Below are 72,089 nucleotides of genomic sequence, written 5' to 3' on the forward strand. Positions count from 1 at the left end.
GCTCAAAAACTTCCATTATAATCACTGAAGCTGTTTATACTGTGAAATTAATATCTTACATCGTACACACATCTTCACTTTGTTTATTGATGAGAGAATTCTCCTGAGAGCAGCATTCAGTCAGCGAGCGAGCGCACTGAACAAAACATGGGCTTTTCAGCGATGACTCATCTGAATGCCTCTGATGGGCCATTGCATTCATAAGCTCAACAGAATCCTGTGTGATTGGTTAAAATACGCAGCACTATAAAAACGTGTCTGGCTCTGCGCCAGCCAAAGCACAAACACATATTTAAATTTGGCAGCTGATGCTGTGCCCTGAGCATTCTAACTGTATCAGATATATTATTCAGCCATATTTTTGGTCTTTTGGAAGCTGGAGGAGCAGTATTTCGGCTGGGCCCCCCTCTGGTCTAGTGCCCTGGGCATGTGCCCGGTAGGCACGTGCCCGGTAGGCCCGTGCGTTAATCCATCCCTGCTTGTGATGCTGCTATCCAGGCAGGTTTTTGAGCCTGTAAATCACGACTTCAAACCACGACTCACGACTTTGTAGCGTTCCAGGCAAGTCACGCCAAACTGCCTGAGCGCAAGGAATTGTAGCTAGATTATTAAATTTATTGCAACATTATATTGTCCTAAAGTCTATTTCTCAGCGTGTACCACTTGCATAAACACCGCATCTGTAGGCAATATTATCCGCAGGGGCTGCCATAGCTGTTTCGCAGGCTATGTGACGTCAGAGCTCGGAGCTGGGAGTACATCGATCTAGTATGAGTTCACGGGTGGGAAGTCAAGGGTTTGACTGCCATTCTGGTGCACTTTCACGGGTAGAATGTTTGAAAAACACGGGTTACAGGTTGCCTGGAATGCAGCACAAGACCTTAATTGGTTCAGGTGTGTTTAATTAGGGTTGAGAGAGCTCTGTGGTTGTTAGGCTTTTGTGGGCTTCCTTGATAAGTCACCCTTCAGGTCGAGCTTTTGAGTCCTCCCCTCACCTGAGTGAACTTTGTACCGACTGCAACACTTAGGAGCATGGTTAGTACTCTAGCTTTGGAGTTGTTATGCAGTGTACTCCACTCCCTACAGCTCTGCTTAGACAACACTATTAGTATGTAGGCTCTATCTTGAGCCTCACTAATTGTGTCTAGCGTTGAGTGTAGTCAGGTCTCCTCTCGTTTTAGAGAGTCATTATGCTGAGACCTCCACTCTTAAAAGCTCCTCAACTAGGGTTGGGTGTTGTTAGGCTTCCTCTCGTTTAAGAGAGTCATCCTGCTGAAGCCTCCGCTCTCCATAGCTCCACTTAGGCAGTAATATGAGTTGTAGTCTCTTTCTATTTTGAGCCTCACTAACTGCCTTTTACGCTGAGAGTGGCTAGGTCTCCTCTCAGTTTAGAGAGTCGTTATGCTGAGTCCTCCACTCTTAAGAGCTCCTAAACTAGGATTGAGTGTTGTTAGGTTTCCTCTCATTTAAGAGAGTCATTCTGCTGAAGCCTCCGCCCCCCAGAGCCCCGCTTAGGCAGTAATGTGAGTTGTAGGCTCTTTCTATTTGAGCCTTACTACCTGCCATTGACGCTGAGTGTGGCTAGGTCTCCTCTCAGTTTAGACAGTTGTTATGCTGAGGTCTCCTCTCTTAAGAGCTCCTAAACTAGGATTGAGTATGTTTCCAATCGTTTAAGAGAGTCATTTTGCTGAAGCCTCTGCTCTCCAGAGCTCCGCTTAGACAGTACTATTGGTATGTGGGCTCCTTTTTTCGCTAACTGTCTCTAGCGCTCCACTTTTAGAGTTCCATACTCTGGTGGGTGAGTTAGTTTATGATGATTGGAGCCTGAGCCTGCCCGTAAAGCCTAGCATTTTGCTAGCAGGAATGCTGTTCCTTGAGTCTTGACTTGAGGAAACAGTTACCTGGGCTCCGTTTGTACACCGTTCCCCTAGCACCCTCTAGAGGACGCAGTGTGGAGTTCCATTTCGAAAGGGAACGTCTCAGGTTACGCATGTAACTATGGTTCCCTGAGAATAGGGAACGAGATGCTGCGTCCCATTGCCATGCTTTGGCCATTCCTGCCTTTATCTCCTCAGACAAAAAAAAGGATGACGTATTCTGCAGGTGCCCTTTTATACCCAAAGTTGCTCATTTGCTTACGTCATTTGCATTTTCTGCCTGCCAATTTCAAGTTCATTGTTGTTTTATCATTCATGCTTCAGACACCGGTCACGCTGGAGGCGTTCCCCTAGTGCCCTCTAGAGGATGCAGCATCTCGTTTCCTGTTCTCAGGGAACCATGGTTACATGCGTAACCTGAGACATTTTTGTTTTTTAAACTTTTACATTAATAGCAAATTTTTATTCTCTGCAGGGTTGAAGACTTCAGCCTGGGAAGACGATGCCAGCTCATGTCCATTTCAGGAAAAAAAAAATAGTATTCATGCTGAACGTCACATGCAGAAACCAGAAAACAGGTTTAGGTCTTCTGTATGCACTTGTTACACATAGAGCTGTTTTACTTAAAATGTCTTGAAGAAAATATACCAAAGATAAGCTTAATCGATGTCTGTAATATATGAAGATTGATTTATAAATGTTCTTTATTTTTTTCTCACTGATATTGAAAAAATTATATTAAAAACACTATATTAAAAACAAAGCTAAGTTAGCTTTTTACTTCAAAATAAAATCAATAGATATGGCTGTTATTTTATAATGCTGTTAATTTATAACACTTTCTCTGACAAGCAGCACACAATTAAAGTAGTAGTAGTAGTAGTAGTAGTAGTATTACAGTAGTATAATATTTACTCTGATTGTAATTACGGTACTGTGATTTTTACTGTAATAAAAAATTACAGTATTTAATAGTTATTGTGATTAAACTTACAGTCAGCATAATGTGGAATATATTAAAGCAACTTACTTGCCAATTGCTGCCAGCAAGATACTCTAAATTTCACAGTAATCTTTCTACAGTGTATGGTCATATATGCACATACAGTATAATGACTTATTTCTGACTCATTTTGTCTCTGACTTACTGTTTAACCACACTTCACTCTGGAATGCCTGCAAGCTTGCAAAATTTAAAGTGAAAATGAAACCAATATATATAACAGTTTTGGTGTACGTCTGACTTCACTTGCTTAAAGTGAGATACAAGTCAACTGTGTTCCAGGATAGAGCTGACATATATCGAAAAGGGGGAAAAAAGAAAGAAATGGGATCTTCAGCCTCAAAACCAGCACCATCACCACCAAATCCAGGTGAGAGTATATATACATATATATATATATATATATATATATATATATATATATATATATATATATATATATATATATATATATACACACACACACACACATATATATATATATATATAGATCGATAGATAGATAGATAGATATTTGACCTATATGTTTCTCCATAGAACTGGATAAACCATGGAGGAACTTTGACTGGGGGTAAGTTACATGTAGCTGCATAAGCTGTTCTGCAGACCAACGATATTATACTTACAATTATTATTTCTATGTACATGCTATATCTGCAAATACATGCTAAAATTATCTGTTTTCTTGATAAGGACAACAATCATGTGCATGACAAACTTTGAGTTCTTATCCTACGATGTCTGGGTTTTAATATTGACCTACCAATTCGAACAGATCTAACCTCTTCCTGTTCACTACAGTCTTTTTTTTTTTTTTTTCGGGCTTTACAGAAAGTCATGTGATTGTGGTTGCATGTATCACATATGTGTATGTCTTTTAATGAAATATGTATTTTTGATATAGTTTTAATTTACTATATAAAAAAAAAAATATATATATATATATATATATACAGTGGTGTGAAAAAGTGTTGGCCCCCTTCCTGTTTTTTTTTTGTTTTTTTGTATGTTTGTCACACTTGAATGTTTCAGATCATCAAACAACTTTAAATATTAGTAAAAGCTAAAGACAAAAGACAAAATCCAAAACTACATGGTCCTGTGTGAAGAAGTGTTTGCCCCCTAAACCTAATAACTGGTTGGGCCACACTTAGCAGCAACAACTGTAATCAAGCATTTGCGATAACTTGCAATGAGTCTGTTACAGCGCTGTGGGGGAATTTTGGTCCACTCATCTATGCAGAATTGTTGTAATTCAGCCACACTGTAGGGTTTTCGACCATGAACTGCCTTTTTAAGGTCATGCCACAGCATCTCAATAGGATTCAGGTCAGGACTTTGACTAGGCCACTCCAAAGTCTTCATTTTGTTTTTCTTCAGCCATTCAGAGGTGGACTTGCTGGTGTGTTTTGGATCATTTTCCCAAGTTCGCTTCAGCTTGAGGTCACAAACAGATGGCCGGACATTCTCCTTCAGGATTTTTTGGTAAACAGCAGAATTCATGGTTCCATTTTTTTCACAGCAAGTCTACCAGGTCCTGAAGCAGCAAAACATCCCCAGACCATCACACTACCACCACCATATTTTACTGTTGGTATGATTTTCTTTTTCTGAAATGCGGTGTTACTTTTATGCCAGACGTAATGGGACACACACCTTCCAAAAATTTCAACTTTCGTCTCGTCAGTCCACAGAGTTTTTTCCCCAAAAGTCTTGGGGATCATCAAGATGTTTTCTGGCAAAACTGAGACAAGCCTTTGTGTTCTTTTTACTCAGCAGCGGTTTTTGTCTTGGAACTCTGCCATGCAGACCATTTTTGCCTATTCTCTTTCTTATGGTGGAGTCATGAACACTGACCTTAACTGAGGCAAGTGAGGCCTGCAGTTCTTTGGATGTTGTTGTGGGGTCTTTTGTGACCTCTTAGATGAGTCGTCGCTGTGCTCTTGCGGCAATTTTGGTCGGCCGGCCACTCCTGGGAAGGTTCTCCACTGTTCCATGTTTTTGCCATTTGTGAATAATGGCTCTCACCGTGGTTCGATGGAGTCCCACAGCTTTAGAAATGGCTGTATAACTTTTTCCAGACTGATAAATCTCAGTTACTTTCTTTCTCATTTCTTTCTGAATTTCTTTGGATCTCTGCATGATGTCTAGCTTTTGAGGATCTTTTGGTATACTTAACTTCTTCTTCTTCTTCTTCTTCTTCTTCTTCTTTTACGGCAGATCGCAGACTTTCAGTGCATTACCGCCACCTATCCCTCCATTGACACTCTAACTCGATTAACCTATCATCTCTATAAATCACTAAAACCCGGTATATTCGTTAAGATTCTTCATAGAGCTTCATCTGACGCTGCGTCTCCAGCTCCTCCGTCCACCCTCAGTCCTCTTAATGAGAGTATACTTAACTTTGTCAGGCAGGTCCTATTTAAGAGATTTCTTGATTGCGAACAGGTGTGGCAGTAATCAGGCCTGGGTGTGTCTAGAGAAATTGAACTCTGGTGTGATAAACCACAGTTTTAACAGGGGGGCAAACACTTCTTCACACAGGGTCATGTAGTTTTGGATTTTGTTTTCCCTTAATAATAAAAACCTTAATTTAAAAATTGCATGTTGTGTTTACTTGTGTTATCTTTTAAATTACCTTTATGTTATTATCTTTTAAATAACATTGTGTTATATTTTAAATTACCAAGAAAGTGGCAAGATGAAAACCATTATTTTCTGTTTCAAACTTTCACATAGCATCTTTAGGTTATAATAATATTAAAAATTCAAATCCAGGTTTTGATTTTCAAAGATTTATTATAAAATTGTATTATTTCTCTCAAAATGCAATAAATCCATTGAATCAATATGAAAGTTATTTTTCATATTAAAACTGATGAAAATACACAACATGGTAAGTTGATTCACTTATGACAGCCTCTGAACTTGGTCAATACTAATCTTGTATACAGGCACTGGACTAAAAATACATGCATCAGTCATCACTTCCAAAATAAGTTAAACGGGTCATCTTATTGATGCTATAAATTAATTACAGCAATAAAATACAATTTCATCATGAACAAGAACATGAACAACATCACATTAGACCACAGAAATTCCAAAATGACATTTCCCTTACATTCAACTTCCAAAAGTGCATTAATCTTTGCCATGTTACATTAATTTAGTTGACTAGTGCTATGTGCTGTATTAAAAAAAAAAAAAAAAAAAAAATGGCATTAATAAAAACACTAACTGACAAGCTACGCAATATCGCGTTCATAATCGAATGCGATTCATCTAATGAACGTAACCTAATAAAGTAGCGTAGCTTGTCAGTGGTCTACGGCTCTGTGTATTAAATGCATCTGAATAATTTCCATCTGAAAGCACATGATGGAGATTTACCGGTACCATTAATCACAGAACTGACGAGATGCGAATGGCAATCACATGCGATTTATCGTGCAGCCCTTGTTTGTTGATCAAAAAGTACAAAGTAGATGAGGAAAACGCCTCCGGTTACTATCGTAACCTCGGTTCCCTGAGAGGCGGGAATGAGACATTACGTCAGCTAAGACGTATATGGGAACTCCTCCCTTCTCCACTTTCGCTGAAATCTTATGGGCTAACGCCAGCTGGGGACAGCTGGCCAATTGACGTGAAGCATGCAAATACTGACACGTCACCGGGCAGTATAAAATGCATGGGCGCGAAAATTACGTCAGAATCACGACTGAACGCTAGCACAGCTGATCAAACAGCAACCACGGTGGCTAACGTAATGTCTCGTTCCCGCCTCTCAGGGAACCGAGGTTACGATAGTAACCGAAGGCGTTCCCTATCAAGGCAGTAACTCAACATTACGTCAGCTAAGACGTATATGGGAACCGTATTAAATCCCGCCGTGAGAGCAGTGAAGATAAGCCCTGAACGGGGTCAATCCCATCCACACATAAGCAAGACAGTTCAGTCAATAGCCGCGTCGCTAAGAGTATTCACATCTGATAGGCGGAACTAGACCAATGAAACATCTGCTCCGACCCTAACAAAATTTGCATATCTTCATGCAATGAACACGAAGGCTGCACTGACTAGGGCAGACACAACACAATGAGCACTCAAGCATGAGAGTTAAACACAGAGTCGACAGCGTTTGCAGTGACAACTGCATAATATTATAAACCATAACACAGAGTTAGCAGCTATGGTAACTACTGTATAGCTGGTTATAACAGTTCACAACATATGAATGAAAGCTTAACTCACCGAAAGTAAATGTGACGCTACAGAGGGTACATCCAGCTTGTAAAACCTGGCGAATGTGTTCTGGGAAGACCAGCCAGCAGCAAGACATAAATCCTGGATAGACATACCTCTAGCCCAGGCCGATGAGGAAGCAATTGCCCTCACAGAATGAGCTTTGATGTTGAGGGGACAATCTTTCCCCTGGCATTCGTAAGCCAACGTAATAGCGTCCACAATCCAGTGAGAAAGTCTCTGTTTTGAAACAAGCACGTCCCTTATTACATCCACCAAAGCACATGAGCAGCTGGTCCGACTGACGAAAGGCGGCCGAGCGATCCACAAATGTCCGCAGAGCCCTAACAGGGCAGACAGTGCTCTGAGCATCAGCGTCACGCGAGGCTGGCGGCTCAGCAGATAAGGCGGGCAGGGAAACAACCTGTGCTCTGAACGGTGTATTGAGTGACTTCGGCATGTAACCTGGTCTCGGCCGGAGAGTGACATTACAGTCGCCAGGTCCGAAACAGATGCAATCGTCGTTCACCGAAAACGCGTGTAAGTCTCCAATGCACTTCGCCGAGGCGAGAGCAAGAAGCAAGGCCATCTTCAGGGAAAGCTCCTTAACCGCAATCGAAGCTAAGGGCTCGAACGGTGGTAGAGATAGTGCCCTCAAAACTAGAGCTAGATCCCACGGCGGTACGGAGGGCGGCCGTGAAGGACACAATCTCCTCACTCCCCTGAGAAAACTGATAACTAGAGCGTGCTTACCGATTGATTGCCCGTCAACCGGGTAACGAAAAGCAGCAATAGCGGCCACATACACCTTCAGCGTGGATGGCAAACTCCCGCAATCCAATCTGTACTGTAGAAAGCGCAAAACATCCGACACGGAACAGGTCCCCTGGTCAGTACCAATGTCCTGGCACCATTTTGTGAAAACTCCCCACTTCAGAGCGTAGAGGCGCCTGGTAGACGGTGTGCACGAGCCTCCGTAAGTGTGCTCAGCACTCGTGAATGCAGAGCGTCCCGCTCATTTAGGGTCCCCGCAGCGGCCACACATGAAGGTTCCACAGTTCGGGGCTGGGGTGCCATATCGTGCCATTCGCCTGAGACAGCAGGTCCTTTCTGAGGGAAATTTGCCATGGGGAGCCACCACTAACTCTCTCAGGTCCGCGAACCAGGGCTGATTCGGCCAGTTCGGGGCCACGAGTATAACTGACGCGCTCTCCTTCCTGATTTTGCACAACACCATAGGCAGAATCTTCACCGGAGGGAACGCGTAAAGTCTGGCTTCCGGCCAACGCGATGTCAGAGCATCTCCCGGCAGCAGGGAGTGAGATAGCGAGAAGAACGCCTGACGGTGCGTGTTCTCGCTTGTGGCAAACAAATCCACTTCTGCTCTCCCGAATTGATCCCAAATCATTTGAACTGATCCTGGGTGAATCCTCCACTCTCCCTGAGGAATCCCGTTCCTCGAAAGCATGTCTGCTCCACGGTTCAGGATTCCGGGGATGTGCCCCGCTCTTATGGAGAGAAAGTGTCGGTCCGCCCACAACAGGAGACTCGCTGCCTGTTTGAATAGAGCTCTGGAAGCACGCCGCCCTGGTGATTTATGTACGAGACCACAGACGTGTTGTCGGTTCGAATCAGTACATGTTGCCACTCCAATTTCGACCGAAAGGCTTGTAGGGCTAAGGACACTGCTTCCAATTCCAAACGGTTTATGTGCCACCTTCTCTGTGACTCCAACCACAGGCCTGAGGCAGGTACACCCAGGCATACTGCTCCCCAGCCTGCAGTTGACGCGTCCGTCGAGACCACGGTGCACTGTGTCACTATACCCAAAGAAACTCCTGGGCTGAACATATCCGGGCTGCTCCACGGTCTCGGAGTGCTGACGCAACTGTGAGTGACCGTAATGCGCTTGTGGCCTGAATACCACGCCCTCGGCGGAACTCGGGTCTTCAGCCAAAACTGTAGCGGCCGCATATGCAGCAGACCCAGATGGCACACTGAAGAAGCCGCGGCCATCAGTCCCAGAAGCCTCTGAAATTCCCTCAGTGAAACCTACCTGCCTGGTCTGAAACGACGCAGAGTCGATGAAATTGCCTCTATGCGCTCTTGAGAGAGATGGGCTCGCATTGCCATCGAGTCCAAACATACTCCCAGATATGTTATAGTCCGGCTCGGTAAAAACACGCTCTTCTGCATATTCACACGCAGTCCCAGTGTATCCAAATGGCGAAGCAGTGTTTCCACGTGACTGATTAGCACATCCCTTGAGTGGGCTAAAATCAGCCAATCGTCCAGATAATTCAAGATGCGCATTCCGCTCGATCTGAGGGGAGAAAGCGCTGCGTCCACACACTTTGAAAATGTGCGGGGGGCGAGGGCGAGGCCGAAACGGGAGCACTGAATACTGATAAGCCGTGCCTTCTAAAGCAAACCTCAGGAAGCACCTGTGGTGCGTCGCTATTTGAATATGGAAGTATGCGTCTTTTAGATCCACTGAGGCGAACCAGTCCCCGGGCCATATCTGTGCCAAGATCTGTTTCAGCGTTGTCATTCTGAACGCGCGCTTGTGAAGTGCTCGGTTGATGGGTCTCAGGTCCAGAATCGGACGGAGTCCACCATCTTTCTTTTGCACCACAAAGTAGTGGCTGTAGAAGCCGCTTTCCTGCTCGCTCGGAGCAACGCGCTCTATCGCTCCTTTCTCGAGCAGACTGAGAACTTTCTGTCTCAGAACGGGAAGGTTTTTGGGCAAAGTCAGTGACGGGACCATGCCATTGAAGCGGGGAGGTCTGCGTTTGAACTGAAGAGAATATCCGTGCTGAATTATTCCCAGTATCCACGGTGAAACGCCCGGGATAGCTCTCCACGCGTCCAGGAAGTGACACAGGGGACGCGTTAGCTCTACGGCCACCGTAACCACTGATGGTGTGTTTTGACCTGAGCCCCGTCCCTGCGAGGGTAGAATCACTGGCGGGAGGGCGGCTCGCGGCGGGCATTGTGTGGTGTTGGCACTCTCGCGAGTGACACAGTGTTGGGTGCAAGAGGAAGAAAAAGCTCTTTTTGTGGACGGATACATGTTTTTATTGTGTAATTCACACAAACAGCATTTAAACCCACGCAATCGTCGCCCGTAGGAACATGGGGAACATGATGCTCTTGAACAGCGCGCTCTCTCTTCCTCCTTAACGGCCCATCAGGAAGACGGCTTGGTAGCCAGGGATGGCGCGCTGGCTCTCTCGCGGCGCGGGCTCCTCCTCTGACCCTGACGTTTCCTTCCAGGCCCTGACCACTGCTTGCTTCGGCCGAAACGAGCGTCCGGTTCGGGGCGGGGCGCCACGGCGGGCTGTCTAGCCGGTCCCTGAGCCTGGCGAGGCGCAGAAGAAGAGCGGGACCTCGCAGACGGTGACTGGAGTGAGCGACGGGGCATCACGTGGCTCATCACCTTGGTGCGCTTCTGCGTCTCGGAGAAACGCTCCGTGACCGACTCCACGGTGTCACCAAAGAGGCCGGAGGGAGTGACTGGAGCGTTTAACAGCGTCTTGCGGTCAGCATCCTTCAGGTCAGCTAGGGTAAGCCACAGGTGCCTGTTAAGGATGACCATGAACCCCATGGAACGGGCGATGGCTTGAGCAGAGCGCTTAGTAGGCTTCAGCACGAGATCAGTCACCGCGGGCAGATCCCTGATGACGTCAGCGCCGACTGCGCCGCCGTCGAGGGATTGAAGCAGTTTCGCCTGGAACACCTGGAGTATAGCCATAGCGTGAAGAGCAGAAACTGCCTCCCCTGCAGCAGCATAGGCTTTGTCCGCCTGGTGGGCCGTGAATCTGCACGGCTTGGAAGGCAGGCTGCGGTCTGAACCCAACGCAGAGGAAGACGGGCACAGGTGCGCGGCAACAGTCTCCTTGACGGGGGGCATGCGCATATACCCGTGGGCTTCCGCCCCGTCCACGTGCGCAAACATAGCCTGCGTGGCAGAGTGGGTGCGCGCCGATTGGGGTGCAGCCCACGACTTCACCACGTGCTTGCGCACGTCTGGAAAGAACGGAGTTCTTCTCCTCGATGCGGCCTGGCGGCGGCTTGACTGGATAAACCACGAGTCCAGCTTACTTTTCACAGGCTCGTCAGGTGCGTTCCAAGTGAGGTCCAGCTCCGTGACGGCCTTGCCGAGGACCCTGACGAGCTCCTCCTGGAGGTCTGCAGGGCCCTCTTGGTCGGGGCGGTCCGACTGAGACCCCCAATCCTTTTCCGACGCCGAGAGCGACATGGAGTCGTCTTCCTCGCCAGCTTCTTCGAAGGTGACGAAGTTCGCGACGGCGTTGGGGGGGTGGAAGCTAACGTCCGTGAAGTTGACGTCGTCGAACTCGTCCTCGGGCGGGGGAGGGCCCACCAGCGGCTCGCTGGCGGCAGTGGTCCTCATTCTGCTGTTGCCTGAGTCACTTCTCTCCAGGCTCTGAGGGCGCGCACTGGCAGCTCGGCGCAGTGGGCGCACGTGTCGTCCGTGAGTGCAGTCTCCGCGTGGGCGAGGCCCAGGCAGGTGACACAGAACTGGTGAAGGTCGGGCGGGTCAATGGGACCCGCGCAAATCTGGCATGTTGCAGCCATCGGATGCAGAGAGGAAAAAACTGGGGTGAGTAGTCCTCTAAGACTTCTAGCGTGAAGAAAGAGATTCTGACGTAATTTTCGTGCCCATGCATTTTATACTGCCCGGTGACATGTCAGTATTTGCATGCTTCGCGTCAATTGGCCAGCTGTCCCCAGCTGGCGTTAGCCCATAAGATTTCAGCGAAAGTGGAGAAGGGAGGAGTTCCCATATACGTCTTAGCTGATGTAATGTTGAGTTACCGCCTTGATAGGGAACTAGGATGCCAGGTGTATTCAAAGTGCTGCCATTACTGTCTAGAGTGCGTGGAACGGTGCCCTGTGATTGGCTGAGTGGATATATCGCATTCTGCAAAAAAGGGAAACTGGCATTTGTCGCGGTTTGGAAAAAAAGGGAGAAAACATGACCTGCGAAAATATTGCATTTTGACTTTTCAATACCGACCAGACACAATACTTTAGGCGGAAACTTTTTTTTTTTTTTTAATGGCATTTATTTATTTATTGGCATTCGTTTTGGAACCAAACTCTTCATATATTCCACTAGTTAGTCCTGTCAGAATTGGGTATCTAGCAAGGCATGTTTACACACTTTGCCCTCAGACACGTCACATATTGATGCAGGATCACTCTGCGTTACTATTTTAACAAGTAATGAGCAGCCTCTCCGGGTTTGAGAGGGGCATGGAATTATCGCCATGATGAAATTATATATGTATTAATAAATACCTGTAAATAAATATTTATACAATATCATTCCCATAGGAGTGTGCGCGGTCATATGTAAATTTTATGGGCTTCCGGTCTCATCCCATCCTTGAGGTCTCATTTATAAAACTCTCCTTTTCATCCTAAAAGTGTATGTATGCACAAAAGCTAGTTCCCTTTCGATACTTCACTCGTACTGGGTGGGCCATTCCTCTGAGGCAGGACCTTCTCTCTCAGGTGAACAGGACGATTTGGCACCCCCAGACTGAGCTGTGGACTCTGCACCTCTGGGCTCTCTATGAGAATCAGTAGATCTCCCTGAGAGCATCCTGAATACTATCTCACAGGCTTGAGCCCAGTCTATGGGATGCCTCTATGCCCTTTAGTGGTCTGTCTTTTCTGCCTGGTGCAGAACCTGTAGCAAAGACCCAGTTTCATGTGACATATCGGGGATATTGTTCTACCTACAAAAGCTGTTGGACAAGTGATGCTTCCCGTCCATGCTCAAGGTCTATGTGGCAGCTATAGTAGCTTCCCATGCTCCTATAGCCGGACAGTCTGTGGGCTGGAACAACTTAGTTGTCCGTCTCCTGAGAGGATCCAGGAGGCTCAATCCGCCCTGGTCCCCCACGGCTCCTGCGTGGAACCTGCCCACGGTCCTGAGAGCCCTCAATGGCTCCCCCTTTGAGACACTACAGTCTGCAGACTTGAAAACCCTGTGTGTCCATAGCAGATATTTGTGCGCCGGCCGGCTGGCTCGGATTCTATCAGTTTAAATTGATGCATGCCTGCCTAAGGCGGTTTAATGCTTCAGGCATTGCCTGAAGGGGTAGGGGGTAGTAGGGCCCCAGCCCCCGCCTCTACAGCTGGAGCCCTACTACCCCCCCCCAATAAAAAAAAACTTGGGGAAATTTATGAGGCTGTACTCGGGGCCTAGAGCCCTCCCTGGGCTTAACCGGGGATCGGGAGCCCTCCCTAGGCTTAACAGGGGATCGGGAGCCCTCCCTGGGCTCAACAGGGAATCGGGAGCCTTCCCTGGGCTATGTTCTGGGGCTGAGCTGACTCTGGAGCGAACTCTGGAGGAGGGGCACTTGAGGGAGCTCGCTGTGGAAGGCGGTTAGGAGGAGTGGGCACTGGAGTGAGCTTTGGGGCTGGCAGGCTTGCCACATTAACGTCTGGGGGGCTTGCCACATTACTGTTCAGTGGGCTTGACTCAGGAACTGCTTGACTTCACCGCAGCCAACAGGCTCTTTCTGGCTTGGGGCAGGATGCTCTCCAGAGACCAGAAGATTCCTTCCCTCCAGCTTAGTCCCATGGTGTCTGGGAGGTCCACGGGTCAATGGTAGTTGGCCCCGTGCCAGAACAGCGAGTTTATGGTGGCATCATCGAGGGCCGTAGCTGCAGCGAGCCCGCAGAACTCCCACGAATACTCCACCAGCAGCAGATCTCTGCAAGCTAGGGCAATGAAATGAGCGACAATTTCCATAGCCTCAGGAAAAAAAAAAAAAAAACAGGAAACAAAAACCTATTCAAAACAAAACTCAGGCAGTAGGTGCACCACATACTCCACTTACACCTGGATTCAAGGTAAAACAAATGGGGAAGACCTGGAATGGAATTAACACAAGGACAAAAACTGGGTCAGAGGGAGCAAAACATACACAAAACAAGGAACAGAGTCTGACAAAATCCTTTTCCCTTAATGTGTTTCTAAAAATACGTTTGAAAAAGTTGTCGCAAGCATGGTGGTGGTGGTGACGTTGAAGGTGAGCTACCGGGTGTAGTTTGTTTATAGCCTTTGTAGTTTAGCTTTGTAGTTCTGCTGCTAGTATTTAGGCTTCAAAATTGATAAAAGTTATATTATTTTGTGAAGATTATCTTAATGGACAAAACGTGTAAGTATCATGAACTGTGGTTGAACACAGAACTTTTTTTTTTTTTACGGTAATTCAAAAGCCTATAAAAATCCTATTGGCTTTTTGTCGTGGGAACCAGTGTAATGCTAACTGCCGATTGGCCTACAAAGTGATGTCATAGTTCCACCACTCTAATGGTCGTAGAGGGCCCTCAGATGACTGTTAATTTTACATTAGGATGAATACGCTACCTACTGTAATTAAGGATGCTTTAATCATCCACCAAATAATCTAATAATAATCTCTTAATAATCTCTATTATCTATTGTAAGATAACAACAACGCCACCTCAGTAAATTAGTAAAACATGAAACTGAGTTAATGCCTAAGTAATATATTATAATATTAATAAAGCACGGAATAAACATTAAAACAGAAATAGGAAAGATATAAACTGCATCTTTCAAGTCAAATTGTCAAATCAAATCACCTTTATTTGTATAGCGCTTTATACAATACTGATTGTGTCAAAGCAGCTTTACAGTGTCAAACAGGAAAATAGTTTGTCAATAATGCAAGAAGACAATAACAAACAGTAAATTTTCCAGCTAAAGTCAGTTCATTGATGATTTAGTGATGTCATCATCCAGTTCAGCTCTCTTTCAATAGTGTCTGTGCAATAAGTCAAGCATCCCCAACTAAGCAAGCCAAAGGCGACATTGGCAAGGAACCAAAAACCTTGGGAGAAACCAGGCTCAGTCGTTGGGCCAGTTTTCCTCTGGCTCCAGCATGGCGTGGTCTAATTTCAGGCTGCAACACAGGTCAGATTGTGTAGAGGACTTGTCTGGTTCCTGTGGTCTAGTGCCGGTGGTCATCGAGCTGATGTGGTCTTTGCAGTGGCTCTGTCTCTGGGGCGCATCTAGTTGTCCTGGTTTGTCCATTCTTCGTACGACGTAGCAAGCACATCAGGTGTTGTGGGAAGTGTTCCCGGTTCCATTTGACCTAATTAATGCAGCCTTACAATTCTTTAACAGATTTGATTTATAGAAATGTGATAGTGTATTATGTGTATGCCAGGTTAAAGATATGGGTCTTTAATCTAGATTTAAACTGAAAGAGTGTATCTGCCTCCCAAACCATGCTTGGTAGATTGTTCCAGAGTTTGGACATTAAATAAACATTTTAAAATCACACTTTCCCGGTATCTCTTTCAACTCGTCAGTCCTCTCCACATTGGATTATGGGAAATATTGCATCAATGAGTGTATGGTTTGTTCACTCGAAATCACAGAGGACTGTGGGTAAAAAAGTAGTGAATGAATGTAGGGAATGAACTCCTTCACTCAGAATTCTGACAGCACTACAAATGGCTGACACCCTATATAGTGCACTATATAGGGGATAGGAAGCAGTTTCGAATACAGTTCTGTACTTGGATGCTGATGTTAATGTCGCCTGCCACACTTTTAGCCAATAGGGATCAGCAGCCAGATGTGATGATCCATGAGTGACAGGTTTTTAGCACAACAAGGGATCAGATTTTGAATGTATAGCACAATGCCAGAGTGGTCTAAATATTTAACAGTAAAGAGTAGAAGAATGATTCAATTCTAAAAATGTGAATACACCTGTGGAGGGATTTGACACAAAGGCTCTAATATCAGTGTAACTCTGAAATCAGAGCACAGTTAAATAACTCAATCAAAATTTAAACTGAATATGGGACTATATGATCCTGCCCTGCTTCAGGACATCTTTAAACTGTCCAGACTGGTATTTCCTTGAAAGATGCTGGACTTGATTAGTTTTGACTGTACAAAGTTCTGTTTTATGTTATTATATATTATATGTCCATTTCACTGAAGCTAAAGTGCAACACAAAGGTAAGTGCCTTATTGGTGTTAATTTTTTATTGTCAGAATAACATACAGTATGTTTCAATGAATGTTACCGTTTTGACTGTCATTGTGTGTGCATAAACGAGTGTGAAATACCTGCTAATTACATTGCTTATGTAAACATTAAAAAATAGGTACGTTTTTTTCAGGGCCGGAAACAATCTTCCCAAATAAATGTTAACTTCTTTTTTTTTAACTTACAGAAATGTAGATTTTTACTGAAGTTCCAAAATTTCCATATGCCTATACGACACATATGACTTACGATTGTTGAATATGAACATTTAAACAAATAAAATGTAAATAAGGACTAATGACCTAAATTTACCAAAAAAGAACAGATTTTTATAAAAACTTCTTAAGGGAACGTAGTGGTGAGTAGGAATGGTGATATTATATTCCAGACATAGCCAATATGACTCAATTGTGCCACAAATAACAAAGCATCTTTGTTTTGTTTTAACAGACAGAAAGTAAACTTGAAAGAAAAGCTGGAAAACTTCTGTTCGAGTCATCCAGATGTAAAGGACATCAAAATCCTGGTAGCTGGACAAATTGGAGCAGGAAAGTCCAGCTTTATTAACTCTGTTGATAGCGTCTTTCAAGGACGGATCTCATCTAGAGCGCTAGTTAATGCAGCTGATGGTTACAGTCATAGTTTCACTCAAAAGGTAGGTATTTGTCACCTATAGTTGCATGCTTTTTAAAAAACAAGAAATGTGTGACTGACGCACACTTGAAGCTCGTTGTAAGCATTTTGAGTAATCATTATTTGTTAACAAATATATTTGATCTTGATTTGTAGCTCAAAGGATTCACCATTAGAAGTGGGAAAAACATGTTGCCCTTCGTCTTCAAAGACATCATGGGCTTGGAACCTAAAGTATTGGAAGGGTCACAAACAGAAGACATCATCAATGCTGTGTTTGGCCACGTGAAGGACGGCTATAAAGTAATAAACTGCTACATTAATTAAGCAAATAACAGATTTGTATGTATGGAATACATCTGATGTTTAACATATTTTGCTGAATTTCCAATATTAGTTCAACAAGGAGCAGGCACTTACTCATAAGGATCAAAATTACACCAGTGACCCCAACCTCTCAGACCAGTCTTTCTGCCTGGTTTACATCATAGCCGCAGATACAATCAGTTTCACAGATGATCGCCTTATTGACAAGTTGAAGATCATCCGCCAGAGAATCAGTGAAGAGGGTAAAACTGACCCCTAAATATTTAATTAAATGATTTCATTCATGAGCACATTACATTAACATTGGAGAGATGAGTCTGTACTGTATAATGATAGTGGGTTGGGTTTGTATGACGTGTTTTGTCAATGTATAAGTGGACAACATCAAGTACAAGTTGCAATTTTGCTATACAGTTGCAAGAAAATACAAGTTGCATTTTAATGGCAAGTGCAAACAGGGCATGCTGCAACTCGCAACTTTGCAACTTGATTATTTACATGGCAAACAGAGTATGTGGATCAATTATGTAGCCTAGACATACCTTTCAACAAATACTGCCATAAATGTGCTCAATGTTGTTGAGAAAAATATTTAACCTTTACATTGCCTCTACATTTCCTATAGGGATTCCTCAAGTGGTTGTCATGACCAAAGTGGATGAAGCGTGCCCGCTGGTCAAAAAAGATCTGAGGAAGATGTATACTAGCAAGAAGATCAAGGAGAAGGTATGTGATCCAAAGGCATACATGTGACACTTTGTTGTAACATACAGGTGCTGGTCATATAATTAGAATATCATGAAAAAGTTGATTTATTTCACTAATTCAATTCAAAAAGTGAAACTTGTATATTATATTTATTCATTACACACAGACTGATATGTTTCAAATGTTTATTTCTTTTAATTTTAATGTTTTTACTGAAAACTAAGGAAAATCCCAAATTCAGTATCTCAGAAAATTAGAATATTGTGAAAAGGTTTGATATTGAAGACAACTGATGCCACACTCTTATCAGTTAATTAACTCAAAACACCTGCAAAGCCTTTAAATGGTCTCTCAGTCTAGTTCTGTAGGCTACACAATCATGGGGAAGACTGATGACTTGACAGTTGTCCAAAAGACGACCATTGTCACCTTGCACAAGGAGGACAAGACACAAAAGGTCATTGCAAAAGGGGCTGGCTGTTCACAGAGCTCTGTGTCCAAGCACACTAACAGAGAGGCGAAGGGAAGGAAAAGATGTGATAGAAAAAAGTGTACAAGCAATAGGGATAACCGCACCCTGGAGAGGATTGTGAAACAAAACCCATTCAAAAATGTGGGGGAGATTCACAAAGAGTGGACTGCAGCTGGAGTCAGTGCTTCAAGAACAACTACACAAAGACATATGCAAGACATGGGTTTCAGCTGTCGGATTCCTTGTGTCAAGCCACTCTTGAACAACAGACAGCGTCAGAAGCATCTCGCTTCAAAAAGGACTGGACTGCTGCTGAGTAGTCCAAAGTTATGTGCTCTGATGAAAGTAAATTTTGCATTTCCTTTGGATATCAGGGTCCCAGAGTCTGGAGGAAGAGAGAAGAGGCACACAATCTACGTTGCTTGAGGTCCAGTGTAAAGTTTCCACAGTCAGTGATGGTTTACGGTGCCATGTCATCTGCTGGTGTTGGTTCACTGTGTTTTCTGAGGTCCAAGGTCAACACAGCCGTATACCAGGAAGTTTTAGAGCACTTCATGCTTCCTGCTGCTGACCAACTTTATGGAGATGCAGATTTCATTTTCCAACAGGGCTTGGCCCCAGCACTTTGTGCCAAAGCTACCAGTACCTGGTTAAAGGACCATGGTATCCATGTTCTTAATTGGCCAGCAAACTCGCCTGACCTTAACCCCATAGAAAATCTATGGGGTATTGGGAAGAGGAGGATGCGATATGCCAGACCCAACAATGCAGAAGAGCTGAAGGCCACTATCAGAGCAACCTGGGCTCTCATAACAACTGAGCAGTGCCACAGACTGATCGACTCCATGCCATGCCGCATTGCTGCAGTAATTCAGGCAAAAGGAGCCCCAACTAAGTATTGAGTGCTGTACATGCTCATACTTTTCATTTTTTATTACTTTTTTAGTTGGCCAAGATTTATAAAAATCATTTCTTAGTATTGGTCTAAATTTATATTCTAATTTTCTGAGATACTGAATTGGACTGGGATTTTCCTAAGTTGTCAGTTATAATCATCAAAATTAAAAGAAATTAAACATTTGAAATATATCAGTCTGTGTGTAATGAATGAATATAATATACAAGTTTCACTTTTTGAATGAAATTAATGAAATAAATCAACTTTTTGATGATATTCTAATTATATGACCAGCACGTGTATTGCCTATCTTGATCTGGGTTTTTAAAAGCCATGTCTAATTTTCTGTCCAGATGGAGTTGTGCAGTGCCAAAGTGGGAGTGCCACTGACAAACATCTTCCCAGTGAAGAACTACCATGATGAGATTGACACAGAGGATGACATTGATGTTCTGATACTAAAGGCACTTGAACAGATTGTTCAGGTTGCTGATGATAGATTGGAGGATATTAAAAGCTACTGACAAAAATCACATATATACAGTAATTACTGCATTTCCCAGTCTAGCCTTTTAATAAACCTGGTTCTGTGGTAGATTGCTTATGTTCCTCTGATGTAAGATGCTTTACATAAAAGCATCTGCTAAATCAGGGGTTCTCAACTCTGGCCCTCAGGGTCCACTTTCCTGCAGAGTTTAGCTTCAACCTTGGTCAAACTCACCTGCCAGTAATTTTCTAGTAATCCTGAAGACATTAATTAGCTTGTACAGGTGTATTTGTTTGATTGGGGTTGTAGCTAAACTCTGCAGGAAAGTGGACCTCCAGGGCCAGAGTTGAGAACCCCTGTGCTAAATGCATAAATGTAAACTTAAAATCAGGATTCAGAATTTAAGGATCTTAGTTTTTAGCTTTGACCAGCACATGCATCTTATTTCAGCAGATAAACTTCACTGTTGCAAACTGAGTCTTTGAACGAACCAGTGGCTACTGTAATTTCCCAAGTATTTATGGCACAGACTAAAACAATAATACTCATACAGTATACAGTATGTAAAGTGGCTAAAACAACGACATTTGGGTCAATTGCAAATTAGGATGTCTGAGATAATGAAAAGGAAAAAGTTCTGTTTAAAGTGCCAGTTCCAAGTTGAAAATGTACTTGCATTCACTGTATTAATTCATATATTAATTTTATTATTATTATTATTAGAAATACTATTAAAGTGCCACTCCAACCTGAACAAAACCTATCTGTGGGGTCTGTTTTATGATTTTCTTGTCACATGACACAAGGTGGCTTCCTGAATGTCGGTTATGCAACGCATTATGATTTATTAATAAAGTTTGGGAGGAGCACGTTCAGATAATTAACATAATTAACACGAGAGGAGCACATTCGGTAATCAACTCAATTAACAAGATAAGAAGTATATATACACACAGCAGACTTACCTCTGTCTCTTGACAGTTTTCTAGTATTTGGTCTGCTCCTTTTGCCATTATGTCACAGACTGAACATTTCCCATCCAACGATGAGCCCGATCTTTCTTCGGATCCTCTGTCACAGGACCACTACTTCAAGCACACCATCCTCCAAACAGTTTCTCCCACAACCCTCCAATCTTATGTGACAGTATAGAGGTGTTTTAAAGCGTTCCACCTTTTGTATAATTTACCGTTTTCAGACTTTTTTCTCCTCTCAGTCTCCTCATTTATCTCCTACCTCAACAGCATTAAGGGCCTCCAAGTCGGGTCTATCAAAGGTTACCTGAGTGGCATCCAATTTTTCCACAAACTGATTTTTGGCCCTCCCTCCCATGAGAAACTATTCACAAACCTCCTTCCTGATCAAAGCAATTCAATGGCCCCAACCCACCCACCCCGACACCGGACATCCAATAACGCTAGACATTCTCACAAAATATATTCATACCCTTCTCACAGGCTACTGGCCCATACTGCCCACATACTCGATCCTATGTTTATTTTAGCGTTCTTTGGTTTTCTTAGATGCTCGGAACTCGCTATCACTTCCAAATCCGACCCGTGAAATCCCACATACACAGTATTAGAAATTAAATTAAAAATAAACTCAACAACAAAAAAACTCTAAATGATGATTTTCTATATGAAGATATAAGTTCAACACAACTGCATTTTGAATCTAACTCAATATATACTGTATATTCCTGGCTTCTAAGCAATATGTAAGTACTGTTAGCTCCTTCTGCTAGTTGGACTTAAAATGTTGTTGGCATCTTCTTTTTTTGTACTCTTCTTTTTCATCTGTGTAAATTTAATTGGTCACCTGTGTGCATTTTCCTCCCTATTGAACTATTGTGCAATTTTATTTTTGGCAAAGTAACAGTGTTACGTTTCAGCTCCTCCTGCATCTAGCCCTTCATGGTAGCAGAGTATCACCATGTTAAAATTACTCTATTCTATAACCCTTATAATAATCCAGTACTTTATGTGATGTAAAAATCCTATATGTTACTCTGTTCCTACTGTTTCTGACATATCTCTTCAAGTAATCTCTTCAAGTAATGATGTTTACTCATTAATCATAATCACAAACCACTATCCTAAAATTCCACGATAAATTTCCAAAGAACCCATGGCCTTCTGGTTTTACTACAGTGAACAGGTCTACTGATTAAAACAAAAGCGAGTCTAAACTCATCATACTCTCGAAATACTGTTTTGTAGGCATCCAATTTGCTTCAGCTGTCCCAGCATGTTGCTTCATGTTACAAAAGCATCTGGTATACAAACTGACTTCCAAAAAAGGTTAAACTCCTAATATTAATAGTTATGTAATAGAAAATGATATAGAATAAAAACCCATGTAAAGATATGGAACAAAAGCCAAGAGAAGATATGCTATTCCAAATTTAACAAGTCTGTATGGAGATATTCCTGACATAGAAACTGTGTATCTGAATAAAACCTTTATATATAAATAAACTGTATAAATTAATTATTGTAACCTTCTTGGATATTTGTTATTTTGGGCTCAAAGACTCAAGCCGACCACCAGAGGGCATACACGAGCTTTGAACACATCTTTGATACGCTGGTGGATGTCGCAAAGAAGACCTCTTATAAAAACCGTGGCACAACGTTTCTTCTTTCTCTTTGTTCAGCTAACGTCTGTGAAATGTTGCATTGCTACATGTCCTCCTCAGAAAGTTGCTCTGTGACTGCTGGCATGTAAGTACTGTTGGGTTTCTTTTCAGTGTATTTCTAAAGAACTTTAACAGTCGCTTGAGAATACAAAGATGATTTTGATTTAAGACTAGCACTGTAAAGATTTAGTACTTGATGTCTAAGATTTACGTTTGCATTACGTGTGATTAACTAACTTAAACTCCTAAATATCCTGTAAGATTTTCGTTGGGGCGCTTGAGTTGGGTTTACACGTGAACCGCATATTAAATTGTCTTTATATTTTGTTTGTAGAGACTCCAGTCTACCTCATGATGGTGGTGTTGAAACACGTGGCTTCGGATGATTTACGCCAATGGCGTTTGTACGTGCTGAACATCTGCGTTTGATGCAACGTTTATAAATCGCATTGAACGCGATAATGAGTCAAGTTGGCGGTAAGTGAACTGAGCTTGGAGACAAACTGCTTCGTCATATTTTAAGTTGTGTATGGATTGCTGCTTCAGGGGGAAAAAAAAGGCCGAGCCGCTGATGACTTCTAACACTTTTCTGACACCTCGTATGAACGCTGTTTCAGCAGCTGATTATAAAATCTAGTCTGAGGCTCTTTTGCTTAATACATATGGGTTTTGTGAATTTAGGGTTCTCCGCTTATGAAGAGTTTATTTTTTTTTATTATTTTTTTTTTTTTTTTTTTTTTTGGAAGCGGTTGGGAGTTTTTTAATTGTTTTTCAGAGCCTAGTTGCATCCTCCTGACCCATTGATGTCATAATGTACTTGAAATATACTAATCTGGTTCAAGAATTTGGGAAGATGCCACCTAATGTACAAATGTGAGTAAGCCCCCCCCCTTCTGTATGAAGTTTAAAGCTCAATTAGATGGCTACAATGGGTTGGACAAAGTTTGGGAACTGACACGTGTGGCATTTAAGGTATGATACTTGTTACTGATGTTACTTGTTTCTATCAACTTTTACAGATGGCAGTAGTGACGTTTCCAACTGAGAGGTGACTTCATTTTCTACCGCATTTTATTTTCTGGCTGTTCAATCTGATAATCCCATATGTATGAAAGATGACTTCTAAGAGTAAGGTTGTGGTAATTAAATTTTATAGTAGTAACGGTTTGTACTGCAATGATGAGAAACTGTTTGCAAAGCTGATCCAAGGTTAATTGGTCTGATTGTAAACTCTCTCCCTGAGCTGTGCTGAACACTATACTAATTTACTGAAGTGCATATATTTAACTGGTTTAGATGGCACTGAACAGCCAAATCAATGTATGCATTTATATGGTGCACCTTTTACATCTTAGTGTTATTTTGCAGATGTACGAAGACCAAGAAGTCCTTTTGGTGTACATTTTGGAATATGATCTCTGGCTTCTGCATGGATGTCCCCTAATGTGCAAATGTAACTTTGAAACTTGAAATGGTGTTGTAGAGTTTTGAATGAGTTTGTTTGGATGAATGTCTTTCAATAAAAGCGTGAAAACCTTAACTTGTGACGTGTGGTTATCTGGTTACTACTATTTGATGACTGGAGTGGTGCTTCACTTCATTAATCTGGGTTATGGTGCAACTTAAGTTTACTTAATGTGCACATCAATAAGTGCTTTAGCCTATATACCAGGGATCTCCAACCCTGCTCCTGGAGAACTACCATCCTGAAGACTTCAGTTCCAACCCTGCTCCAACACACCTGTCTGTAATTATCAAGTAACCCTAAACACCTTGATTAGTTGGTTCAGGTGTGTTTGATTGGGGTTGGAGCTGAAATCTGCAGGACAGTAGCACTCCAGGAGCAGTGTTTGAGACCCCTGCAGTATATACCATTATGAATCTTTTAAAGAATTTACTAGCAAATGCTACAACGACATACGTCCAATATATTGAGTGTGGGCCGCTGAGCTAATAGACAATACATTGTATAACCCACCGTCCTACACGGATGATCCACTCGTTTCTGACTGCAGGAAGACCGGGTTCCCGAAACCGTTACATGCTCCCTACTTCCGGATTATTGCTCATGCTCGCTTCGTTGTACGGTTCATCACCCGAATGATATTTCAGAGCGAGTTTTCATAGATTCGCGTGTGTCTGAAAGACGAGCTCTCTGTATAAACTCTGAATCAAATGTACGACGTTTTCATCTAGACTAGCGCAACTGTTGGATTTACGCGTTTAAATGAAACTTGTAAGGTGAGTGTGCTGCCGTCGGTGATGTGAAATATGTATTCAGTTAGCGATAGTTCTGTGTGTAGCGAGTAAGCTTCTTGTCAGAGGTGTCGTTTATTGTCTAGAGCTGTCTTTTGTGATGCGACACCCACGCGCCACAGAAAAGCCAAACGTTGCGTGCTCGGAAAAATTACATCTTTATTGTTAGACTTGCACGTGCCGATTATTGAAAGTCACGTTATACTGTTTGTATGATGGTAATTTTCTATACATGAGTGTTGTTGATAAAAAAAAAAAAACGCGATGTTCCCTGAAGAGGTTTGCGTGCTGATTGATTGATGTTTGAGGGAGTGGTAGAAAATACGGGGTTTTGATGCTAATTATATAGCGAACAGCTGTGACTATTCATGAAATTCGACCATAAACGTTCACCGGAAGCATATAAGATCAAACACTCAGGGATTCGGTACCGTGTACGAGCAGTTAACATCTGGATCAGCTCGGTTCTGTCCCTGGCTTGGCTTCGTGAGGATGTGCTGATAGCAAGTGCTAATGGGGAGAAACATTATTAGTGATGATGTACTGGCTCTTGCGGTTTCAAATTAAGATCGTTTAGGTAATGTTTATGGATTCATAACTCGTTAAAAAATCAATTAATACGAACAATGACTTAAAATGTGAATGTCCAGATATATACAAGAAGGAATAATAATAATAACAAAATCAATCTAAAACCATCAAAAGTCAAAGTTGTTGTTGTAGTATAAGTGTGTGTGTGTGTGTATATATATATATATATAAACATTATTACACCAACATCACTAAAAAATTTATTAACAGGATTGTTTTCTTTTACATATATTTTAGTGAATATTGAGTCAGTGACCAGTATACAGTATGAATACAAGAACAAATTTAGGCGATGTTATTTGGGTTACTAACAATAGAAATTAGGACAGATGTGGGTTATATGTGATGAACTAGATGTGGTCATTAAAATCACAACCATGCAAGTCAAATCAATTTTGTTTGACCAAATTGCAGATTTGAGTCTGTTAAACATATGTTAAACATTGTAATGCTGTTGTGTGGTCACACAGCTGCTGTTATTCTTTTTATTGTTCTGACAAACAGCTTCTCCATAAATCTCTTTTTAGTAGCCTATTCAAGTCCTCTAAACAGGAACAAGAGTTTTAGAAACATGTAATATTCATCCTAGTTAAAGTGCAGTTATTTGTACTACATTACTACTACTACTACTGAATTGACACATAATGTCCATCTCTACATTATAAGAACATGTTATTCTTCTGGAGTTTCTTGGCAGAAAGACTACGAAGTAAACTACTGGTTTTGAATTCAAAGTGTCACTTTTGTGGTACAAGAGCAGAAGAAAAAAACCACGCAGCCTCATTCCTTTCCCGTCACAGTCTCATGTTTCCATGACAACCGTGACATCAGCACTGTGCAGGGATGTGTGTAAGGGTGAAAGACTCTTCTGCTGTGGTTCACCATGGTTACCAGCCACTGCCTGCCAACTGCAAAAGTTATTATCAGTCACATGATCATTTGACCTATACGGTGACTAACTCATTATCAATTACAATAAAACAATACATATAATAAATATGCAATAATGCATATATTTAATAGAAAAAAAGACACAAAATCATATATTTTCAAATCAAATTTTCTATAATTTTATTGGAAAAAGCAGATTTTCATTTTCATGCATCAGTTGCATCTGTATATCATGAAGGAGTGAAATGTATGGTGACATGAGTAACAGTAATGTTGAGTTACAGATTTGTTTATTTATTAAAAACAAATTTATAGAATTGACCAGTTTAAAAGAACTGACTTTTTAAAACAACACTCAAACACAAATTTCAGGAACAACACTATGTACTTTTAAGTATGCTTTAGATTGGGGCAGTGATAGTAAGCTATGCATTGTTTAGCTTCACTTCATCCTGTATTTTCTAATTAATCTGTTTAATTAATTTTTTTTTTTTTTTTTTTTTTTAGATTTATGAACAATCGTGCACCATCTAATAAGAGATATCAGCCAACAGAATATGAGCACGCTGCTAACTGTGCCACACATGCGGTGAGTTGTGTTTTCACTATTAAAGGAATAGTTCAAATGAAAATTTATTCACCTTCAGACCATTCAAGATGTAGTTGAGTTGTTGCTTCACCGGAATAAATTTAGAGAAATTTAGCATTAAATTACTTGCTCATCAATGCAGTGAATGGGTGCCGTCAGAATGTCAGAGTCCAGACAGCTGATAAACACATCACAATAATCCACAAGCAATCCACATGACTCCAGTCCATCAATTAATATCTTGTGAAGCCAAAAGCTGTGTGTTTGTAATAAACAAATACATCATTAAGTTGTTTCTAACATCAAACCATTGCTTCTGGCTAAAAAGTCATCTCATCTGAATCAGGAAAGAAATATGCTCAGATCAAACAGTTCTGAACAAATATGTTGGTGGATTTTGATGTAAGAGGACAACGGAAGAACTCACTGAAGGAAATGTGATTATAAACTGTTTTTTTTTTTGTTTGTTTGTTTGTTTTGTCAAAAGCGATGGTTAAAGTTGAAACATCTTAAAGATGGATTTGTTTATTATAAGCACACAGCTTTTCTCTTCAAAAGCCATTATAACCTGGAGTCATGTGATTTATTGTGATGTTTTTATCAGCTGTTTGGACTCTGATTCTGATGGCACCCATTCACTGTAGAGCAGGGGTCTCCAACTCTGCTCCTGGAGAGCTACTGTCCTGCAGATTTCAGCTCCAACCCCTATCAAATACACCTGAACCAGCTAATCAAGGTGTTCAGGGCTACTTGATAATTACAGACAGGTGTGTTGGAGCAGGGTTGGAACTGAAGTCTGCAGGATGGTACCTCTCCAGGAGCAGGGTTGGAGATCCCTACTGTAGAGGATCCTTTTGGTTAGCAAGTGATATAATGCTTAATTTCTACAAATCTGAAGAAACATTTTGGCTGGTCTGAGGGGGAGTCAATTTTAAGCAAATTTTCATTTTGGGTGAACTATTCCTAATCATAAGTATGTATATATTATAAATAAATGCCATACCTTTAATCTTAAATGATTTCCTGCAGAGATGCACGAACGACCAGCCGATTTTCCTCATGATCGGCCCAGACCGGTGACCGGCCAGTCAGTCTGCCGATTCCGATCCGGTTCGATTTGACGTCGCTCCCATCCGCATGTAAACATGTCGTTTTGGGCGAGAATGATTCTGATTTTAATTGCATTCAGTGTAAACGGCGACTGATAATGTATTTATGCTGTGCCAGATGAGGCTGGCGCAGCCTGAGTGACACCTGCAGAAATCAAAACAAATGAGTGCAACAGCACACACAAAGTAACTCACAGCAAGTTACAGATGCATACTGCGGTAGAAAAAGAAAATTATATAATATGGTTTAGGTAAGCAACATTACACGACCAAGATGTTTCCCCTAATATCAATATTAACACGATTGCACTGTTACAATGATTTTTATACAATATAAGTTCAATAAACAGTTAAAATTAAGTGACATATATTTTACAGAGTATTGACTGTTTATGCTCAATTTCGCTTACGAAAATCGTTCCAATCAAAGCCACAGCAGAACTGTTGTGTCTACGACAGTCACTTGCCTCCTTTCTGAATGAATCAGCTGTTTGAAGAATGAATGACTAAATGACTCACTCATTAAAACAGTAATTTTCCACCACCTACTCGTGGTTTGGTCAAATTTAAAAGTATCACTGTATTTTTCGCTACATATATTTGTATGTTTAAAAAATATGTTAAACATTGATCTTACACAATTATTTATGCATTTGAAATGCATTTACAATGTAAATGCATTTATGCCACCTCAGCTTCATCAAACAGTCTGTGTAAATTCATCTAATGCCACTTCAGATGCAGCTTCTGTGTTTCCTGCAGTGAAAAGAGATAATGATACTGAGATACTGATTTCATTTGAATGGTAACAACTACAGTTTCTTATTATTCTAACTGAATTAATTGAAACGATGTACAAATTTGATGTGAAAAATGACACATTTAATAAGGTTAGGGGGGAAAAACATTTATAAGCATAGTGGGAAATGACATCTTTTTTGTTATAAACAGCAACTCATTTCTACCTCTTTCGAGTCACAGATCACTTTATTTAAGTGAGAGAACATCTGTAACTTAGTACAGATTGGGGGAATTGTAATGTTTAATCATTTCTTTTGTTATGCAAATTATTTTTTGATTTGAAATTTGCATTGATTTTTGTTTGTATTTGCTGTCAATTATAGTTCTTAAAGAGAAAATCAGAATCAGCAAAAATCGGTATCGGCAGGTCACACAAAAATCTGAAATCAGAATCGGCCAAGAAAATTGCAATCAGTGCGTCTCTTAATTTCCTGTAGTCTACAGTTCATGTCATTGATGAACATGTTGTATTTAAATTATTTGTGACTATTTTTTTTATTCTCAGCTCTGGATCATTCCCAGCATTGTGGGTGGGATCTTGTTGTACCTCTTATCCGATGACCACTGGGAGGAGATTTCAGCATGGCTGTATGGAGCAGGACTATCAAGCCTTTTCATCATATCCACAGTTTTCCATACTGTCTCCTGGAAAAAGTCTCATCTCCGGTAAGGCTTTCATATGAGCTAAATCAGCTTTTTGATTAGTACATTTTCAGTCTGTGTAATGTGAATCCAGACACTTTCTAGTGAGCTGCAAGTGTGTTTTGTAACTGGAAGCATTTGTGTGTACTTATGTTCACATCATCTTTCAGGCCTAACTGATAATCCAGCTTTTTACACATTATTATTTACACATGTACTTGAGAAGTGAAATCTAATAAGTGTTGCTTTACTTTTTAGATCAGTTGAGCACTGTTTCCACAAGTGCGACAGGATGGTGATCTATTTCTTTATTGCAGCATCCTACACACCATGGTGAGCTCATGTACAGAGTGAATGTTGTTCATGCAGCAATTTGAGAAATTGATTTTTAGTCTGCATTAGGGATTAATGGATTTGTGTTGGGCTGTCATAAATTGACACAGTTTTGGGTGGGGAGATGGATAACAGTGTAAAAACCAACGGTTCATATGTGCCAATATTTTTCAGTTTGTTTCCACTAAGATGTGTTATTCAGTTGAATTGACTGTTTTTAAAATTTCACGTCACGCCAAACCAATATTTTGTGAAATGTAATTTCCTGAATTATGTTAAACTGATACAATTCAAAACAATTCCCATATTTAGTTCAATAAATATCACTTTGTGTTGTTCTACCCAGTTGCATAGCTTTGAGTTATGAATTTCAGTTATACTTTTACATTTATTTATTTGGCAGACTTCTTTATCCAAATTGACAGTACCCTGGAAATCAAACTGTGAGACTTTCACAGATAGTTTGATGTTGAAAGTTAATTAAATTAATTAAGAATCTAATGAATTTATGGCAGGCTGACACTGCGGGATCTTGGCCCATGGGCTGCCCACATGCGTTGGGTTGTCTGGGTGATGGCCTCTGGAGGAACTGCCTACGTGTTCTTCTTTCATGAAAGGTGAGCTTGTGTTTGGCAAATGATTAAGAGTGTTCATTTCTACATTTTAGATTTACAAAATTTGATTTCTGTAAGAAATAACAGATTTTCTAATTTGTTGATTATATCACCCTGCATCATTTGCTGAATGAAATCAAATACTTATTAATTAAAGGATTATTTAATACAAAAATGAAATTTTTTTGAAAATATACTCATCCTCAATCCATCCAAGATGTAAATGAGCTTGTTTAGGAATTGAATTACATCACTTGCTCACCAGTGGATCCACTGAAGTGAATGGGTGCCGTCAGAATGAGAGTTTAAATATTTGCTAAAAAATAAACACAACTCTAGTCTGTCAAATGAAGTGAAAGGGTGCAAGGCATTTTGACTTTAAACCATCACTTCTGGCCTAATATGAGTCCATAATTCCATAATGTGTGATAATGCTAAATTTCTCCAAATATGTTCTGATGAAGAAACAATCTCATCTACATCATGGACTGAGGAGTAGTAAATCTTAAGCAAATTTTTAGTTTTGGGTGAACTATCCCTTTAAACGATGCATATAATTAGAAAAATCTAGAAAAAATAAATCTAATACAGGTATAATTTCAAATACATATTATTTGAAACGAAACTACTTTTCTGTCCTACAGTTGAACATGTTTCTTGCATCCTTTGTGTTACAGGTTTAAAGTTGTAGAGCTGATCTGTTACATAGCAATGGGTGTTTTCCCCGCTCTTGTCATCCTCTCTATGGTAAGAAAATGAACGCTTATGAATTGAAAATGTCACGACAGACTAATTAGAAATGAATTAAATGTCTGTCTGTTTACTTTATAGGCAGACAGGTCAGGTCTGTGTGAGCTGTTGGTTGGTGGTGGGTGTTATGTGTTGGGCATGGTGTTCTTTAAAAGTGATGGAATAGTGCCCTTTGCTCACGCTATATGGCACCTCTTTGTTGCAATGGGAGCAGGCATCCATTACTATGCCATCTGGAAGTACCTGTACACACCTGTCAATCAACCAACCAGTACGGCCCGGTGACACACATATGCATACACCTAACCACAAAATCATTTGAATATATATTTACCACTGAAGTGCTTAAGTTCTACTAAAGCATAAACAGCATTGTTTATTTTTTCTGTTGTGTTTTTGCTAGCAGATGGTTTGACTGATGTAATTCTTGTCACTTATTAATAGGTCTTTAACTAGCACATACAACATCTAGCCTTTGTGAGACTACAGGCAGCAGGGGTCATTTTGGACCTGAGACCGTGTGCAAATCCTGAGACTGATAAAGGATCCAGAACAAGAACGATTCTAGAAAAACTATGGACGTATTACATGAAGGTTTACAATTTTTGTAAAAGGTACTGCAAAGGTAAAATCACTGCCAGATATTTGTAAAAACACTCAACCTGAGGTGCGTTTCCCAAAAGCATCACTAGCTATCTATGGTCACAAGTGTCATTGAATTCTAATTGTAACAACGGAAGTTGCGACCATAGTTGCTTTTGGGAAATGCACCCTTGGTTAGTAATTACTTGACTACAGTTTAAAGGTATTTTCTGTAATGTTTTTAAACCGACTTGGGATTATTCTACTAATTCAGCCACTGCCAGTGTGGAGATGTTCTTATTTATGTCAGTAATATGAGTACATTTCGTATTACTGTACACAGTATCAATTCTCCATGCTTCTAGTCTAGTGCTAGTATGTTGCATTTTTGGGTGTGTAATGTCTTTGGAAAATGCCACAAGTGCTTGATGACAATGTCCAGGAAAAGATTTGCCTGGACAGGACATCTGATTTCATGGTTTAATGGAATATATTATGATTGTGCACTGTTTTTTTTTTTACTTTAAAGTGTGCTTCATGGTAATGTCTATTAATTGGTTTTAATCAAGTCAAAATATTGTTTAATAATAATATTGAATGACTGAATCAACTTGACTACGTTATAGGCTTACACCAACAAAAATACTTTTGAGGGTTAGGTTAGAGAAATAGCTCACTTTTTACCATTTTAACAGTATAGTATATTGAGACTTGCATGGGACCAATTTAAAGGGTGTTGCCCATTTTACTGCATTCCATTTCAGTGACAATCTGAAAACAAAAAAGTGTTTTATCTTAGATGTTATTTATTAATTTCAATTTACAGCTGCTGTTGATGTTGTATTATGGATCATTTTATATGAGCGCTTAATAATAGGGTATAAAACATATACACTGAAAATTGTCAGCTATTTGCCTTCTTCATTTAAAGGTTTCACAAACAGGAGTAACAACTACATTTTGAGAGAATACTGATGTACTGACTTCAGTACTGAGAGTCAGATTCACCTCAAATTAATTTGAGAGTCGTTAAAGAAACAATTCACCCAAAACTGAAAACTGTCATCATTTAATTAACCATGTTTTGTTCCATACCTGCATATTTTTGGTTTTTCTTCTTTAATTTAAATGTTTAGGCTACTCTTTTTTTTTTGTTGTTCTTTTCTTTTCTTTTTTTTATGGAGGCATGTTTCCGCCACATGATAAAAAAGATAATTGCAACTTTTTTATCTCACAATTTGAATATTTTCTCTTGTAATTATAAGAAACAAACAAACAAACAAAAAAATACTCAGAATTGTGAGATATAAACCTAGAATTGCCTCACAATTCCAAGTTTATATCTCACAGGTCTGAGTTTGGAGCAACATGAGGATGTAAATGATGGCAGAATTTTCACTTTTGTAATAACTATAATACACAATTGGCACACTTACCATCTTAGCTTCAGTGTTAACCACTGGTCAAGGTTTGTAAATTAGCCATCTGTTTATTTGACTGATCAGCCAAAGCATTTGCTCTCAGGGTTGCCATCTCACTGGTTGGTACCATCACAATTCTTTAAGCATTCCATTTTTGGTGCAATCTCTTAGGCCATACATATTTTAATAACTGTTTAACATTGAAAATAAACTTGAACATTGTAGATAGTATTTTTAATCAGGGCTAATAAGTGATCAGGGGCACATTGGTTGTTACAGCTACTGATTGTCAAGTCAAGTTTAACGCAGAAAAAACAAGTCTGCAGTTTTTACCTCTCCGACTACTAAACTGAAGTCTATTAAACAGGTATTTAAATTTGTATGGCCTTTACAATCATATAAAACTCTTAAGAGTTACCAGTTGTAACAGCATTTTTTTAACAAAATGTATATTTATTGTTTTACATCTTAAAAAATAGTATTTAATGTATTGTGAATATAGAAAGTGTTTGGTCAGTAGTTGTAATCTACGTGTACAAAAGCTACAAATTCATTATAGTGTTGATATTTGCGTTCACTGTGCTAAGATTAAACATTTCGCAGGCATCTCTTTTTGATAAAGATGTTATATTTGATGATAAGTGAATTTCAGCTGAAATGTGTATGCTATTGAAACACCTCGCCTCAGTAAGTGAACATGTGTTTATGCTTTTAGTGTTGCAACACTCTGTCAGGTACGTTTTTGCTCCCTTAAGGATTTAGATGATAGTAAGGGCTGTTTGTGACTTAAATTAATAAGGTTTCAGTTTGAACTTGAAATTGCTTCTGCTCTCTATCTTGACTAAGTATAATATCTAAATCTATACATTTTTGAACCCAGTGGTAGAATGAGTTTATGTATGTACCTAAATTATTTAAGACTTTTGATATTCTTTTGTATTGTGTTTTGTTTTTACCATTGTTTACTTTTTTTTATCTGTTTAAGTATCTTTGTTTGGTGTATTATGCTTTATGACAAAGTGTTTGCTTGGGGGTTTATGAAGTTTACATCCATTATACAGCTTTCACTGCCAGTCAGCCTGAGATTAATACATTTAGATTTCCTTTGACCTTGAGTTTAGTAAAAAAAAAAAAAAAAAAATATGAAAACTCATATGATGCTCGAGGAGTTGTGTTAGCTAGTTAGAGTGCATGCTGAATGTACAGAAGTCCTTCCGCATACTTTTGAGTCACTAATATGCTGGATTACATGCTAAAATGATTAAAAGCATATGGTTACTTCTGACTCAAAGCTTAAATAAAATGCACTGCAACAAAATTATTGCACAATTTAATGCTGGTTTTCCCTGACAAGTCTTACTTAAATTATGTATAGAATTTGGCAAAGTCTGTTCATGATGCTTGATGTACCAAACTTTCATACATCAGGCTTCCTACCTGTCCTTGAGTTATGAAAAATATGTATTCAGTAAAATTACTGAATCCTCTATTGAAACCGAATCCACTTGAAACCTAACCCTGACCTCACTGTAAATATCATTTGTGCCTTTTCTAGTTTGGATGTGTTTCAGAACAGTTCAAGGCTTTGTGTTGTTAGCCATTCTGCTGATTTACTCTGCATAAAAAAGTGAACTTTTCACATGAAGGTATTTGTGATTGTGATTTTGCGGCAATGTTTGTATTGCCCCAGTTTTTGTATATGTATTAAGACCATGTTATTTCATACCAATGCTTTTTAATCCAGGAAAACTCCTTCTCTCTGAATCATTATTTGATGCCTGCATTCTATATATTTTGTATGTCTGTGGGTTGATCAATAAATGCTAAGAATGAAAAAAAAAGAAAAAAAAAATCCTTGCATACTGTTGAAATTTTATACACACTTTTGAACCAATTATTTATTACATTGTTTAAGCCTACTTATAATACTTTTTACTGCAAATCACAGTTAATGTTGAATACAGTCATGTTGCAAGACAATTTTTATATTTTAAACAAATTCTTCTATAAATCCATGTTGTTTGCTGTCTACTGAAATAGACAGAACATTTCTTAACAATTCAATTCAAGTTTATTTGTATAGCGCTTTTCACGATACAAATCGTTGCAAAGCAGCTTTACAGAAAATTAAGTTTCTACAATATATTTAGAAGTAGCTTGTCAGTGGTGACTGTCAAATTGATGTACAAATGGCAGAAATCTACAGTAAAATTTAGTTAATGATGTAATCATTTGATGTAATGATGTTAACATTTGATGTAAACATCATTTTATATACCTTCAATTAAATAATGTTCAATTGTAGTTTGGTTTTATTTCTTTGTTACAGCCTTGTGATCATTTTCTGTATTTTTAGAACAGGCTTTGAAAGAATGGCAACGTTTTGACAAAATGCAGCATTTGCTCTAAATGATTATTCAATTTTATATTAGGGATCAATCCATTCTACCCACAGCCTACAGATGAAATCACTAATGTTTCATGTACAAATGTCTTCAGTGAGCTAAAATGTCCTGGGATTTGAAGGAGTGTATGCTTCTTTCTGATCTGCTGAATGTCCCAGTAGAGGGCCCAACTTTACACCCTCAGGAAACTACATATCTATTAGTTATTCCACTGGACTGAATTATTCATAGAGATCTGCCATGTTCTTAACAGACATTTTCAGCAAAGTGCCCAAATTACATTAAATGGCTATTCCCAATCTCCCTTTTGAACATTTGCATAACATCCATTCTTTAACCATTGTATTTGTCAATGTAAAACCATTTTGACTTCTCACTAAGCCTACATTATTTTAACTGCAGTTTCTATTAAAAAACAAATAGTACAGCCGAAATAAGTAATACTGTACTAAAATTGAACAAGTTAATTAATACATTTACTCACTCCTCAGAAAAAATAATGGGTATGGGCCTAACATTTAACATGGTATTGAAATAATGCTAGTAAGTAGGCCTATTGTTAGACTATTCATAGTTTTATATGAATGTGAGTGTTTTCTTTCACAGAATGGGTGTTCTCTCCTTATTTTTATTTTGTAGATAAATATGGATCATAGCCATCTGAATATAGCTCACTAGAGCTGAACCAGGCTACACATTTGCGCAAATAGTGACACCAAAAGGTATACCCAAATTTTAGAATGACTTTTCATCAACCGGTGTAGTATTTTAGTGGATGACCCCCTTTAGTGAAAGAGTCCCCTTGTGAAAAGAAGTACACTTTAGAATAAAATGCTATAGATATAGATAGATAGATAGATAGATAGATAGATAGATAGATAGATAGATAGATAGATATAGTTGAACTCAAGAGTGCTGTTTTTGACCCATTTACATCTTTACATGTAATTTCCTAATTCTGTTGTCTCATAATTATTGTATTTTTTAAGTATGGTTAAAATGTACTTCCAAATGTATAAACTGAAATGTATACTGTCATTACTGAAACTTGTATGTCATGTATTTAAATATATTTGTAATTAAACATTTGCATATGAAGTTGCAGTTTATGACCTTTTAATAGTATTGAATAATATTATAATATTAAATAAAACTAACTTTAGTATGTTAGTCAACACATCAAAATAAGTATACTGCTTTAAAACACAAGAAAAGATTATTAAAACAATGATTTAAAAGGTAAAACATCAAATATGGCATTATTACAAACTGCACTTTTTAAAAGTGTGTACTGAAGTATGCGTACTCTCTTCAGTTATGTGGCCTTTTTATTTCAGTAATATTGTATGCACGTACATTTTAAAATATATACTTTTAAGATTTGAAGTGCACTATAAGTGTATAGCCTATGCCTATATTAAATACAATTAACCGCACTACTTTTTCACAAGGGCCCCTGAAGTTCAGAAAGATATTGTAGATGAGCAACCAGGTGTTCAACATTTAATTAATTTTGGTCTGTAGTAGGCCTATATTTAAAACACGTTTATTTTAAAATATTTATAGTTGGCCGGTAGTCACAATGGTGTTATTCTCGCGAATGAAAACGAGGCTGTGAGGGATAGATGCGCAGTCGGTGTGTTGTAGCTTACCTACTGTCATGTCTAAATTCACGACACGTTTTCCAGATTTTTCTCGATCGACAGCAAATTTGAAAAACATTACGGCCGATTAAACAGACTGCATGTTTGTCCATTACAACATACCGCCTGCCTAAACATCTATCACACTGCAAGAGTAACAATACGCGAGAGCTTGAAGTTCACGGTTCGGCTTTTTCCGGCTGCAGTCGGCTCAGGGAATGCAGACGCCGAAGCATGCAGACTAGGCTATAGTGTAGAAGGGGGAAAGGGATAAACAGCTCCAACGACTGCCCAAGAAAATCGGCGAAACACGAAACCAGCAGGTAAATCATTCCGAACACACTAACAACAGATTTCTCTATACTGATACATGTTTGACACCTCACGATTACTGTACAGGTAGACATTGTCGCATTCCATGAGAGTGACTGGGCGGACCTAAACTGTATCCCACCGGCCCGGAGAGCTAATTTAACATATGAACAAGACGAAATACTGGCAAATGTCAATAATAGGAGTCAAGCGAGCGGCTTGTGAGGGATCAGAGCTCTGAGACTGGCTGGCGGAGCCCCGTTAAGACGCACAAGCGGATTAGGACTCGCAAGCAGGTGCCTTTGTTGGCTCGCGCCGTTGCTAGTGGAGACCCGCAGTAGCCTGACGCGCTTCTTTAAAATTAATGCCTCCAAAGGAGCGTCTCTTCCGCAAACGGGGAATAAAACGCGCTTGACGGGTAAGAAATACTCTGCAACCTTGAGTTTGAAAAAATTAAACTTTTTTTTTTTGTAAGCTACGCCTATTAAAAAACTGATCTTATGCACGCGCAGTTACATCACAGTAGGCTATAGTACAAAATGTTTATGAATGTTAAATTATCCATTCACGTTTAATGCTGTACCTTTAAGAATCTTAAAACGGTTTGTTTAAATCATTGTGTGCATGACAAGAGGATGCAAAAAGGGAACAAATGAATACTTCAGATGTAGCCTAGATAGATTATTTAAATAAGGGGCAGCATGTCAACTACGTGGAGTTTGTGAATAGGCTTCACGAGCGTAAGGTGAAGTGTTTTCACGCACGAGCAGATGGTCTACGTTCAGACTGCCGAGTAGTGGGGATTTTAGCTGATGCAGTCTCTCTCTCTTTCTCTCTCTCTCTCTGTTAGAAGGTGTTTCTCATGTCTGCAGCACTGGAGACACTCATCTCTGCAGTTTATCTATCTATCTGTCTATTTGTCTGTCTGTTTATTCAATCTGTCTCTAATAATCATGCAATGAGCTGTTTTAATGTTTCTAATGTAATGTAAATGCTATTGTTCTTTAGTGGATTATTGAATTCTGTGAATGATTGTATTATAGCTGGCCAGAACTATTCCTCATAGTTTCCATCAAGCTGTATTTTCCATCATATGCTTGGCAACATCCCTGTTTGCTTTACACAAAAATTCAGCCTTGCCCATCCTGTATATTTCTGCCTGTCATTCTGACTCTAGCTGTGTGTATATTAAACTCATCTTTATCTCTGGTTGTACAGTACTGCCAGGTTCCCCTCACTGCTAGCAATAATATGTTATAGTGTTGAAATTACATGATAAGCTTACTATACTGTACCTTATTGCAGTTTTATTCATAAATTAAAATAGGGTATGTTATATATTATATTATATACATATACATTATTATATATATTATATACATAATGTATGTATATTTACATATTAAAATATATATTTATTATATACATTTTAAAATTAGATTTAGAACTCAGTTCTTTGTTTCCAGTTTTTACAATTTGTTGTTTTCTCTGTTCTAGGAGTTTTTTAACCAATGCAAGTTCCGGCACCATGTTCTACGGTTCCTCATCTGCCAGCATGTCTCTGCCATCCAAGAACCGTCTGAAACGCCAAAGTCGCACTTTTACACAGGTTCTTTATCGGACACTGAGTTATCGGGATCGTCATTCTGTTACCGACCTTCCTGAGCAGGTAAGGGATGATCCAGCTGAGCTTTCCACCCAATCATCTGCACCAGGTGTGCTGAAGATATTTGGTGATGAGATCAGCGCCGGCGCTAACTACAAAAGCGTTCTCGCCACACCTCGTTCCAGTGCCCAAGAGTTGATCAAAGAGGCACTTGAGCGCTATTCTGTAAACAAGGTCTCAGCCTGTAGCTATGTGTTATGTGACGTGATTGGACGGTTTGAGGGCCCAGATCGACGGTGGCGGACTGAGTGCCTTCGGGCATTAGGGAACAATGAGAAACCCCTCCTCTTGCAGGACCTCTGGAAGCCAAAGGAGGGTTATTCTCGCCGATTTGAGCTAAGAAGAAGAGCCGAGGTTGAGGAACTGGCAGCAAAAGAGAAGGACACAGTCACTGCAGGTAATGCACAAATACATTAATTGAGAAATATGCTCAGTGGGGGCATATATATGAGTCAAGATTTGGTGAGATTAGCTCAAGTTGTCCACATAGATAATGCACCAGGCAGGTATTTGGTGGAACTTAATTCTCTTTATTTCTTAATAAGGTGAGGAAAATTTGATGTTATATGGAATGTGAAATGTTTTAGAATATAAAAAATTTAATCAACAATAATTAAATAAAAAGCAATATTACAACAATTTTAATAATTATTAATCAATTATATTTTTAATTTAAATTATAATTTAAAATTCTCATTTTCATCTGGAACACCATATTAGCATGATTGTCATGATCACTATTAAGCTAATTGTTAGCTTCCAATCCAATCACAATGTTAAGATTTAAATAAAATTCAAATATTATGATTGTTGTGCCAGTAAGAAAATATTAACGCTAAAACTTTGACAACTCCAATAGTTCAATATTTTTGGATATTTTGCTGTGCACTCCCAGTTAATCACACACACCACGATCACATGTTGGTGCCAAGCATATTTTGCATTTTTATGCCAATTATGAACATAAATGAACTGCCTGCATTTGTAGTAAAAACAGCTTACAAAAAACAAAAAAATTATTATAGTCTAATTATTATTTTCAAGTATTAGGCTCCAAAATTGCTGGAATAATGCAGTATAACCATAACTGCTGTGATCAATATTAAGATCATTTTTAGCTCCCAGCCAAATCACATTATTAAGGTTTAAATAAAAATGAAATACTACTTTTCTTGTTTTGAGTTAGAATCATGTTTTTTTCAACATTTGGTTGACCACATTAGCAAAACAGAAGCTTAAAATCTGCTTTCACATCATTGTTTTAAAGTGTCGATAGCTGGAGATAAAAGAAGTATCACTACTATCAACACCGCGGCATAGATGCTATGATAAACGCCACTACATCTTAATTGTTCTTTGACATTCAGGGCAATCAGGTTCATTAACGCCGCCGACACACAGATGTCAGAGCAGGTGCCAGAGATAAATGCATAATGGGTCTGCCTTAGTATGGCCAGCCTCCAGTAGTTGAATTGATGTCTCAGTTTCACTATTTTATTTGTTCCCTTTTATTGCAGAATAGTCATAACACTGCAACTCTCTTTCTCTCTCTCTCTCTCTCTCTCTCTCTCTCTCTCTCTCTCTCTCTCTCTCTCTATCTATCTATCTATCTATCTATCTATCTATCTATCTATCTATCTTTCTCTTTGTGCCTGGATGCTGTTGTTCTAAATTACAAATTCAACCAGGTGGCCATTGAGCCAAAACACAGGGTGGAAGTTAAATCAATATCAGCAGGCACATTACTCAGGATAATTTATCCTCAGGTTGAACTGCTTTTCTTCCTGGTTGGATGGAGAGAATGCATGCGTGTGTTGGTTGCTTGTAGTTGTACTTCAGTACAAATTTGTCCCCAGAAGTGTACTAAATTTGACAAAACCTTACTTTGGATATGTCCTCAATTGGAATTTATTATTATTACAATTATTAAGTGCATTATTGGTGTTGAAGTTTTACTATCTTTATTCACCACAGTCTGTTTCTCTGTTTTCTCTGGTAATATAGGACTAGTTTTAAAAAGTGCCTATTTACTGCATAGACACTGAACTTTTATTAAAAACCCCTCTTTCCAAAAGTGAATTAGCCCTTTAAGGCCTATATATGTGTATCTTCACGGCTAAACTCTATACCCAGTTAGGTCTAAAACTACTTAGTCTGGTTTGTGTAACAAGAAGCTCCAGTTAATCTTGTTGGAAAAATCATCTGCTCAATTAATGCAGTATAGAATCTTGGGAATTTTATTTCAATTATCGTAAGATTGCTACTGTTTTATTCAGTGCATATTCTCTCAAGGGGTGCATGTTGTATATGCACATTTGTTGTAGTTGTTGTCTACATGTGACTGCATTTTAATGAATGAAAATGTCACAGGCTTATTGGGGGATCTTAGTCCTTAAGCTTGTTTAAAGCGTTCTTCTTAAACTTGGCTTAGTGTTCTGCTGTTTCTTCATGGGAAGAGATGCTACTGCTCTTCACGTCACATAAATGATTGTGTCTAGTGACTTTCACAGTCAGTCAAAAGGGCAGTGATGGCTAAGAAGGTGGAAGCATTTAGATCAAGGGTTTATGAAGGTCACAGATGCGTAAAGATGAACAAGGGTCGGGGGATTACATTTGCAAGTAACCACCACCATCTGCACACACACACACACACACACACACACACACACACACACACACACACACACACACACACACATATTACTCAGTAACAGATGCTACTGGGGGCTTCATGGATAGCGTTGAGGTATTTACCAACACATGCACGTTTTATAACAGGCTTGGATTGGCAGTTATGTCTGCACGAAGGCCCATAAAAGAACCATATTTTTTTCTAGTGTGAAGAACATTTTGAAGAACATTTCTTTAAAGAAACTTTTTCCACAATGAAGTAGCTTTTGTGCACTGGTAGTGTTCCATGGAGGTTAAAGATTCTTCTTGGAAGTATAAATTCCAATAAAAAACCTTTAATTTTAAGAGTATAGATAGTGTTAAATATAAGCTCAGAATAAACATATATGCGGCTATGCATCACAAGAAAATGTAGATGGTGGGTAATGGCATAATTTGCTTACTTGAGTGAATGAATAGAATTATGTGGGTATGTTCATGGTTTTGTTGGTGATTTATATTTGCTGTGGTGTTTGCCCATGCCCAGGGACCCACACAAACTCCCCTGTGCTATCTTCAACCTTGAGTAGAAGCGGGCATGGTAGATGCCATCGGAGCTCTCCCCGGGGCTGGCGTTTGATACAGCCCTGTACAACTATTGTTAAAGGTGGGGACTGTCCTCAGGTATGGTGTCAACCACCAGCCCCACCTCCATATACAATACCATTACTTTGCAGACCCATTATTTACCGTATTGCTTCATGCACCAGTCAAGTGTTGACGTCCTATACCCAGCATTATACCACCATTTACTACACCCTATACAATTATTAGTCATTATCCATTATTGCATGTCCCTATAGGATAAGAGTATTACCCTGACATTATCATGCCTCTAATGTATATATTTGATTTCATTGCTGCTTTCCTCCCCTCCTTGAATTCCCCTTGAATGCAGATGTGTACATTCAACTATGACATGCAAACTCATGCAAACATAAAATCTTGAAAATATTATCCATTTGTAAAATCCCAAATTAGTTTGCTTTATATATAGATAGATAGATAGATAGATAGAATTTTTTTTTTTTTGAAAGACGTCTCTTATATTAACCAAGGCTGAATTTATTTGATCAAGAATGCAGTAAAAACAGTAATGTTGTGAAATGTTATTACAACTTAAAAGAACTGTTTGCTATTTGAATATATTTAAAAATGTAATTTATTCCTGTGATGGAAAAGCTGAATTTTCACCAGCTATTAGTTCAGTCTTAAGTGTCACTTGAGCATTTTCTAAATGCATAAATGTAATAAACAGATACGTAAATACACAGAATTTAGTTGGGGACTAAAGAATGTAGTGTCTTTTTGTCAAGGTCATATAAGAGCTAGTTTATCCAAAAAAAAATTACATTGAATGGGGATACAAGCTCAGATATTACTAAAAAGCACCAAAACTATCAGAAAATAAATTAGTCAATATGACTTATGCACAATATTCCATGTCATACAATAGCTTTGTTCAAAATGAGGTTGCTTGAGGTTACTGAAATGTTAATCCTTATTATGCTTTGCATTTTGCCTCCATATTCACTTCTTTTTGTGCATTGTTGTCCTCTAATGCTTCAACTATACTTGCATGTTTTATTTCTTGCTGTATTTTCATGATTTAAGATCACTGCACTGGAACCTTACTAAGAGACAGCACAAATTCAGGTTAAATGTATTTTATGATATTTCCAGTTCTGTTCTTATATGTACTATAACAATCGATTTTGAGTCGATTTCTTCTGCTAAATTTGTCTGTTCAATTTAACACCATAAGGTTAGATTGTGGCTGATGACAATGAGTCACAATTACCTAAGTGGTTTTCTCTCCCCAACAGATATCAATGCTCAAGCAAGGAAGCTGCAAAGAAACCGGGCTAAAGGTACAATGACACTCCAGCACGGCTCCTCATTTTGCCGCAGCCTCAGTGAAACCAGCCTTAACTTGGTGGGTCTGCCTGGTGAGGAACCTAAACGGTACTACTCCACCCTCCCAGGTCCAATCAGAACACGCTCCGCACGAGATGCAGAGACCCGTAAAGAACGAGATGGGGGCGGAGTTAAACACTCACTCTACCAATCACCACACTTGCTGCTCCTTCAAGGGTACAACCAACAGGTATAAGCAAAAATCACATATAAATGGCATTCATATGTTTGGGGTCAATATATATATATATATATATATATATATATATTAGTAATGGCTGCTGAAAATTCAGCTTTGCATCATAGAAATAAATTACATTTTAAAATATAATAAAATAGGAAATAATTTTTTTTTTTTGTTATTATTTTTAAATTACATTAAGTTTTTACTGTATTTTTGATCAAATAAATGCAGCCTCAGTGAGCATAATGAGACTTATTTAAAAAACCTAAAATATTGTCCCCACCTCAAACTTTTGAGTGGTAGTGCATATATACTACATCATATACTAATAAATACATTGGTAAATTTTGATTTGATTTGTCATGTAGGAATGTGTTTTTAAGATGTTTTTAATCTGATTATTTGAAGGGGGGTTTTTTTGTTTGTTTTTTACCTCATATATTGTATTTCTAGAGTGTGTAATTTTTTCTTCAGTTTGTGTATTTGCTTTGCTTTTATTTGTCAGGATTGTCTGGTTTACCTTTTGAATCGAGAGCAGCACACAGTTGGTCAGGAAACAGCATCAGCAAGGCCAAATATCTGCCTGTCGTCTCCGGATGTGCTTCCACTTCACTGCCGAATACGTCGTGCATCGCAACGGCGCTCTTCCTCAGACCAGCGGTTACTTTTGGAGCCTGTCGCCCATGGCAGTGTGCTGGTTAACTTCATGCGTATTGAGCGGCCCACTCCACTACGTCATGGGGATTTGCTGTCCTTCGGTGCTCATTACATCTTCCTGTACAAAGATCCACTAAGTGCAAAACCACTTCCTGCCCAAACTCTCACTCGACTCCGAGCGCTGGCACGACTATGTGATAGTGAGTTGGTTGGAGTGCCTGAGAAAGGAGAGGCATGTCGTATGTGTGGGGCCGTATTACATGAACCAGTGGCATCTCGGCGCAGCTCTAAGGCACCTGCACGAGGTGCACAGAAACGAAAGCTCATGCTGGAATTTGAGTGGGCTCACGAGGATGCGCTGGTGAACCGGGTGCTGACGCTTATTGAGCCGAGTGGAGATGACCACAAGCTGACACCAGCATATTTGCTTTGTCTGTGCATCAAACACTCAGCTCAAACATTTCCACCTGGCAGCTTTGGTAAACTATTGCTGAAAATTGCCAAGAGGATTCAGACAATAGCATGGGTTAGTACTCAAATCAACAGCTTAAATGTGTTTGTGTTATTTTTTCCACATTAAAATACTTCTATCCTATAATTTTAGGATTACTTCCCTGAAAAGTAGGGATGCACAATATATTGGTACCATATTGGATATTATTGGCATCAGTTGGTATTGAATATTTATCATTCTGACATGACGCATGACACTTGACACGCAGACAAAAATATATTTATTGTGGCCACAATTTAAAAAACTGGTTCTTGCGTTTTAATTTAATTGTGGCCACAAATTAAGAATAATTTCTCATGACTTATTGTTTTTTTTTCTTTGTTGTAGTAAATCGTGTTACTAATTAGTAAATGTTGTACTAATTGGTTTCATTTAATTCAACTTGGCCACAATTTACTAAAACGAGGGAACAAATTCCTAATTCATTGCCATGATTTAACTAAAACAAGGGAAGGAATTCTTCATTTGTGCAAACTAATTCTTAAATTTTGGCCACAATAAATATATTTTTGTCCGCATATCATGTCTGGGGCTCTGTACAATATAGACCTATAAATATCTAATATCAATCGATATTATCGAAATTATTTAACAATAATTTAAATATCCAAAATGGTATCAATATATTGTGCATCCCCACTTTTTAGTGAAATAAACTTAATTTCTTTTCATCATCTCACTTAAAATTAATCTTTAAAAACTCTAGCAATTAAATTATTAAATTAAATAATACAGTTACTATAAATTAAATCTCAAATCTCAAAATGAGTATCCATTTTAATTTTACTTGATAAATCCTGATTTTCTGCTGTGAGGGTCAGTACTGTAAGTCACCTCATATACCCTTTTGTCTTTGTTGACAAATGCATTTTCCTTTGTTGATTTAAACACTACATAATTAGCTGAATCATGTAATTTGTGAATGTTCCTTTAATCTAGTCCCAGTGAAACCATCCTGAAGCATTTAATTACTGTCTTTAAACTCATCATTTATTAAAATCCAATTTTAGAAGGTCAACTGTCAGCCCCAATATTATTAACCATACAAAGAAAAGAGCAAGAAAGAAAAGTCTGAAAAGTAGAAACGATACCAAGGTATTATACTTCCCACATGAAGCTGTTCAACATTTGATGACATTAATTGCCGTCCATGTCTGTGTCTCGCAGGAGAAGACAAAGGAGTTGGCACAGAAGCAAGCTCAGCAGTGAGTATCATGTTCCACTTTATAATACGCACATGTGTGCATTTTGAACGTGTGACACTCTAAGGTCACACAGTGCTGAATAGGTGGTCACTAATTATGAAGCCATTGCCACTGAATCAAACCAATGAATGTGTGTTTTTTTGTGGTTATACAGTCAAGATCCTGCCTCGCTGTCTCTGCTCAGCATCTCAGACCTAGTACCTGATCTCCAGGTCATTTTCTTCTGGATGTCCAATGCCATCGAAATACTGTATTTCATCCAGCAGAAATCACCTGCGTACATGCAGACTATTGAGCTCATGGATGATAAAGGTATAAAACACACTCTGCACTTGTAAAGAACAGATTGAGAACTGGGTCTATGGGGCCCAATACTGACAAAATTAAAAACAAGCTTAAATAGACAGGAGGATTAGAGTGTATAAAAGACATAAAATATTGCATTTCTTCTAATTATTAATTTTTTTCTGTTCCTTATTGCAGCGGGATCTAAAGAATCTCTCCTCTCAGCAACAATATCAGCAAATGAAGAAGCTATGACCATACTAGAGGAACTGATCATGTACACCTTTCAGCAGTGTGTTTACTACATCACTAAGGTAAAGAGTAGTGTTACTTTATATATGTGTGGCGCCGCCGTTGTAAGATGTTACCAAGGCTGCTGAGAATGAATTATTTAATATGTGTGTGTGGCTGCTGGTTTGGTTGCATGTTTTTAGGTCTTCTTCTCCTCCACCTCCTGTCCTCATGCTCTTCTCTGTTTGAAGACTGTCAGTAATTTTTTGTTTTATAGATTTTCTTTTTAACTTATTTACTTTAATTGAATTATGAACTTAGTAAGTTAATTATTTAGCAGTTATTTTCCAGGATGAACTGCAGTTAATTAAATATCAGTATATTCTGAACAATAAAATTATAATTCAGAGACATTATTGTGCCAGATGAGTAAATCATTGAATATTTATTACAGAAAGTGGATGTAGAGGTCAAATTGTTTAGCTTTATTTACTGTTCAAAAGTCTGGGGTCAATAAGATTCTTCTTCTTCTTCTTCTTCTTCTTCTTTTTCTTCTTCTTCTTCTTCTTATTATTATTGAAACAAAGAAACCAATACTTAATTATTTAGCAAGAATGCATTAAATTGATCAAAAGTGACAGTAAAGTAATTTATAATATTACAAAATATTTATATTTGTTGTAATATGTTGTTCTTTTAAACTTTCTATTCATCAAAGAATCCTGGAATAAAATAAAATTAAAATTAAAATAAAATAAAATAAAATAAAATAAAATAAAATAAAATAAAATAAAATAAAATGGTTTCCAAAAAAAATATTAAGCAGCCCAACTGTTTTCAACATTGATAATAGTAAGAAATGTTTCTTGAGCAGCAAATCAATATATAAGAATTATTTCTGATTTATCATGTGACGAATTACAAAATATTACAAAAGAAAACAGTTAGAAAAGCCTATATATTTATTTATTTATTTATTTTAAGAATTAATCACATTATATTAATATATTAAATTGACAGCCCTAAAGATAATGTCTGTCTATAGGTGTCTGGTTATTCATGTCATAACAAATACCTGTTCTTTACATTTCAGTCTTTGTACATTGTGTTGCCTGGCCTGTTGGACTGTAACCCATTTGGGACGGAGTCTTCATCAGAGCAGTGCCGGCGGGCAGTTGGAGTGTGTGTGTGTGCCGTGTGTGTGATGCCAGAGGCAGTTCGCAGGGTGGTGAGTGTGTTTCAGACTACATCAGACCTGCTGCAACAGTACCAGGTTCATTCAGAGATTCAGAGTCAAATGTTTGCCTACCTCTTCTTCTTCACCAACGTCTCACTCTTTAATCAACTCATCGATAAAGGTTGGTTCAAGCTCAGCTTCTACAATCATTTTATACTCTTTGAATTCTGTGTTTAACACACACACACACACACACACACACACACACACACACACACACACACACACACACACACACACACACACACACACACACACACACACACACACACACACACACATTCAAAACACTCAAATAATATGGTCATATATTTTTAAGCAGGCACTGCTTCTATGGCAACAAAAGGACACAGGAGTGTGTCAGCAGTTGCAGGCAAAAGAAAAAGGGGCAAGAGACATACAAATAATGAAATAAGTGCTGCGTCCCAATGTGCCTACTTATACTACGCCCCTAAAGTATATACTCCTTTGGTATAAGAAAAAGTACACACTTTTGAGTGTGTAGTAGAAAAGTAGGCAAGCTTTGGGACATACTATGATGTCATACAATTGCATCTTTAACAGACCGCTCTGTTGCATACTTACACGCACCCTGTCACTGTGAACTGTAAACACATCCACAATGTTTGTAGTTTTTTCAGTGGTTTTTATTTGTGTTTGTAGTTCTGAACTGAATCCTTTACCAAAGCGCAGTGGATTGTGGGCAATATTAGCCATTAGAGTGTGCACTGATCCACTCTTCAAAAATCTACCTGAAAGAGTAGACCATCAGGACTTTTGGCATACTCTTTTCAACATAGTATGCTTTGGGACACACTTATTTTAATCTCACATACTATTTAGGACGGATAGTATGGCCCTGTCCCAGTGGAACACTTCATGTGCACTTGCGGTTTTATGGAATTACAATGGCCATCGTGTGCGCGTGTTCGTTAAGTCCACCAGACCGTAGGGTGTCCCATTTGTCATTTTAGCGTTCAGCAGGGTGCTCCTGTGCACCCCCTTTGCGGCAGTTATGTGCCCGCGATCCGCACTTCTGCCGAGCCCGCACTTCTCCCGAGCTCCCCAGCAGACTTCTACCCAACAGTCAAAGTGGCATTACGTCATGAAAGTGCGGACTCAGAGGAAGACCGTGAGGGTTTAGGGTACCATTTGGGACAGGGCCTATGAACATTGGGACACAGAATATATGTCAGAATGAAGACTGATGAATTGGAGCAAAGTATTTATTCTGCCCTCTAGTGTTGAAGATACAGCAACCGCTGAGCCAATGCACTTTCCCCATCAGTTCTTAGGGAATAAATATTTGCTTCCTTTTGTTCCATATTGTCTTTTTTCTTGGTACCTGACAAAAAAATGTAAAATATTTAGCAGAAGTTTAAACGAACAGCATTTGAAACAGAAATAAATGTAACATTATAAATGTCTTTACTTTCACTTTTGATCAGTTTACTGCATACATAGTAAACATATTAAATTCTTAAACAACCCACACATTTTAACAGTAGTATATGCTTAAATTTGATATATTTCAAGACCATATTTACATTTTTAAATAATTTTGTTTCAATCAGTATTGCATGTTGCAAAACCTTCACCAGTTTCCTTTTTTAAAGGGAAGTACGATACATGAAGATTATTTCTTCAGAAACTCATAATCCTCTTTATGTCATAACAGACAGAGGATCAGAACTGGTCTTACACACAAACACCCACTTACACTCACACAATGTGACATTTAATACTGTAGTAAACTTATCATGCTGAATCAATATTTACATATGTGACCCTGGACCACAAAACCAGTCATAAGGGTAATTTTTTTTTTCGAAATTGAGATTTATATATCATCTAAGCTTTCCACTGATGTATGGTTTGTTAGGATAGGACAATATTTGGCCAAGATACAACAATTTGGAAATCTGGAATCTGAGGGTAAAAAAAAAAATTAAATAAATAATAATATTGAGAAAATCACCTTTAAAGATGTCCAAATAAAGTTCTTAGCAATGCAGATTACTAATCCAAAATTAAGTTGTATTATATTTACAGTAGGAAATTTACAAAATATCTTCATGGAACATGATCTTTCCTTAATATCCTAATGATTTTTGACATAAAAGAAAAATCAATAATTTTGTCCCATACAATGTATTTTTGGCTATTGCTACAAATGTACCCCAGCGACTTAAGACTGGTTTTGTGGTCCAGGGACACGTATGCTTCTTATTTTTTTTTTACCAGTATTAGAGTATGTCATGATTCTGAAAAGTGTTTGTTTAGTGTACTCATATGTATCCTTCGCGTGACAATTGAACATGTGATTATGTGTTTGTAGGCCCCGCACGTGGCTGGTTTCAGCGTTCTCGGGTCCTGCAGATCCAGGCTAGTGTGAAACTGCTACTGGACTGGGCTAAAGGAGCAGGGCATAATCATCTCGCCCAGAAATTCTTTGCCAAGTTCTGTAGCACTGTAAGCATCCTGGCTACACCCCCTCAGCAGCTTTCACAGGTAACGCAGTGAAGTGGGCTGTTCTTTACTAGTGTTGTGTACAGATTCATTATTTGTGTTTTTGCATATGCCAATTATTATGATGCTTTACAAAGGCAAAAAAAAAAATAATAATAATAATAACAGAAAATAGCATTGCACTGTATTTTATTCATTTTATTTTTCACAGGAGAGAAATTTATCTGTTTCATTAAAGTATAGGAAATCTGGTTCTTTCAGATCATTTTCAATCTGTTTGTGTCAGTGTTCAGTAAAAAAAAAAAATCATTGGTTTATTTGAGTCTATTAGTTTATGCATATTATAAATATTTATTTATTTATTAATATACTTAATTGCAGTAAGCTAAATTAATTTAAAGCTAAGTATATTTAGATATATACATTTTGTTTCTAAACGGTACTTAATGTTATTAAAATGTTCTTCACACTGGTTTATTTTTTGCACATGGTTCACTGAAAGGTTATTTGAGAAACCAAAACTGGTTCTTCTATGACATTGCTGTGAGAATCCCAATTTGGAACCTTGATTTTTATTTTGTGTGTGTGTGTGTGTGTCGGTAGACGAGTTGGAAAGCTTTGTGTGCAGAGCATCCATCTCTGAAGCCTGTCCAGCTACATAGGATCCTCACACAGTACCAGCTCATGGCTGAGCTTGGTCCTCTACCAATCTGGCAACCCAGCAGTGAAGATGAGGCATATATCTACAGAACAGGTAGACACATAAAAGCCATATAAATGAGTACTCTCCATTTTCTTTCCAAAGAGACGTTGTGCTTTCTAGTGTACATTTTGCATATGCATCTTTTCAATAGTTGATCTTCTGGAGAGTTTTGAGAACCACCCTCCTATTGTGCTGCCGAGTGCTGGATTCAAGGTGGACCTGGAGAGTGACAGTGTAGAGGACAGTATATACCGCCAACTACTTTACATTCGTCACTTCCTTTGGGGTCTTCGTACCAAGACCCATTCTTCTAATGGCTGTGCAGACCGTCAGGATGCCCAGGTGAAACATGATCCTTCAGAAATCATTCTAATACGCTGATCTGCTGTTCAAGAAACATTACTTATTTTTATCATTGTCGAAAACTGTTATGCTTCTTTGTATTTTTGTGGTATTTATCAGCATCTGGCTTTTGCAAGTCATTCTTAATAACTGTGAACTAATTGAAGGACTGTAGATTAAAACTTTAAGATTTAAATTCTAGACGTGAGAGTCATTCTTAATCCGATTACAAGATTATCTGTTTAAATAAGAGCTGCCGGCTAAATTATGGGCCATGTGTGAGTCAGTTTACAAAGAAATGCTACAAATTTTCTAGTGTTGCTACATTGTTTAAAGATTATCCAAGGCTTATTTCATTGTTTATTTGTTTCTGTCATCAGTTTAATTGCCATGACAGTTCTTCCTCTACCAGAGTAATGGAGTAATGTTGATTTATCTTTCAACTACTCAAGCAGTTGAAATCAACAAAATGCACATTTCCTATTGTAAACCCTTTAACTAAACACCTTTTTTTATAACACTGGGAGATCAAAAACTATTTGAAGATAATAAAATGTATCCAATGTATTTCGGAGTTTCAGCAGAGGGCAGCCAGTCCTATTCATTTATACATCTTTGACCTTAAGGTTTTATTATTATTATTATTATTATTATAATTATTATTATTATTATTATTAAGGGTTGTTAGCTTCTGTTTTGCTCTGTGATAAAATATCAATATTAATAAATGATGATAACATGGTAATTCTGTTCTCCAGCGTGAGCCACCTCAGCCTCACTCCAGTCCACATCCAGCACCTCCTTTGCGTGGGGAGGGGGAGGGGGAGGTGCGGGGCTCCTCAGCGGGTCTTGGAGGAAGAGGAGAGGGAGCGGGAGCTGAGGAAAGACCACGAGACAAGCCGCCACATAGCATTCATTACAGAAACGGGACCAGCATCCGTTACGCCAACCAAACCCAAGCGACAGACTCTTCCTGTACACTGACTCCAACTAATACGCCCCTCTATCCGGAACACACGTATATACTCTCCAACACACAGTCCAATTCTGCCCACTACCCTGAGCATGCTTCACAAGAGCACACACATACACACTCTCACACAAAGTCCAATGGTTGCATGCGTTCTACTCCAGAGCACAAGAAAATCAATGGCTTCATCAGCAATGGCATTGAAGGCAAGTCAAAAACGCCTTTTGGGTCGTGGATGTGTGTGTTCTTTCTGCTAGATTTTATCTTTTGGGTCATTCCTGTCATTCAGTATTTTAAATTAAATAAAAATGTATGTTTTCTTTAAAGGAATAGTTCAGCCCAAATTTTTAATTTGCTGTAAATTTACTCTCAGGCCATCCGAGATGTAGATGAGTTTGTTTCTTCATCGGAACAGATTTGGAAAAAATCACTTGCTCACCAATAGATCCTGTGCAGTGAATGGGTGCCGTCAGAATAATAATCCACAATAATCTACAAGTAATCCACATGACTCCAGTCTGATAGAACTTTATTGATTTAACTGGATTATTTATAAATTGTTTCAATCATCAAAAAATAGAGCCTACAACAGGATGGCAATAAAGACCATTTTTAATCAAATTTTGAAATATATATTGAATTAGCATATCAATTTCTATTTTTGTAGTTTTTTTATCAAACTGAATGTCTTTTTTTAGAGTAAGACAAACAATACAAGACAAGACAAAAAAAAAAACAGAATTCATTAAATCCATTACTAATACTTTATAATAATACTAATAATAATTAAAAAGATGCTAATATATCTTTATTAGTGAAGTGCTGGTTTTCTCACCAAGAACTGTCATTTCCTGGAGCATGATATTATTAAGGAGCTGCATTTTCTTAAAGGCATATTGCAAAAGACTAACAGGATAGAAAGGAGAGGACAATTGAGTTTAAATAAATAAAAACTAAATTCACTACCTTTTTTTTTTTTTTTAATTAGGACATGATGAAGATATGAAAATGGTCTGTGTTATAGGAATGACTCTGTTAATGTCTGCACATGTTAGTTTTGATTATTCAATAACAGACATGTAATCATGTCTGATTTGTGTACATCTCTTTTATTTAACTTGAATGAGTTTATGTGTGAATGTATGTGTTTATTTTTTATTATAATATTATGAGATGTTTTTTTTTTTAGTTCTGTCAGTTTTGTGTGTGTTTACTTTCTGCATCATTTAAGAACTTTGTTTGCATGTGCAGCAGATGCATTTGCACATTGTGAACATATTGGTTTTGTTTATTGGCCCGACTTTGGAGTTTGTGTGTGCGTCAAATGAGCACTGAGTCCTGTGTGTGTTTGTTTGTGTTGCCCCACTTCAGGCCCTTTGAGTGGTTGTGGTTTTCCTTTCCCTGTCCCTGTCCCTGTCTCTCACCTGGCCCCAAACTCTGATGATATCTGTTCCGTCTTTGTAGTGGACCTGGATAAAGGACCTTATGGCCTGGGAATGGGACTTATCGATGGACTTGTGAGTCTGCGCAGTATTGGTCTGCTGACATTTAACACTGGTGGTCAATGTTCTATGCCTATAACCATATTACTATAGATTTGTTCCAAAACCTAGACAGCATGTTGCTAATACACACCATATACTGTAGACTCAAATGTACCTCTGCCTACAATTTGTAAATCTCCAAAAAACATACCTCCATACAATTCACTGCAATTTCCAGCTGAAATAAAAACTAGCGGTAATAAAGCACCAACAAATTGTATTGCTTTTCACACAAATCATGATTACAACGGCAGCTTTTCGATTAATAATGTCATGTTAATTCATGGTTTCCTTTTCAATACTATGTAATTATCTCAAAACACATTTATCATCCTGCATGATTTGTAAACTAATTAAAACTATCATTTCGACAGTTGCATCAACACATAACCAGCTCCATAAATATGTTTTTTCTGATGTAGTAAACATGCTCGTTAGCTCACCCGGTAAAGCATTGCAGTTGCAATGTGGTTCATTTGGGTATGAGTCTTGTGTAACAAAACTCACAATAAAAGAGCTAAAATACTTGTAGAAGCAAGATAAAATGTCATGGTTGCTTCAGCAAATATGTTTTACTTCATTTTCCTTTTGTTAACACTACTGGTTAGGTTAAGTAGTTTTCAAACGCGACAGAGCATTATACTTTTAGTGCCACACATTTCCAAATGGCTGCAATTCGTACAACAATCAACATAATGAAATGTTGCCAGATTCACATTTATCGGTTTCAGATAAAACTAAATGTCTTTTAATGTCACTCACTGGATGTTTCACTTTGAAAGTATAGGGAAGCATGCAAAAAGCAACTTGCATGAGTGACTCCACAGGAACGTTTTTCCAATAAACCTGAGTATCATAAAGACATAAAGAAGGTGTTCAAAAACGTCACCAGCAAAATGATGCTGCTTTATATCCTGATTAAGGCCAAATAAAATGCTGTATTACATCCTCCATGGTAATCCAGAATGTTTTGCAACAGGCTAATTTAAAAACCATCCAATACAACTGACTGATTAAGAGAAACTATTATATTTATAGACAGCAAGGCAGCTAAGGTTTTGGAACAGAGCTCGTATTTTCAACCTTCAATATTATTATTATTATTATAAAACAGCAAAATAAAAGACTTTTACATTTTGTGCTGATCAGTTTCTATTTTCCTGATAGATTCTGGTGAAAGAAATAAAAATATCACAATGTTCTGATTTATATCATGAGCTGTAAAAAATACTAGCTTTCAATATGAATCCTTATTTCCTGTTTTAAAAGAAAAAGGCAACAAACAGGTCTCTGTTTTCTCATTCTCGTAATATATAGCACACCCCTCTGAACTCTCCTGGAATCTACATCAGAACACTGATTCCAGATGGACCAGCTGCTGCAGATGGGCGACTTTGTATTGGTGACAGAATCCTGGCAGTGAATGGGACCAGTCTCATTGGAGCAGACTACCAGAGGTCAGTGCTCTATATACATCATCAGCTAGCAGTTAATGTTTGCAATCAAAGTTTTAACTTAACATTTTCACCAGGCATGATCCTTTCCAATATAAATGTGTTCTTTTAACCCTGACATTTGAATCCCGCTTTGTCTGTCTTTCACAGTGCTGTGGATTTGATTCGTCTGGGGGGAGGACGGCTCCGGTTTCTTGTCGCCAAATCAGATCTTGAAGTATCAGAGAAGATCAGTGCCTCTTCTTGCTGAGAGAGAGGCTGCAAATGTGACCCTCTACATAGACGAAATATGAGGAGGACAGTGATTCCTCCTTTCCTAGACTGGAGAACAAGCACACTATAGGACCTCTCAGTGACTACAGCCTTCTATCTCAGCCCTGTACAATACTGCACTCTTTCTCATTCAGAATGACAGTTTGACATCTCTGTCTTACTTTACCTCTTAGCAAGACTGGTTTTGTTTCTTGAATGGCAAGGAATATTAAAGGAGAAGGTATATGTGCACATAATCTGGCTGATACTGTAAAAACAATATTCACAATATAGCAGACATGAAATGGGGCGAAAGTGGATTTTAAGATGGCTAACTTGCTCTTAAATAGAAACCAAACAATCTAGATAACAATTAAATAAAAAAACATGCAATGGCTTCGCTAAAAAACTGAAATGAGTCTTTTTATAAATATCCTTCATGGATGATAAAAAAATATATATTTGAGATGAATCTCTTCTGAAATTTCTATAATTATTATTATTATTGATGGATAAAATCTCTATAGGTACAAAGCTTCTCTCTTTCAAATTGATAGTAAACAAAAACTTGGCTGAAATACTTGGTTTCCATACTGAAAATTATATATGCTAAACAACTGCACTTCAAGAGCCTCATTTCATGGTGTAACTTACTCTGTTCCTCTCTGTGTAAGGATCTTAACATTTATGTTCTGCAGTTAAATTATGTTAGCAGTATTCACAGTGGCAACGACTTTGAATTCATTAACCTACAATCTGCATATATATATATATATATATATATATAGATATATATATATATATATATATATATATATATATATATATATATATATATATATATATATATATAAGCATATTTCATTTTCAAAATGATGAATTGTTAATATACCACATAGAATTCATTATATAAACCGTTTTGTTTGTATTTGAGAGGACAAATCTGCACAAGTTTTTGAATACAAAAAAGTGTTTATTTTTTCCATTATTTCATGTTTGTATTAAATATGTATTGTAATATTTCATAAAGGCATTTTTTTCTCAGTTGAACTTGTATGTGGAATATTTATATAATTATATACATTGCTATTAAATAGAACGCTGAGAAGTCTAACTACACCTGCGTATCGTGCCGGCTTCAATATTGTCCAGGAGATGGCGCCAAAACACTGCAGATGAGTTGGACAAAGGAGTACATGAATCGGTTCTACTAATTGTTGAAAATGGACTAGATTCTGCTCCACAAAATAGCCATTTAGTTTGCTTTAAAATAGAGTACAACTTTATCGGGATAAAGTCAGAAGTCATCAAACCCTTTGTGTTATTCAAGCTGTATAGAAGACAAACCTGAACTACGAATTACAGCAGAGAGCAGTATTTCCCCAGTTTGGTCGACGCTTCATATTGGCTGATGAGCCTTCTGAGATAGGCCTAGGCTACTTACAGTTTCACCTGAGGCGATTTTGACTCTTTCATTATCAAGTCAGCAAGTGCATCGTTTGTTTTTAATTGAGGCATTGAACTCATACTTTATGAACAGAACTTTTTGTTTAACCAGTAAAAAACAGCGCCACAGAAAACACAAGCCCATGCTGGCAGATATGGTGTGAAGCAATATCGATTCGTTAGTTTTCAACGAAAGTTGAAAATCTTGACCACTGAGTCTTTGCTGACAACACGAAAACTTTATTTGACAACAAATAAACCCAATGTTCATTTCAAAGAACCAGTTCAAAACTGTTCAGATATTCTCTTAATGGCGTAACTAAGGCACGTGACATCTTTAACACCTTCCAACAAACGCCCTAAACCTAGAAGATAGCCTACTGCATGCTGTTACTTTTTTCAAATGTGGTTGTTTGTTGTATTTCCCAGATTATTCCCCTCAGTCATGACTAAAGAACCAAGTAATTTCACAAATAATTTAGAACCTAAATTGAATGTGCATTTACATTAAATAATGCTAAAATACTATAGCCTACATTTCTTTGCTGAAAAACATTTTTGTACATTTTAATATAATGATAGGCCCAAGGTTTTTTTATTTATTTATTTATTTATTTATTTTAAATCTATTTAGTTTCATGTAGGCTAAGTGGAGATGTTTGGTCGCTGTTAAAAATTAAACATAAAAATAAAATTATTAGGTAGCCTACAGCTGTTACATTTTCAGTAGGCTAGGTTTTATTTTTCTGATATTCTTCAGCTGACTAGCCTCAGGGACACTCCCAAATTCTTAAATATCAGTTCACTGTGTTCTCATTACAAGTCGATTCTCGGTTCAGTGAGTTGTTGACTCGTGAACCTCTTTGACAGAATAGCCTAATGTAGGAATCGCTCGGTTCGTGAACCGGTTCACTCGATTTATTGAAAAGATTCGACTTCGAAAAGATTCGACGAATCATTTGTTCACGATTCAGACATCGTTTTTCTCAAATCGGACACTAATGAAGTTCGATGTTGGCTAAGGATGCTGTTTAAGATGCAGTAGACAGCGAGTTAGCGCACTAGCTTTGGAGACACAGCCTACCTCAGCAGCGCACTGACAGGTGTAAGATTAACTTTGTTAGGCGCGGGCTCGTCCGTGCGGCACAAATTAAATTAATGGAACAAATTTCCCCCGTAATTAAGATAAAAATTCGTGTCAGCTATAACCTTGCCTAGCGCTAATTATGTACAAATGATTTATCATCTGTTTCGGTCGGAATATTAATCTTAAACTCGTTGCAAAGCGTGGCTTGTGTTAAGAGATGAGGCTTGATTAACACTGACAGGTCTAGTAACTGCTCTCTCCCTTGCCTCAATTAACAGACAGTGGTTGCGCAGGCAAGCAGAACCCTATTCTGAATCTGCAGTGACTTAAATACCCGAGCTTTTCACAGCTGCAGTACGAAACCCTTGTTATGGACCTTGTTCAGGCTAGACGCCATATTTGATTTTATCGCAAATGAAAACGAGGTGGTGAGGAAAAGTCAGTTCAGTACTTTCGTGCATGATATCTATCATTCAGTTGACATTCAGAAAAAAAAAATCTTCATATATATATATATATATATATATCTTATATATATATATATATATATATATATATATATATATATATATATATATATACCTATATTGTGACAAAATATTCTGGAAAACGTGTTGTGAAAATTATGGTACAACATAGACTAGTGATAGCTTTCAGTCACGTGACTGGTTCGAAGACCTGGAGGGCAAAACATCCATAGAACTGCAGCACAATACTATCCTTTTTTTCATGTTTCACAGCCGCGAATATTTAGATCACCTCTCAAAAAAATAAAACAAAGGTATGTGAACAAAATGCAAGTTTTGGCCATTTGCAATCCATATTAAGTGAAAGGGACAGAAGTGACATGACATACAGCCAAGTATGGTGACCCATACTCAGAATTCGTCCTCTGCATTTAACCCATCCAAAGTGCACACACACAGCAGTAAACACACACCCGGAGCAGTGGGCAGCCATTTATGCTGCGGCGCTCGGGGAGCAGTTGGGGGTTTGGTGCCTTGCTCAAGGGCACCTCAGTCGGGGTAGGCCTATTGCCGGCCCGAGACTCGAACCCACAACCTTAGCACCTGCGGCAATATTTTAATCATTAAACAGTGCGACAAACGTTGTTAAAGTGCCTTAATATATTTAAAACAGTAATATTAAAAGATCAAATTCAGTAATCACTATATTAATGATGCATAGTTTACATATGCAAGCAGATGAGGCCAGAATATTAACGCAATCTGCTTAATTGTTTTAATGGTTTTCTATGGGAAAACATTTAACGTGAAACTTTGCACATTGTGTTTACATTCTGGGTTCATATGCTTGCCTGTACAAAATATACATAATCAACAAGGTGTATACTGAATTTCACCTTTTAATATCTGCGTTTTACTACATTACTATTTAATGCAATCTGCGTAAAAATAACTGGCGGTCAGTGGAGCAGAGCTTCGTTTTGCTCTCCAGGTGGGAGTTCCTATGCGTATGTGACGTCATGTGAAAACTATCAATTGAACTTCTGTCCTGTTTTTTTTTTTATTAAATCTGGCTTCTGAGCCTTAGCCTACATTGTCGACATAAAGAATTTCAAATGGCCTATTTGTTGAAACACTCGCTTCTTACTCTGACATGTAGCCTATGGATGTTATGTTCTGTAAACTATTTAAATCTTTCTATTGGATGATATACAGTAGCCTATACATAGTCCATCTCTTCTCTATTGTGTTTACCCATTAACCCTGATATACTTATATCAGTCACATCAGTAGACGTTTTTCTTACAATGGCTGTATGTTTTTTTCTGAACGCAATTTGCGAGGTTAAGAAATACATCATGCTACAACCTCTATCATCACACCGGTGCTGATACAGAGTGACAGGACACTAAGCTGCTTTATGGCAATGTATGAGCTTGTAAACTGTATCGTCCATCATGTGAAATGAGCAGAAAGTGCTGTGAGGAACAACAAAGCCAGGGCATAGTCAACATTAGCTCATTAGTTTATCCACTGGGTTGCAGACAACGCATAGCTTATATTTCCACAAAATTTCACTAAAACACACATTTTCTTTTTTCATGTGTGTTAAGGAAAGGTTTAGGTTTAGTTTTCATACAGAAACCCATAAAAGATATAAATGTGGTAATTAAGCAGGACCAAGGTCTTATAATGGTGGATCAGTCCAAGGTAGATAGGGAGATTTATTCAGGGGCACTGACATTCAGTCTATATTGTGCTGATAACAGTGAAGACCCTGGAAACTGCACACAGCAGCAGATGATGAATGGAGCATCTGACCATAATCACTTATCGTTTCAGCCTCTTCTTCTCCTCCTCCCCTGTGACAGGAGTACCATCTCCGTTTTGCCTCTTCCTCCCTAAATATTCACTGTCTCTTCAAGATCTCATCTTGGCAGCAATGAATCTCAAAACAAGCATTTTGAACTGTAATGTTTAGTTGTATGAATTCATTCATATCACGGAGTTGAAAACGATAATAGATACTGTATTGAAGGAATGTTATGCATGCACTGGATCACTGTTTGTAAGGAAATAACATTATGTGTAGTGGACATTAAGTGTACTCATATATATATATATATACTATATATATATATATAAATATATATATATATATATATATATATATATATATATATATATATATATATATATATATATATTGCAATTACAATGGTTTGATATGTCTGTACAGAATAATTACAAATGTTTATTATTCTGTGGTCTCTTCTTAGAAATCCAACCCAAGGAAAATGGAAGTATCCCAGTAACATTTAGGCCATCTTATGACCATTTAATGCATAGAATAAACACATCTAAGAAGCATCTAGAAAAGATACTAGACCTATAGCACAGATTATTAGAATGTCGAGTGGGTATGAATGATGCAAATGCAACAAATTTTGACATTTGTTTATTAAGTGTATGGGGTTAAATTGTGAGAAAGCCCACCATACTGTTAAGGCACACTCTCGTGATCAGGAGGGCAGAACCGCTCCCTGCAGAGGGTGAATAAATCCATTTTTAATGACAGTTGCTTGTAACTAATAATCTTCACCGCAGCAGGTATTCGACATAGCATATGGGTTGAGGAAAAATCGGACGATCGCTTGAGGCACTGGGTGGGTTTTAGTAAAGCAGTAAAGCAGGATACAGTCTCTGAGTACTAGTAATCGTGTCACACAGCAGCAGGCTGCTCATGAGGTCAATGGAAAACATGCTCCCCCTTCAATGATAAGCATTCTTTTCATTTTGCTGTATTGCACCCCCCTAAGGACAGCCCAGAGTGAATCACACACAAAAAGCAATAATCAAGGATATAATTGCTAACGGATGCAAGTTTTCTAAATTGGCTTTGTCAACCAACTAAATGCACTTTGCAGTCTGATTACATCCACAGTTGCTGCATATAGTTGCTTATATCAGAAATACTATTTGAGCAGGTTAAACCTAATCTGTGATGGCTGGCAAATGTTCGGCCATCTATTCTGTACGTATCCGCCTTGTGGTTTGGTCTTGAAGAATGTTTGTTCTATCTCAAAGGGATTTTCACACTCCACCAGACACAAAATCTCTATAGATTCTCATTGAAATTGGAACCTGGAGGCTGGTGCTCTTCATTTACCATCAACCCCCCCTTTGCTAAATTCCCCCATATACTTTCCCTCATACTTTGAGGAATAGGAATCTCTTCCAGATGAAATGAAGGAACGACTTGACACAGTTCGCTTTAATGGGGTGACAAAATGAATCACGACTCCTCCAAGTATCCATCACGACCAAAAAGGTGACCACAAATGATCTGTGAACCACTATATATTGATTACCCCTGTACTACAAGTGTCGGATTTAATGTTCAAAAGGGCGCCTTGGACAGCTGCAGCCTTAACTCTTCTTTGATAGATTTTAATGGTGAAATATTGATTTCTGTCTGGTCAAGGTCTACTGGTAGGGGCCAAAGTCATTTGTTGGGCAGAGCTGGACACCCGGTTTGCGAGTCACAATCAATCATGTTGGCACAGTGCGCCAAAAAAGGGAGGAAAGGGAAGAAAAAAGGTCTGTGGAAACGCGCGGACCAAAATACGATTCCCTCCCGTGCTAGTCTCACGGCGGCGCTCCTTTATATTCGGGGAAACAAAAGGAAATATGAGCGCAGTGTCAGTTTATTGAGTAGAGAGGCTCGGGCAAATTGCACATGACGTTGGGTAGGTGGATGGCCCGCGACTTAAAATGAAGGTGTGGGGAGAGAAAAGGAGCGACTATGTTTTATTTAAACATCCTTCGGGAGACTACAGGCTCAGGTAATCTGTTGTGTTACAACTCAGTGCCCCGTTCCCCTCCATCCGCCGCGATAACAGCGAGCGCCTAATAGGAACCCATCAATCACAATAAGCTTCCAATTTCGCCCGGTGTCTCTACACTCTCAGCCAATGTTTAACGTGCTCTAATAACGGTGATAACATACTTCTATAGCCGCAGATAGCGACCCGAGCTCAGCCGAGAGGTCATTTACCTCGCGCAGATTAAACAGCGGTGAAGTCAGCATCTCTTTTAACTGGAGGATGTATCTGTAGCCTAATATACGAGGAGAAAAGTGACAAGATTCCGAGAAGAGCGAGGCAAAAGCTCAAAAGTGCTGTATAAAAACATACGAGTAGCCTTGAGAGAGGGCATAGATACACTGATGGAAGCGGGAGATCTGATTGTGATTATGTTGCTTATGCTTACCTAATGATTTTTGCTCCACTGGTTTGCTCGATTTCACTGTCTGAGGAAAGGCAGTCTATTAGAGTGTCAAGGTAACTGGAATCGTCTGTAGCCCCTCTCTCTCACCCATCTATACCGTACACGACGAGCCTGCGATGAGAAAGACCTACTAGAAGAGATAAATGCATAGTGGCTGCAGTAGTGGTGCGGTAATGAACATGCCACATTTGCAAGCCCGCGCCGTCAAAGCGCGCTAATTACGGTCTTTATCTATAAGGCCTTCTTCCGACATGTCACCGCCCCCCCCCCCCCCCGTCCCCGCCCCCCCCCCCCCCCCCCCCCCCCCCCCTAAAGCAAATGTGTGAGAATGAAATTCATTTTGCAACAGATTGTAGGCCTACTTTTGTGTTGAACAATATCAGTCATGTGCCGTGTTCCGAGGGTCAGGACTTTACACGGCAAAATTAAAAGGTAATTAAGGCCCCTTTTTGGGGTTTCATTTAGATTGTCAAGCTGTTTTAGGCAACAACCGAATTACACATTTCCTTAAATTGTTTTGAGTCCTTGTAAGTAAATGTTTTCAGGTGGTTGTCCAAAGCTTTTCGTCACTGTGGCAATCTGAGGAACCTCAAATGGTGCCTCAAGTATATTTTAATTTTTACAAAGAAAGTAAGCTTTCTGGAATTATAGTCACCACTCGCAAGCACGTGTTCTAAATTAACTCTTTAGACTAAAACGAGATTTGGCTTCTTACTAAATTTTCTCTAAATCCCCAGGAGGTGGCGCACAGTCACTTATTTACAAAAAGCCTTGCTGGACACCTTCATTTTTTTCTTTCCTGTGCTTGTGCGGATTTCACCCGTAGAGCTTTTGAGGAAGGTGACACGCAAATAGCATCATGCTGCATTTAACAGACACTCGTACAGGCATGAGTGCGTTTCTAAAAGACTTGTAAAAATCGCTTTTCTACTTTTTAAATATTTTCTTAATATAGCCTATTTTAGTACAGTCCGTCCAATATTCTCAATTGAGACAAAAGAATCCTTTGTTAAATTAATCGATTAACACAAACAAATAAAATGAATCAATAGATAGCCTATTAAATTAAAATTAAAATATGGTGTTGACTATAAATGATAAATTGTAGAATGTTAAGAACTGTTGTAATATATTGCATTTATGAATGGATTTTTAACACCAAATCGGAAAGATAATAAAATATTTTAAATACAGTTTTATTTGCAAAGCGTTGGAAGTTCAAACTCAGTTTTAAAATACGCTGAAATTAAGTGTGCATTCAATTTGTTTATGAGTTACAGTAATAATATATGAATAACATATACATGGCGAAATACTGGATTATTAATACAGGTAATATAAGCTATTATATCGCTATTGTATAACTTTTTCTTTGTATGATTCATTAAATTATATATATATATATATATATATATATATATATATATATATATATATATATATATATATATATATATATATATATATATAATTATATTGAAAGTATTTGTTACCTATATACTGTAATATCTCTTGAAAAAGTGGCAGATGTATTTCTTCAAGCAGGCTGTCATATTTTCTTAGACAAGGCTTTTAAAATATATAATATATTTAAAAATATTTTGTGGCTTCCATATGGAAAAAAATAGCGTTTCTTTATTCCGCTAAAGGCTATTTTTAAGATGTTAAAGGGGGTTTTAACAAACCTCTGTTTACTCAATTTCGGCCACGTTAAGGTCTAATTATTTTTCAGATAGACTGATCAAACAGAAGAGTTATTTTTTGTGTGTGTGGTCTTGCCTCACGCAGACACTGCCCTCTTCGGTGAATTTTACATGTCCTTGCTTTATTTTTATTTACGCTTGAGCATATTTGGATTTTTTGTTCTATAATGGAACAGTGTTATTGTGCATGGATTGGTGAGCTTGAGACGCGCATTTGTGTTTTTCTGTTATTTTTCCCCCCAAAACTAAGCTGTAACTTTAAGTTAACTTATTTATTTCACAGCATGTTTATGCTGCTCTATATTGCATAGCAAAAAAAAAAAAAAAAAAAAACCTTGTTATAGCTAGGCTTCCTAATTTCCCATTAATTTTTCTACGTAAGTTTCCACATCTGTAAATATATTACAAATTATTTTAATAATCTTTAGTGTTTCATGAGAATAAATGCTATCCCAAGATTTAAACGATTTTTCTTGTCTCCTATATTGTTATATAAACTGCTGGGCATTTAGTTTCACACATTAGGAATGAATCTACTATAACATGAAACCACTGATGGCATATAAAAAGCATGCTCAAAATACCTCATTAACAAGCAGTATTCATAACTGAGCAAAGATGGACTTCCTATTGCTGTCCTGTTTCCATTGTGGATCTTACTAATGCCATGGACCTGTCAGTCAACGTTTTGATCATGAGTCATGTTGTCTTACAGAACAATACAAGAGTCATGTTAGGATCTCCCCCAACAGAGGTTTTCAGCTCTAGTTCTTTGGCAGTCTCATTACATATTACAATTAAGCTAGTGATTATGCATCATTAAAAAAAAAAAAAAAAAAACAGGTGAGAAAGAAAATACCAGCATGTAAACATTCATATGTTAAATCAGTTCTTAAATAAAATATATGACATTTAAAAAATATATATATTTTAATATTAAGAAAGTAAAACATAACTCTATAAAAATAAGTAGAATGTGAAACATTTATGTGAATTTCTTTATTAATTTTTTTTATTTATTTTGTCATTAAATATTGCTTCAGATTCCAAAGTAATTTTTTACATTTGATGTGTTCTTCTATGTGTTACTTAACATAAATCTTGATATCTGTGTTTTACAGCTAAATAGCATAAAGTTAAAAAAGTTCTGTCTGTTAAGCGGGTTCTACACATCAATGTGAGGACTTTGTTTGGCAGAACAATGCTTGCAGTCACACTTGAGAAAGCTGATCACTGTAGCATGGATGCACCGGGAGGCCCACAGCCTTCAGAATCACTGAGATATCACACAAACAGATGCTGCATAAATACAAGAACACACTACAAGAAAAAAACTCAGTGCTCACAAAACATTTAGATTTCAATATATGACATTATTTATTTATTTATTTTACAAAACAATAAATAAATAAATAAATAAAAATACATAATTAAATACATTTTAGAATATTGAACAATTGCTCTAGAATTCAAATGTTATATAATTGAAATAAATAAATAAATATAGTTTCATGTATACATTAACTGCAAAATACCACTCTTGAATAAAGCTTATGCTCTCCTTGTAGTTCACTGTCGAAAAAAAATCTTTTATGATTATTTTCTTAGACTTACAATTGTTTAGAGCCGCTGTCAACATTGCACTCGTAGACAAATAGTATATTTTATTTTCAGAAAATCCCCTAATCTTTTCTTCACACTCATGGTGGGATTCCATGTATTTTGTTGTATATTTTTGGTTACTATTGCAGAGCAGGACAGCTGTGACCAAACTCTATCATATGTGGACCACATCCATCCTAATGGGGTTAGGAAGATGGAAACGGACAGTAAAAAGACAATGGATGGATTCAGCGTTTAGTGCAAGCGAAGCATGTGGGATAGTCATTATAGTATGATTTGCAGTGTTGACATCCATATAACCTCTATGATGCTGCAGTCATGGAGGTCTAGTGAGAGAGTTAGATCAAAAACCCAGGTTCTGGATAGATAATGTGAACCACTCCAGAACCAGACCTCCTCAACGATCATTGAAGTCTTCACACCATGGGCCAAATGTAACCTTTTTGTATAGTTCACTTTCAGAGGTATTACTGTATCTGTTATTATCCAGAAATATAACTGTGTCCAGACATTCTGTTCTAGAATTTTCTCAGGCATTTATATTTATTCATTTATTCATCGTAAAGGTAATTATAATAATTACGCCAGGGGTTGTGTGCAAGGAAAGCACTAGGATGACTTCAATCAATATTAATACTTGCTTTTTAAAATTGTGTCTTTATTTCTGTAATATGTGCTGCTTTAATTTTAAGGTTTGTCATGAAATTAGACTTCAGAAGAGACATTGATTATGTCCAACCTGCTGCAGAAATTCAGTACAATCATCTGATTCGTCCTCTTGTGCACCACTAGAGTTGGATGCCCAATTTCACCCTGAATATCAAACTCTGAAAACATATGACAGACAAAAAGAATAGGCCTATATCATAATTTCTCAGAGAAAAAATTGTTGCTTTATAAATCAAGAGATTGTAGAGATTATAATCCATTAGGTAATTCTCACTATAAACTACTTGCTTACTAGCATGCCTATTGGCTTTTTATTAGTGCTTATAAAGCACATATTCTGCATGACCATATTCTACATCCCTAAACCTACCCAGTACCTAAACTTAACAACCACAGTACTACTAATATGTAGCAAATTAGGAGTTTATTGAGGCAAAAGTCGTAGTTAATGCTTTGTTAATAGTGAGAATTAAAATAAAGCGTGACTTAATCCTCTAGCTTTACTTTTTTATGATTAGGATAAAAATTAAAATTATTAAAAAAAAATTATTATAATTCTAATGGTAAAAGACTGTACAATGCTACAATAAAAACCTGTTAATTGGTTAATGGTAATTTTTCTTATATGGTGTAAAACTAAATGTATTGCTTTTTAAAGTCATCATATAATTGGCAGTGGAAAACCATAATCTGCCGTTTCCAGAATTCCTTGTGTGACAGCTCACGTTTTATGGCATTTCTTTTAAATATTTGTTTTTATCAGTAATAATTTTTGTTATCATTAGGGTTTTATGTTGCATCTGAGATTGTTAAATGAATGTTTATTGTATTATTATAGTGTTGTGTGTTACCACTGGGGTTTTGTAATGTGTGTTATGATACTATGTGCACCTTTTATTTACCTAATCTTGTGGAAAAGCTATACTATGATTCTTCATGTGTCTTTCTCTTTACCAACTGTGTTATGATGGTGGTTGTCAGTATATGTTAATGGTACAAAACAGATTTGAGTAAATTACATTTTTAAACTGTAATTTTTTTTTTTCTGTATTTTTACAGAATTATTCCGGCAACCACAGCTGCCATTTTTTCCTCCAGCGAGAACAAATTCCTATATATCCATTAAGATCTTGAACACTAGGGGCAATATGCAATAAGGGTCCAAGGGGTTGTGCAATATGGTATAATTAGCAGGGCCATCACCCTTTAGTATTAAGATGAATCAAAGGACATGATTTTCAATGGTTGATTATTAAATTATTATGCTGAATCCCCCCTGAATCCTGAATTTGAGGGTACATCAGGTTTTGTGGTTTCATCAGGCCAGATGTATTCACTATTGACTGTGGACGAGAGATTACATTAATGAGAGTGGGTTATTATCTGATGCTGGACGATGTTCTGTAAGAAGCTTGTGTTTCGTACCAATCAAGAAAACCAGTTTAAGAAAACATCCCTTTAAAGGGACTTATAAAAGTATATTGTATTTATTATATTCTAAATTTACTATGCTTTTTAAAAAATAAAAATTCCAGAAAGATTGGGGTTTTTATTGTTTTATAGTGTTTAAGTGCAGATAGACAGAATATGATGTGATCAGAAAAGTATAGAAAGGATTGTCAAATGCTGACTTTTATGTTATCTTACTACAGTGATTAGTTGTTGTTTGCACATTTAACAGATTTCAGATATGTGTTTTTTGACTCTTTCTTTGCAGGAAGCTTGATTATTTAGATGAAGCTCAGTGATGGAGTGTTTCCTTTAAAACGGCAGTAGGGCTGTTTTTCGTGTGATGTGGGTGGGTGGCTCACCTCATGTTAGGGTTAATACGAGGGTAGGAGGCATCACAAGGAGGTTATCTCCCATAAGCCACCGCCTACAGCTTTAGTCGTCACCATTTACAGCCATTTAACCCTTAACCTGCAACACAGGGTCAGCTGACAGCTCCTAGAGAGGCCACAAAATGGATTTATTCAGATGAATCTCTCCTTCCTGCTAGGAGCAATCACTGAACTGGTACCTTTGAATATGTGATTTGGTTTAATTCAGTTTAATTATATGGATTTTGCATGTGCATTTTGTTTAAAGTAAGTCAGGCTGATTTCGAAGCTTTGCTATTTGCAGTTTATTATACATGTGTTTCTAAACCATAAAGGAGATTGTTTAACTTGGATTCTGTGACTTTTGCAATTATATAATTTTTAATTTTTTTTCAATTTTTATTATTTTTCAACTTTTTGATGTATGATACAAAATAATGATAAATAATAATAAAATAATAATAATAATAATATTTAATAGGCACTCCCAGATTAATTATTCTTTTTAGTTGATTATCAATTAACAATAATGGTTGTTCAATAAAAACAATTGCTATTAGGGGAAAAGAGAAATATTATTTCAGTTTACATCTGATTTTTAAGCATTTTAAGTCGGATCACTCATATTAAATATTAATTCATGTTAATTATAATTTATTATATTAATTTTAATAATTTTACCATCCTGTGGTGTTGCAAGAAGAAGAAAAAAAATCTCACAAAACATTAATACTTTATATATTCATATTTAAATAATCAGTTGGCATTGATTTATATATTGCTTGTGAATTATGTTTTTATTTTTTATCTGGTTTTCCAGAAATGAGGAATTATGAAGTAAAATGAAACTAGATAAATATAGGCTAAATATTTTAAGACTGATACATTTTGGCTATGTTGCAAACAAGTCCATTTATAACCAGACTCTCTCTCTATATTTGTTTAGTAATGCCTGTCTTGACATGTGCATGCATCCTCTGTATTTGTGAAAGATGTTGGAGATTACAGTGGTACCATGTGTCTGAGTACCGTCTGGGTCCCTGTGACTTAAGTGTAGCATATAACTGACATTACTCTTAGAGAAGAGGTTAAAACTCCAGGCCGAATGCTAAATCGAGAGAGGCTTTGAAATCCACAGTCTTAGCATTCCACGATGCAGTATGTACAGGCTGACCTTAGACAATATATTGAGCGGATGTCAGGGCAGAAACCATGGGTGAGCACCCCTCCCTGAACGGCAAAGATTTTAAAGGTAGTCTTGACGTATTATATCAGGATGATTGATAATAATGCTCCTTATAGCTTCTCACAGCAAATGGTCCTGCGATACATGCAGAAACGCACTCATTTTGTGTCCTCAGTCTAATTTACAATCGAGTCTGATGTGAAGAAAATAAAAAATTGATAGCTAAGGAGTCAGATTTGTCTTACACAACACAATTATTTTATTTTGTATGGATTACCAGTCAAAAGTTAAGGGCAATTACAATTTTAGGTTTTTGGAAGAAGTCTCTTATGCTCACCAAATCTGCATTTATTTGATCAAAAATACAGAAAAAAAACTGTAATATTAAGAAATATAATTACATATCTAAATAACTGTTTTCTATTGTAATATGTTTTAAAATGTAATGTATTCTTGTGATGACAAATCACTTTTTTTAGCATCATTACTCCAGTCTCCAGTGTCACATGATCATTCAGAAATCATTCTAATATTCTGATTTGGTGCTAAAATATTAATAATGTTTCTTCTTGTTATCATTGTTGAAAACTATTTTTGCTCCTTAATTTTGTTATATATTTTGTAATACTATACAGTAAGTCTCTATCTATCTATCTATCTATCTATCTATCTATCTATCTATCTATCTATCTATCTATCTATCTATCTATCTATCTATCTATCTATCTATCTATCTATCTATCTATCTATCTATCTTACCCCAAACTTTTCAATATTAGCATATCACTTTCACAAAAACAATAAACAGCACAACTGTTTTCCGATCATCAAAACAGCATATTAGAATGATTTATAAGGGTCATGTGACACTGGAGACTCGTGTAATGATTCAGCTTTGTCATCAAAGGAATAAATACTTTTTAAAATATGTCAAAATAGAAAACAGTCATTTTAAATTGTAATTCTATTTCACAATACTATTGCTTTTAACATACTGTATGTTGATCAAATAAATTATCAAAAACATTAAGAAATCTGTTATTATTTCAAACTTTTGACTGTTAGTGTATGTTTACACAACTTATAGGATTTTGACATTGCACAATGAATTCATTTTATAAAGAGAATAATTATGTAAACCCTGCTTGACAGAGGGATAAAGGAGGAATCTTATCTGCTTTTCTGTCTCTCAGTGCAGACCGAACAGGGACCCTCGAATCCCCTAACGCTGAGGTCCTGATAGAAAGGTGAAGGGGGTGCAAATGGAATAGGCTGATTTTTATGTTGAATGAGAAGCGACCAGAATGCTACTGCTGAGAATGGAAACATGCACAAGCACACACACACATACGCACAAATCCCGTCTGTCTTTAGAAGAGACCTGCCACATAATTAAAAAGATAAACTCTGTGATCACTAGCCTAGATAAGGGTCCTGTGAGAGGGGTGGGTATATCACACACACACACACACACACACACACACACACACACACACACACACACACACACACACACACACACACACACACACACACACACACACACACACACACACACACACACACACACACACACACACACACACACACACATACATATGCTCACATTCAGCAGCAGTCAGTGTGTTTACTCAATTGTAATATAGCCGAAATGAAATATGCTGTCACAGATATATTAATTTCATTAAATATTCATGTAGGCATAATGACAAATGTTATTAGTCACTATTGACTATTAGAATAAACATGTTGTTTTATATTCATTCAGTACAATCGTAAATTAATTCCCTTGCCTCTGCGATGGGCAAAACATATTCTGCTCATAAAAATTATTTAAAGTAAGTCTGCTGACTAACTAAAAATTGGCTTCTAGGGAAGTTTAGGCATTCTAAAGTTTCCAAGACCAAGAAGTCTTATCTGTTTGCAGAAAGCAAATTGTTGTGATTGCAGCAGGTTATTAGTAGTTAGATATTTTTTGTTTGTCTGTTTACATTTTGTCAAGTTCACAGAAATATAACATATTAGAATGAGTAAAAACTCAATAACGAAGAAAGAAAGGTTGAGGGAAAAAACAATTATATCTTGTTTTTGACAAGCATTTGAAGTTATATGTATTATATAAAAGTTTATCAAGAAACATTTAAAAAGAGAATTAGCTTATATAGATCTTAGGTTTATATATATTTATATA

At 37.9% G+C, this 72,089-nt stretch overlaps 3 protein-coding genes and 1 non-coding gene across 12 annotated transcripts; all 4 read left to right on the forward strand.

The window, feature by feature from the left end:
* Nucleotides 1-3,103: 3,103 nt before the first annotated feature.
* On the forward strand, nucleotides 3,104-19,996 carry LOC109095059 (interferon-induced protein 44-like). The gene is made up of 7 exons (XM_042739467.1): nucleotides 3,104-3,250; nucleotides 3,418-3,451; nucleotides 16,653-16,857; nucleotides 16,992-17,138; nucleotides 17,233-17,404; nucleotides 17,788-17,888; nucleotides 19,594-19,996. Exons 1-7 carry the CDS (start codon nucleotides 3,205-3,207, stop codon nucleotides 19,762-19,764), a joined length of 876 nt encoding a protein of 291 aa, XP_042595401.1. The 5' UTR covers nucleotides 3,104-3,204; the 3' UTR covers nucleotides 19,765-19,996.
* Nucleotides 19,997-22,303: 2,307 nt separating this feature from the next.
* On the forward strand, nucleotides 22,304-36,183 carry LOC109110991 (monocyte to macrophage differentiation factor 2-like). 4 transcript variants are annotated; one of them, XM_042739787.1, is made up of 11 exons: nucleotides 22,304-22,453; nucleotides 22,703-22,845; nucleotides 23,388-23,416; nucleotides 23,737-24,609; nucleotides 26,614-26,695; nucleotides 29,111-29,271; nucleotides 29,506-29,580; nucleotides 30,096-30,197; nucleotides 30,872-30,941; nucleotides 31,026-31,215; nucleotides 31,389-36,182. In XM_042739787.1, exons 4-11 carry the CDS (start codon nucleotides 24,596-24,598, stop codon nucleotides 31,394-31,396), a joined length of 702 nt encoding a protein of 233 aa, XP_042595721.1. In that variant the 5' UTR covers nucleotides 22,304-22,453; nucleotides 22,703-22,845; nucleotides 23,388-23,416; nucleotides 23,737-24,595; the 3' UTR covers nucleotides 31,397-36,182. The 4 variants fall into 4 exon arrangements, with proteins under 4 accessions (XP_042595721.1, XP_042595501.1, XP_042595643.1 ...); XM_042739567.1 differs by having other exon boundaries at nucleotides 31,026-36,183; XM_042739640.1 differs by lacking the exons at nucleotides 22,304-22,453; nucleotides 22,703-22,845 and adding an exon at nucleotides 23,124-23,241 and having other exon boundaries at nucleotides 31,026-36,183.
* Nucleotides 22,932-23,015, forward strand: LOC122146818. Its single transcript, XR_006161277.1, has one exon. It is a non-coding gene; the product is annotated as a small nucleolar RNA SNORD60 (small nucleolar RNA).
* A 716-nt stretch (nucleotides 36,184-36,899) lies between the features above and the next one.
* On the forward strand, nucleotides 36,900-56,362 carry LOC109098228 (ras-associating and dilute domain-containing protein). Of its 6 annotated transcripts, XM_042740069.1 has the most exons (18): nucleotides 36,900-37,318; nucleotides 37,395-37,725; nucleotides 38,805-39,370; nucleotides 42,131-42,250; nucleotides 43,470-43,514; nucleotides 43,629-43,750; nucleotides 44,250-44,927; nucleotides 46,083-46,120; nucleotides 46,275-46,432; nucleotides 46,604-46,719; nucleotides 47,730-47,994; nucleotides 50,212-50,384; nucleotides 50,946-51,096; nucleotides 51,197-51,387; nucleotides 52,146-52,563; nucleotides 53,729-53,874; nucleotides 55,219-55,358; nucleotides 55,506-56,362. In XM_042740069.1, the coding sequence occupies exons 3-18, from the start codon at nucleotides 38,836-38,838 to the stop codon at nucleotides 55,603-55,605; spliced, it is 3,396 nt and encodes a 1,131-aa protein (XP_042596003.1). In that variant the 5' UTR covers nucleotides 36,900-37,318; nucleotides 37,395-37,725; nucleotides 38,805-38,835; the 3' UTR covers nucleotides 55,606-56,362. The 6 variants fall into 6 exon arrangements, with proteins under 6 accessions (XP_042596003.1, XP_042595815.1, XP_042595881.1 ...); XM_042739881.1 differs by having other exon boundaries at nucleotides 43,470-43,750; XM_042740021.1 differs by having other exon boundaries at nucleotides 36,901-37,318; nucleotides 43,470-43,750; nucleotides 53,822-53,874.
* Nucleotides 56,363-72,089: the final 15,727 nt, after the last annotated feature.

The sequence above is a fragment of the Cyprinus carpio genome, chromosome A1 (assembly GCF_018340385.1).
Source record: "Cyprinus carpio isolate SPL01 chromosome A1, ASM1834038v1, whole genome shotgun sequence".
NCBI classification, from domain to species: domain Eukaryota; kingdom Metazoa; phylum Chordata; class Actinopteri; order Cypriniformes; family Cyprinidae; genus Cyprinus; species Cyprinus carpio.

What these genes read in the sequence shown, in the direction of transcription:
- LOC109095059 (XM_042739467.1), top strand. Translation starts at nt 3,205, where the DNA reads ATGGGATCTTCAGCCTCAAAACCAGCACCATCACCACCAAATCCAG. An exon ending in GTCATAGTTTCACTCAAAAG is followed by an intron (nt 16,858 to 16,991) that starts GTAGGTATTTGT and finishes CTTGATTTGTAG; the next exon opens with CTCAAAGGATTCACCATTAG. An exon ending in CCAGAGAATCAGTGAAGAGG is followed by an intron (nt 17,405 to 17,787) that starts GTAAAACTGACC and finishes CATTTCCTATAG; the next exon opens with GGATTCCTCAAGTGGTTGTC.
- LOC109098228 (XM_042739881.1), top strand. Translation starts at nt 38,836, where the DNA reads ATGTTCTACGGTTCCTCATCTGCCAGCATGTCTCTGCCATCCAAGAAC. An exon ending in TGGGACTTATCGATGGACTT is followed by an intron (nt 53,875 to 55,218) that starts GTGAGTCTGCGC and finishes CGTAATATATAG; the next exon opens with CACACCCCTCTGAACTCTCC. An exon ending in ATTGGAGCAGACTACCAGAG is followed by an intron (nt 55,359 to 55,505) that starts GTCAGTGCTCTA and finishes TGTCTTTCACAG; the next exon opens with TGCTGTGGATTTGATTCGTC.
- LOC109110991 (XM_042739567.1), top strand. An exon ending in CTAACTGTGCCACACATGCG is followed by an intron (nt 26,696 to 29,110) that starts GTGAGTTGTGTT and finishes TTTTATTCTCAG; the next exon opens with CTCTGGATCATTCCCAGCAT. An exon ending in GCAGCATCCTACACACCATG is followed by an intron (nt 29,581 to 30,095) that starts GTGAGCTCATGT and finishes AATTTATGGCAG; the next exon opens with GCTGACACTGCGGGATCTTG.